Raw genomic sequence first — 72,089 nt, 5'->3', positions numbered from 1 at the left:
TGATCAGCTTTGACCTAGCTATATAATTTAGAATATATGGAGGCAGATAAAACTTGGCAATCTTCTCTTAATATTGTTCCTCTTAGCTTTTGATCAATACTATTTTGGTGACAAACTTGTTATTAAATGTGGCAAATGCATCAAAAATGGCTATTCCCTGTGCCATTGAGTCCATCCTCCAGTATCTGAACAGACCAAGAGCTGGGCTAGGGTTCTATCCTCTTGCAGAAGCTGGGGAGTTCATAAAGGCACATATCCAATGGACAGCTGGGCCACCCACCATGAGGTGAGCAGAGAGACTACTTAGGACTATTTTTAGAAAGTTATTTTGAACCCACTGCAGACCCAGATAAACAGTAGTTGAGGCCCCAAAGTTCTATTCCATTTAGTATCCCCAAATAATATGCCCATTTAGTATGCCCAAGTATTAGCATGAATAAGCCAAAGGTAATTAGACACTGCTTTGGCCAAAATAAAAATCAACATAGCACTGAAAATACCATTATCTTTGAGCAGAATATTTCCTATTGTGTGTCTCAAGATAAGCCATTATGAAATGCACATCAAGGAAATAGCCATAAGTTGTATGGGATTGTTAGTTATTTATAAGCCAGCTAAAAGATGAGAATATCTAGCAAAGACAATCACTTGTTTGGAAAAAGAAAAAAAGAAGAAAAGGCTAAAAGGCTTATCAGTGGCCTTTCTTTTGGACAATAGTTGGCCAACAGGGTCAGAGGCCTATTGAGGTCATTCCTTGTTTAAAATAATAGAACCATAATATTCATAGAAAAAAGAATGTGCTACTTTTCTCGATACCAGGAGAGGGAGGGGTTGAAGTTAGCTCAACCAGATCATTAAGAACCAAGTCTGAAAGAGGGAAACCTACACGCAATCCTTTGTAACCCCAAAGACAATGGTCTGCTGTGTCGAAAGACTATTTCTATTGGCTCTGCTCCCAGAAGAATCATAATAGGGTCAGTTTTATAAAAACAACTAAACCTGGGGCTCTGTCTAGATTACGCACATACTCTTCAAGCAGCCAAATCTTGTACACAAGGATCAAGACCAAGGAACTGTCAATAAATTCAGTAACAATGTGATATTTCCAGTGTGTTTCTCTAGAAGGGAATAAAGAGGATAGCAGCAGGCTATAAAAGAGTAAGCTTTGCTTTGTGCTTTCTGCTCCTCATAAAAAACATTGGCCTATGAAAACTAAACTTGTAATTTGACAATCAAATACCTGGCATACAATTTAGGGCCATTGTCCAATAATGAAAGGCTATAACTTGGAATAGGTATTGTCCTTTTAGAATATAGAATATATTCTTTTAGAATATAGAATATAGAATAAATTTAATCAGATGGGGCTGTGCCTGTAGCATGAATAATGGTAGGAAAGTTGGTGAAAGTGGTCCTTGATTTGGAGGAAAAAAATCTTCCCTAGCGTCTAACAACCTTGCCTAATGCAATGACTTAGCTCAGATTCTGACATAAATTATATTTTTAGGTAAGTATTTTGAGGGAGTGATAAACTTGAAAAACATTTTCAATTGTATAAGTTTCCAAGTGGTCATGTGAGATTTTTGTTTCATGTGATACCTCATTAATCTCACTGCAGAGGGTTTAAGTTGTTCCACTTTCTGCTGATATTGGAAATGAGGTACCCTCTTGAGAGTTTAAATAGTCCTCAGCTAATAAGAGGCCACTTCACACACTCAAAAACCACTCTCAACCTGTATTAGTTCCCTAGGGCTGCCATAACAAGGTAACTTGATTATTTCCATAAAGGCCCTGTTTAAAAATAAGGTCATATTCTGAGATACTGGGGTTAAGACTTCACCATATTTTTTTGAAAATGAAACCCACAACACAATGCCATCTGACCTATTCTGCAAGATCGAAAAAGATTCTTCAGAACGGACTGCTTTAAGCACTGATGAGACCTTGCCCATCCAACAACAAGTGATCCTGAAACTAAAGAACAAAGAACAATGACCCCTCTGCTCCCCACCACAAGAAAGGGATAGCTCTGTCACTCCTTTAGGAGCTGATATGAATGTGATATGTGCCCTTCTTTTCTTTTCCGCAGATGAGAGGTGGTATGGGGTTGTGACTGAGGAAGAAAAACTGGAGCCACAAGGCCTGAGTTCAAATCCCAGCACCACTACCTATTAGCAGTGGAACTTTCAATAAGTCTTTTATCATATCTGATCTGCACCTAATTAGTCTTCAAAATGGAAATAATAGAACTTACCTCCTGGGGATCTTGTGAGATGTAAATGACTAGATAGATAGATAGACAGATAGATATATAGATAGATAGATAGAGATATATCTACATATAGAGAGAGATATATATATAGATAGGTAGATAGAGATAGATAGATCTAGATATATAGGTAGGTATATATCTATATAATAGATATCTATATAGATATATATACACACACATATGTGTGTGTGTATATATATATAGATTTAAATGCCTCTCTCTATATATAGACATATGGAGCTATATACAGATAGATAGATATACCTATGTAGATATATATCTCTCTATATATAGAGAGAGAAGCATTTGAATATATACATATACAGTATTTAGAACAGAAATTGGCACACAGCCAATTAATGCTAATGTAGGTGTTTTAAAGTCAGACAGTTTAAATAAAGACATTATTTTTAATTATGAGGAGTAACGCTCACCATCTCAACAGGAGACTGATTATCAAGGAAGCTAGATTTCCCCAGGCACCCCCTTAATGACTCTCATTTCATATCCTCTCTACTCAACTCTGATTCCTTTTTTATGCCCTTCCTCAATTAAAAATTATAACAAAGAAGCCTCTCAGTCTGATTCCACCTCACTCTGATCATCTTGCTCAATTTGATCAACACATCAATATTAGAAGGCAATTGCTTCTTGGACTACTATCTTCATCTCTGGACAACTTGCTTCCTCCAGATTACCATAAGAAAATTCCCCAAAACTTGCTTGTTTTCCATTTCTTCTACACACTATAAAACTTACAGGAGTGTGATGCACATAAGCAAGTGCTGGGTAAATCTCAAATAATTGGAAGGTAAATACAAACCAAACTTAAGTAGTAGGAAGAGGATTCTTTATTACAAACAAATTTGCATATCCAATTATCATTTTTTTGAACCCTTATTGTTCACAAATGTTCAGAAAACTCCAGCAAGGGCATAGAATGAAAACCTGAGGAAAGATGATGGCTGGAAAAGATTGGCTTCATGCCTAATGTTGCTTTATCATGATTCTGGCAGGTAATCAATAGGAAACTCTGTTGCATAGACATAAATCATAGTTGAGTTTTCATCAGGCCTGTGCCAAATCTGTGCCTGTATGAAATCTAGGATCCTGGTGCCAAGGTGTCTTATCAGTCCATATGCAAATATGCCTTTTGATGAAATCAAAGAACAGTGGAATTCAGACAAGATTGAAGCCTTGTGCTGCCAAAGCCGGGTAGACACTTAACTCTTCCATTGGCCAATGACTAAACAACGACCACAAAGGGCAGCCTTTCTCAGACTACGTTGTTCCTTAGATGCTCAAGGGGATTCAAAAATGGGAAGAAAATCAACCTTAATGGCAATGCCCCCTAAGAGCCTATGAACAAGGACCTTTCTCCAAAATCCCAGAAAACTTTATTTGAAATGTATTGAAAGACCATCAACTAACACTGAAGAAAAACACATTGTTTTCTCAAGGCAAAAGACAAAACATGGTATTAAAGATTAATCTCCTCTAAATGTTAGCAAATAGGATGAAATTTCTAGACTTTCATCCTTTTCTCAAGGATAATACATCTGAAACTCAAGTCAATTTAAAAGGAATAAATTTAGTTCTATTCTTATTTGAGGGCAGATGATGACATTAAGATGCATAACTATGCTTATAGGTTTATAAGGATCAGTACTTTTGAAATTCTTTTGAATATTTCTTAAAATACACTTTTTTTTTTTTTTTTTTTTTTTTTTTGAGATGGAGTCTTGCTGTGTCCCCCAGGTTGGAGTGCAGTGGCACAATCTCAGCTCACTGCAAGCTCCACCTCCCAGGTTCACGCCATTCTCCTGCCTCAGCCTCCCGAGTAGCTGGGACTACAGGTGCCCGCCAACACGCCTGGCTAATTTTTTGTATTTTTAGTAGAAACGGGGTTTCACCGTGTTAGCCAAGACGGTCTCGATCTCCTGACCTCGTGATCCGCCCGTCTCGGCCTCCCAAAGTGCTAGGATAAAATACACTTTTTTAAAGATCAACCTTCAGAACTTTTTTTAAACCCACTGGCAAGTGACTAGCCTGGAAAAAAATTCTATCTAGGTATTTGTTCAACCATCCAGACTGCCCTCCATGCTTTCCCACAACACACACACAAAGAAAGATTCCCCAGATCCATACTGTCCAATACAGTAGCCACTATACATAGGTGGATATTTAAATTTAAATTAACTAAACATCATTAAAATGCAAAATTCAGTTCCTCACTCATGCTAGCTACATTTCAAGCGCTCAATACTCATGTGGCTAGTGGCTCTCATGCACTGCAGGCATAAAACATTTACATAATTGCAGAAAGTTGTGTTGAACAGCTCTGTAAGACTACACCATTCCCTTTGCTTGCAGAAAGACCTGGGCTTTGTCCCATCATAGAAGGTGGGGCTCCTTTTCTCTCCAGGTTCTCCAGAGAAGCCCAGTCTCACTAGCAAATAATGTGCCCCCACAGAAAGGGCCACAGTTTTCTTTCCCTGAGCCTGGAAGCATAACGAAAGAACTAATAGGATTTTGATTAGGCCAGCAATTCTCAACTGGATTGAGGAAGGAGAGGCAAATCAAATTTGCTATAAGTGTTTTTTCCATACACAGACACATTTGAGAATTTCTGCATATTACAAAACATTTACCAATAGAGCGTTATTGTACTTGGAAAAGATATGAGTGCTAAAAAAGCATTAGAAACTACTGACTTCAATGACTGATAATTATCATTAGAGCAGCTCTTTACAAACATTACTATTTTCTTGAAACTGTACAGGATGATTTTTACATATTTTGGTTTAATTTGCCAAAAAAAACCTTTGAGATAGGTATTACTGTTATCACTACTTTACAGGTCAGAAAGGCTGCCCAAATCACACAAGTGGTACGTGGTATAGGTAGGCTTAATACCATGGCTGGATGATTCTAAAGCCCATGCTATGCATTCCTCTAAACCTGCTCCATGATGTGGAAGCTATGGATCATAAGCCATAAACAGCTCACCTGGAGCTTGTATATGGTCTGCATAAAGTTGGGAGCCTTTTATTTTCCTGATAGAGAAGTTCAGGCCCTTGAATAATCTAATTCAAACATTTCCAGCCCTGCCCATAAGCAATTCCTGCCTGCTCCCTACACTCCCACACAAACCTAGTCAGAACCTTTTTCTGGTTGGAGTCTTTGATGCTCTAGCCAACAAGACTGACAGCCAGGGCTCTGGCTCTTGGGCCAATAGTTGTGTCATATCCCTGGTAAGTGTGTCAGTGACTTGCCATGGTGTGAGCCAAACAGGTAATTTCCTAAATATCACATATATTTATATGGATGCAACTAGGATGAGACAGAAAAGGCAGATGAAAACTATTTTTCATATAAAAGAACCTACTGTGTCCTTTCTGTGTACCAAACATATTGATCCTTTCCTTGTTTGCAATAGAATGTTTTTAAAGAATGAAAAGAGGTTATTGGAGAAAAAAAGCATATTTTGCAGTTAAGTAACTTAGAAGGTAGATCAAAGAAAAACATTGCCCTTTTCAAAAATATTCCATAACAAAAATTGTTTATATATGCAGTATTACAATCAAATCCTATGGAGTGTCTAGTTATATATTTTCTGAAATATTTACTCAAACAAAGGAAAGCTTTAAATGATAAGGAAATGAAATCATGCTTAACCATTGTTTCCAATATTGCATTCACTGACTTAAAAGATCATTTTAAATTATATATGTGTGCAAGTGTGTGTATTAGCCCTTCTAACATCATTTATTTTATTTTATTTATTTTATATAAGCTTTATGCTTTATATAAGCTTTATGCTTAGAGATGCTGAAAAGAATAGCAAAGCGAATAAGAAAAAAAGATAAAAATGGAGACGGTACGGAATGACTACTTACTATTATGTAATACAAAAGACAGCACTCACTAAACCTTGCTGGCCTATTTTTGGTCAAATGAAATCAAGCAAAAAGTGCTGAAGCAAAAATCAACAGAGGCAATGATGTTCATAAAAAGGTTAGCACCTGTTGTTTGGTAAGCAGAACAGACTGTGAGAAGTCATATTGTTCTAGTTAACTCCAAGATGTTTGATTAACAGGAATTGCAAACTAAAATGCCCATAGGAATGAGGAAGATAATATAATGAGTGAAGAAAGCTGATAATACAAAAAATAACAATGTATTTGCAATGATTATTGGCAAAAAGATTTGTGTGGGAAGATGTCTCGTAGAGATTGGCAAGCTTTTCCAAGTCCTACCTGACATCTCATCATTGGGATGAGGTTGATATTCTATTTTGTTGTTTTTAAAACTGGGAGGATGGGTGACTGCCAAAACTCTATTCCAGACTTTTGTTCCCCAAGACCACTCAAGTTTCCTAATTTTTCTTGAAGTTAAGAGCAACTTGGGGAGATAATCATCTGGAATGCTGACTCCATGACCCTTTCCCCAGTGAAACAACCATAACCAACTCAAATTATTTTTTAAAAAACATTTTAAATCTCTGCAAATAGTGCTAAGATTATACAATACACGGTGAACTATTTATTGAGAAAATAAGAATAGTGAGTTTGTAACATTTGAGCCTAACCTGCTCTTCCCCATACCAGATCAGCAGGACACAGGTAGATGCAGCCAAGAACATAGGATTCCCTCTTCCCTTAGCTCCCAGTCTAAGGTGACAGTATCTCCCCCACAGGGAGAAGCCACCAGCCTTTTTATATTCCCTAGCTCTGTGCTGCAGAAGCTCTAATCCAGACCAGAGTAGCTGAGAGATCTGGGATTCCCTTCCTAAACTCAACGCCTCATCACAAGGCGGAAGCCCTCCCCTAGGCATGCCATAATGGGAATACTGAGCCCTGATCAACTTCAACTGAGCTTATTCATAGGGCAGAGTCTCCATACCAATAAGACCAGATGCTATCACTCCAATCCAATATCCCTTTTGTAAAGCAGCATCATCACTCTGAGATCAGACCACTGTTCTCACCTCCATCTCTAAAGCAGTGGTGCAAATATTTTTCTCAGCCGGAGAGGAAGGTCTCAAGAATAAAGCACTCTGTAGAGATTCCTAAAAGGACTGACTTTACTTGGAACAGAGCATGGGAAAGTTCAAGTCTAAGGAAAATGTCCAAAACAATGGAAATTTTGGTTGTAAGCAATTAAGAGGGATTGGTAGCTCCATGGTAGCAACAAGCTAAACCTTATACCGCTGTAAGTTTAATAAAAAGAACCAGGGAAAGAGACATCTAAGAAGAGCCTTTTGGTGTCAAAACAAGCCTCAAAGCTGGCCTCAAAGATTGCCCCTGTTATAGGGGACAGAATTTAATTGAATCAGACAGTAGAGCAATTCGTGCCCACAATGTAGGTTTTGCTATGATACCAAAAGCACAAACAACAAAAGAAAATAAATGAATACATTGGACTTCATCACAATTAGCAAGTTTTGAGGTGGGAGGATTGCTCAGTTGAGACCAGGAGTTCAAGGCCACAAATGGGCAACAAAATGAGACCCAGTCGCTAAAAAAAAACAAACAAACAAAAAACCTTTTTGCACTTCACACAACATCATCAAGAAAATGAAAGGGAGAAGATACTAGTCAAATCATATATCTGACAAAGGACATGTATCCATCATATACAAAGAACTCACACTCAGCAGTAAAAAGATGCATAACCCAAATAAAAATAGACAAAGCATTTGAACACATAGCTCTCTAAAAAAAGATATATAAATAACCAATAACACATGAAGACATGTACAACATCATTAGCAATAAGGAAATCCGAATCAAAACCACAATGAGATACCAATTCATAGTCACTAGCATAGCTATAATAAAAAATGTAAAATGGTGTGGCCATTTGGGAAAAACAGTTTAGCAGTTCCTTGAAGTGTAAAACATGGATTTAGCATAAGACTCAGCAATTCCAATTTTAAGTATATGCCCAAAGGAAATGAAAACGTATGTCCACTCAAAAATTAGTACACAAATGTTCATGAAAATATTATTTATAATAGTCCCAAATTGGAAACAACCCAAAATGTTCATCAACTGATGAATGGATAAATAAAATTTGGTATAGCCATGCACTGGAATATTATTCAGCAATAAAAAAATGAAGTATCTATACATGCCAAAACATGGATGAACCTTGAAAACTTTATGCTAACTTAAAGAATCCAGCTAGAAAAGATCACCTATTGTATGATTCCATTAATACAAAATTTTCAGAAGACGCACTCTCTATAGAAAGACACAATAGGGTGGGTTGAGGGAAATAAGGAGTGACATAATAGGTACAGTTTCCTTTTGGAGTGATAAAAATGTTTTAAAATGTATTATGGCAATGGCTACACAACTCTATGAATATATTAAAAACCACTAAATTGTACACGTGGGGTAAGTTTTATGGTATGCAAATTATGATACAATAAAACTGGCTTCTGTTTTTGTCCAAAATACACAGCAATTCAGGATTCTAAAATAAGATCACTTTTTAAATGTTTAAAACAACCTGGAGATGTAAATATTCTCTCATACAACTCAACAATACTTGCTCAGATAAATGGACAAAATTTTCATTAATTTTGCAGAAGGCCAGAGAAAGGAATATATATTTAGTTTAATCTTTTACAAACTGACTACAACAATTAAATTTTGGCTTTTATTTCTTATATATTTAAACATGTTTAATGCAATGCTTGAAAGAAGTTATGTAATTCAAAGAGAATTGATTCTACAATGACACTAGGAAGTGGCAGATTAACAAATACACTTGGTTCATGTCAACTATTTTGTAGCTTCCTTAGACCTCTATCTTGAGAAATGAATGAGCTGGCATCAGGTTGTGCAGTAAAAAGCAGGGCCTTTCAGGGTAAAAGGTCAGAAAGGACACTTTATATTCTAAGAAGGCCTAAACATTAGAATTTTTACATTACCTCCAAGTGAGTTTATAACAGTCATGGAAGTGTGAAAGCACACTGTTAGGATCAAAAGAATGTTCATTGTGCATCTTGTGATGATTGGTTTTATATATCAATGTGACTTGGCCACAGGGTGCCAGACATTTGGTCAAATATTTTTCTGGCTGAGTCTGTGAAAGTGTTTCAAGATGTGATTGACATTTGAGTCAGTAGACTGAGTAAAGCGGATTGCCTTCCCTAATGTGTGTGGGCCCCATCCAATAAACTTAAGACCTGAATAGAACAAAAAGGCGAAGTAAGAGGGAAGTCATGCCTGGATGCTTGAACTGGCACTTTGGACTTCTCTGATGTCCAGACTCAGACTAAAACATCAGCTCTTTTTTGGTCTCAAGGCTGCCTGTTTTCAGATGAACCTAATCCCATTGGCTCTTCTGGTTCTCAGACCTTCAGACTCAGACTGGAACTACACATGGCCTCTTCTCAGTCTCCAGCTTAATGACTGCAGATCTTGAGACATCTCATCCTCCATAATTGTGTGAGCCAATTTTTTATACTAAATACCAGTATTTATAGGATTATTATTTTTATTTAAAAAAAATAATCAATGGGATATATATAGAGAGATTGTTTATTGGTTATTTTCTCTAGAGAACCTTGACTGATATACATTTTTAATTTTCTGCTGTTCTACCAGATCACAATTCTTACAACAGTCTATGAATAAATGTTGTTGTCAATCTTTAATTATATTGTTAGTAGTGTGATTACATCACATTATATAGTGTTAGTGGTCTATGAGTGTTGAAAATGTTTTTCACTAAAGTAATATTTATAATATCTTACGATTTTTGAAACCTTATTTTGGCTTCTGTAGAAGTTTTAATTTCTAGAAGTGTTATATAATAGCAACGGTTCAATTTTTTTTCTCAAGCCTAGAAAAACTCTGGTGGAAAAACCTGGACCACCAATCAGAGCACTTAGCTCCCCATTAACTTGTAGTACCATGATCGATCTTAAACTCTACTTATACCTTGGAGTAATCAAATGGATGTTGATGGTGATCATTCCCATCCTTCTTTGGCAATAGGGTTTATATAAGGATCAAATCAGATAAGAGATATAGAAAATGCGTTTAAAGAAGGGAAGTATACAATAGTGATATAAATTTACTGTGTCGAGCAAAGACGTAAGAATAATACAATGGACTTTGGGGACTCAGAAGAAAGGGTGAGTAAGGGACTACACACTGGGTACGGTGTATACTGCTCAGGTGATGGGTGCACAAAAATCTCAGAAATCACCACTAAAGAAGAATTTATTCATGTAACCAAACACCTCCTATTCCCCAAACATCTATTGAAATTTTAAATAATTAATTAAATTAAAAACATAGATGAATAAACATAGATATAATTTTTAAAATAAAAAAGGTTTACTGTGTCTAAGTAGTTACATGTTATTAATATTTTAGTATTGACTGAAACAATTTCAAAGACAATAGAGAAAACATGTGCACCTGAAATAGAATGAAATCTATAAATGAGAATAAAATTTGAGCTTACTGTATGCGTATAATGCAAAAAAAGCTACATCACTTTCTGCTTCTTTAATTTACAGTAAAATTTGGAATGAGAAGTAAACTTGCTATATCCATGCAGCAGATGAACTATTAAATTAATTTCATGAAGCCAAACCTCATAAGAAACAGTATTGTTTATTGACATGGAAAGGCACTCCACTTAGACTATGATACAGATGCTTATGAATATAGTGATTTTCATGTAATACCACCAAAGAAAAGCCTGTTTCACAGAGAGAATCATGTTATTTGAAACTGCCAAAAACTTTGAAGCCCAGTGCCAGGTATTGCATAAGTGCCTCATTAATATTTGTAGACTGATTAGAAGGAAAAAGTGCTTATGTATAAATAAGGACATGGAATATAGGAAAGTGGAGATAATTCTTTCACTCAGTATTTCAATACCATGTCATTTGGAGCCTGAAACATAAGTGAATAGAGAACTTGGAGAAGTTCCAGAAAAATGCAGTGAAAATGATTAAAGAGTTGGAAAACGGGATCTATAAATCATGACTACAGGAATTGGGAGTTATTTAACCTAAAAAGAAAAGCTACATGAATGTACCAGATTCATGTGTCTGAAACTTAGAGGGTGAGAATTGCCATGACCCATCCACACAGGTGTACAAGCAGAAACAAATTCAGAAGCAACAAAGATTCTTTTCAAAATATTCCTATTATTTCTGTAATTATCTATTTCTCTTGTGTTTTCAAAGAAACCAACAGCAGCCCTGGGACAAGGGCTACAAACATTTTACCAGGTGCCACTGAGGGCCAGGCACCTTGCTAGGCATTGTGGAGAAAAAGGAGTAGGTCATGGTCCCTAACCTCCAGGATTGTGGGCATCAGTGGAGGGGACAAACATGTAAAGAGACTTACAGGATGTCTGAAAACCTCCTGTAATAAAAGAATATGCAAAGTTGTTGAGTGGTTCTGAGATTGGTACAATCAAGTTTATGTGGGATGCTGGGGTGGAAGAGGAGCTGTTTCACCAGAGTCTTCAAGCTGGGAGTGAGCTTGCTGGGAAGAAGCTGGCGGGAGGATGGTAAGGCTGTTCTCTAAGGGTAGGAGAGCAAATGCAAAGCATCCACGTGAAAAATAGTGAGAGCCTGAACCAATAGGATTAGGAAGAGCATATACAAGAAATGTTACTACCGCTCCTTTGCGGATGAAGAAATTGAGGTTCAAGGATCTTGGTAACTTGTGAAACATTTGCAATAATTAATACTAGAGCTGGAATTTGAATCCACAATTTCTGATTTTCTACAAATCCCTGTTACTCATTTAGCCATCCTAATATTCCACGGTTTAACAGACAAGCACTTCTTTCCATTAGAACTGAAGTTGTTATCAATAGAAAATCCATCTTATAGAGTAATTTGGTGGTGGGGGGGAAAGAAATGTCATAGGCACACACACACACACACATACGCACACACATTAGTTATTTGTAAATATAAAGAAGTATAATTTAGTCAAACGGTCATTTAACAAAGAATAAAGCATCTTATCTTTATTTGTTCTGTTACACCCTGCATAGTGAAGAGATATAAACTGAAATTAGATCATTTTCAATGTGTTATGTGAGGTCAAAATAAAATGCAGTATCATACTTGCACTGTTAGGAAATACTTTTTGTTATTGCTCCTGCTACAGCTTCACGTCATTTCTTTTCTTTGTGTTTTAAATTGAACTGTTTTGTGGGCCTTGAGTCAGTATAACAACATTTTTTTAAAAATCTAGATTAACACCTGCAAAATACGGGAGAGGAGTTAGCTTGGTGGAGTACAGGCAAACCACAGGACAAAACAAGAGTAAATGTATTAAGGAGCTAGCAATTTATTTTATTATTTTATATGTTTCTCCATAGTCTGAGCCTGCCTAATAAAATTACTCCTGAATTTCTGCATTTTAAAAATCTAGTATTATTTAAATCTCAGTTTTCTGTCTCAATAACTGACTGAAATGAAGAAAAAATCTGGTCCCGTTCTTTTTGTATCTATTTTGAAAGTTTAAGTATGATAAATTTCACAGGAAAAAAAAAATTGGCAAAAATCAAACAATATTTTGAGGCATGCTGCTATTTCTTAGAAAGTTCTCAGGCAATCTCCCAGTTAAAGAAGTTGCTCTAGAAGACCTCATACTAATATTCCTACCTGACCACATCTTCAAAATGTCCTTCTTTTATCCCGTCACATGTGATAAAATCACCTCAAAATTTAATATTAGAGGATGAGCTCCCTTTGTTCAATTTCCAAGTGTCCTAACTGCAATTCTATCCCATTTGTGGGTAGCAGCATGAGGACCTGAACGCTGCCCCGTTCCCCACACATGCTCTTCTGCCTCTCCTTGCACAGAGCTCTATAATAAATAAGGAATGCACAATCAGGCCTGGGGTTCCCATCTGCTTGTGATTACCTCTATGCACTTGCCTGGAGGAAGACACTGGAAAGTCACTGAAAAGCAGGGCAATTTCTTCGTCATTAGTTTGTAAGAATCGTGGCTGCCCTGATATGATTTAGAACATGAACACCATGACCTAAATGTTCTCAGAGGGTATTAGTCTCACTGCCCTGCCCCATTTGGGGAACTCCCAGGTTATTTTCCGAGAAAGAGTGAATGCTTCTAAAAGCTAATAGTTCAAAGTACAAGCTTTAGCACACATCTGAACTCTTGAATGCACGTCAAGCTAACCTAAAAAATTGAGAAATTCTATCGTATCCTATTAGTGAACACTGATCATGTCTGACACTACTGAGGAGAGAGTAAAAGTTTAGAGACTTCCAGGAGGTGACGTCCATACACTGGCAGAGAGATCACACAAGCTGGTCTCTGCAAGGACAGGTCTCCCAGGGTGAGGGTGGGAGGCAGAAGCTGCAGGTACCTGAGCCAGAGGAGCAGTATGAGCTCATATCCTAAGAAAAATGGCTCAGGTTAAAATTGGAGACATGCATTTGAACACATCTTCTAGGTAAGGAGATCCTGGGGTATGAAACAGGACCTGGAAAAAAGAGAGAGCAAAGGAGGGTGTTTAGGAAAATTGCATCAACAGGATTATATCCATCCTCAGTGGTGTGCAGTGTGGATGGGCCAGATTTATTTAGAGGTTGATGGCTGGAGTTGAACTTGCCCCATGAGACCCTCTCCCCTATCGGGGCTGAGTTTACCTAATCCGGAGTACACTCCTAAATCAGAGATGCATTCTCACACTGTTATTGAGGCTGTGTTCTTTCTGGGTCCTGGATGAATGGGATCCAAGGAACTATTTCGAGCACATTCCAGCTGCCTCCAAGAAGTAAATGTGAATTACTGGGTTCTATTGGAATTGGTAGGGTTTCAGCAGTGAGGCCAGTGGCTGGTAAACCACAGTTGCGATGCACATGAGGAAAAGCGATGGAGTCAGCTGCCACAGGTACATCACACTCATTCTTGGCCCCCAGCAGGTAGTGTCTGTGTGTCAGAAGAAAGAGGTCACAGAGCCTTTAAGGTGAGCTGAAATTCTAGCAACTGCCAGAGTAATGGTGAAACCCAGAGGTACAGAAAGAAGTGGAAGGGATACCCAAGAGATTAAAAAGCAGTGGAGTTTCATATGTGAAATCCACAAGGGCTGCTGAGTGGACCAGTCATGTGACATTTAAAATATATAGTTTTGCATATATTCCTCTCAGATCAGGTTGATAGGCTTGCTCTGGTCCTTAGTCTGCAAATTTTGGAAAGGTGAATGGAAGCATAAATAAAGAGCATCCTCCAAACTGGGATGTAAGTGGTCCCCAGCTGTCTTAGGATCCAGGAGTTTTCCTAGATGTACAGAGCATGAAGATAGGTGCCCCTGGTGGGAAGGATTGGAGTAGGGAACAAGCCTTCATTTGATTTGTTTTGGAAGATGCCTGCATCAGGGAAGGCTAGGACATGAGGGGGCAAAAACGATGCCAAGATCTGAATAGCTTAAAAGAACAGAGTTTATTTCTCATGCAGGCTGTATGTCCTTTGGGGGTTAGCTGGGGCACAGGAAGAGGCACTGTACTTCATTCATTCTCATTCAAGGACCAAGACCAAGGGAGATTTCCTGTGTGCTGCTACACTTGCCGTGGCAAGAATAGGAGAATGTGGCAAATCAAGCACCAGCCCTTAAAACTTCAGCCCTCGGCCAGGTACAGTGGCTCACACCTGTAATCCCAGCACTTTGGGAGGCCGAGGTAGGAGGATCACCTGAGGTCAGGAGTTCAAGACCAACCAGGCCCACATGGTGAAACCCCATCTCTACTAAAAATACGAAAATTAGCCAGGCATGGTGGCAGAAGCCTATAATTCCAGCTACTCAGGAGGTTGAGGCAGGAGAATAACTTGAACCCAGGAGGCAGAGGTTGCAGTGAGCCAAGATCATGCCATTGCACTCCAGCCTAGGCAACAAGAGTGAAATTGCATCTCAAAAAAAAAAAACAAAAACAACAACTTCAGCCCACAGGGGATATTTGTCATTCCTGCTCATATTTCATTAGCCACAGCACGTCATGTGGCCCTATGGGGCAGTGAAGTGCAATATTTCCATGTGTCCAAAAGAAGGGCTAAAAATATTTCATAAACAGCACAAATGACTACCAAAATGCATACTTCATTAGGATGGCTCTTGGTGGAGGGGGGGGGGGGGGGGGGGCGGGGTCTGAAATTATAGTGTGGCTGAACAGTTCAGTAATTCAGTAGACAAGAGAGAGTAACTCAGGCGTTGCCACCCTCACCTGACCTCAGTCCTCTCCTCGACCTGGGAATAGATTTTAAGTATCAATTTCCATGATAAGCTGAATAATGCCACCCCCAGATATGTCCATATCCTAATCCACAGAATCTGTGACTATGTTACCTTATATGGCAAAATGGACTTTGCATGGGGTGATTAAGGATCTTGAGACAGAGAGGTTATCCTGAATTATCCAGGTAGGCCCCATGTAATCACAAAAGCCCTTAGAAGAGGAAGACAGGACCGTGAGTCAGAGAAGGAGATGTGATGACAGAGTCGGAATAAGAGAGAAATTGAGAGATGCTGCACTGCTGGCTTTGAAGAGGGAGGAAAAGGTTAGAATCCAAAGAAGGCAGATAGTCTTTAAAACCTGGAAAATGTAAGAAAATAGATTCTTGAATAGAGCCTCCTGAAAGAACATAGTCCTGCCTACACCTTGATTTTAGTAGTTAGAGCATTTCAGACTCCTGAACTCCAGAACTACAATTTGTTCCAGTAGCAATTGGAAATGAATACAACGTCCCAGAAAATGTAATGTAAGACGTAGAGTATCAGATGACAGTCAGAGCCTGGAATGGGCAAGGTTAGATGACCTGAAGCTTTATTGCAAAGATGCAGCATCCATATATGATAAGTATGAGTTTCATTCCCAGGACTCAAACCTATTGATCTGGGAGAGCAAGCAGCTCCAACTCCAAAGGTAGTTCCAATAGGAAAAGTTACTTTTGAAATGAATAAAACACAACCTCAAATGTGCAATAAAACATGCTTTTCTTCCTCCTAACCTTCCCCTCTTCACATTTTCACCTCTCAGCCTCAATTCCTTTCCATTTTAGCTGAACCCAGCAGCAGAAGCCAAAGCCGATCAGGGTGCTTCCATTATTCAAACACCTTCAACTGCAGACTATTGCATAGTTTCAGCATTGGAGAGGATATTTTAAAAGTAATAGGGCCAACCACACATCCAAAACTTAAATCTGCTCCAATATTAATAGCCAAACACCTCTGATGAGTGGGAACTCCCTGCTTCTCAAGATAGTCTTGAGTGGCTTGATAGAAATTTCATCTTCAGATTAGTTCGTTTTCATGCTGCAGTAATGAGCTTCTTTTATTATTATTATTATTATTATTATTATTATTATTATACTTTAAGTTTTAGGGTACATGTGCACAACATGCAGGTTTGTTACATATGTATACATGTGCCATGTTGGTGTGCTGCACCCATTAACTCGTCATTTAGCATTAGGTATATCTCCTAATGCTATCCCTCCCCACTCCCCCCACCCCACAACAGGCCCCAGTGTGTGATGTTCCCCTTCCTGTGTCCATGTATTCTCATTGTTCAATTCCCACCTATGAGTGAGAACATGTGGTGTTTGGTTTTTTGTCCTTGCGAATAGTTTGCTGAGAATGATGGTTTCCAGCTAATGAGCTTCTTTTGATGAAGTGGATGGAAGAAGACTGAGACCTAGACATCTCCCAGGTACTAGAGGTCCCTATAAAAATAACCTACAGCATAGGTACCAGGATAATGAAGGGAAGGGAGGAGAAAACAGACCCTAGGAAGTAAGAAGTGTAGCATATCCCAGGAAAAAAGCAAGTAAGAATTGCTCTTGACCTGCTCCAGTGTGTTTCTTCGTAACTGTGTAGGATCAAAGAGGCTACCTTTCAAAAATGTGTCCTAGAATAAATCAGCCCCATTGTTAAGTTATCTCATATGCAATAAGATAGCAACCAAAAGACTTTGAAGTAACTGCTGTTGTTTTTAGAATTAATTGGCCCAAATCTATATTTTCTTTTTTTTTTTTTTTTTTTTTTTTTTGAGATGGAGTTTCACTGTATTGCCCAGGCTGGAGTGCAGTGGTATGATCTTGGCTCACTGCAACCTCCACCACCCAGGTTCAAGCGATTCTCCTGCCTCAGCCTCCCAAGTAGCTGGGATTATAGGCGACCGCCACCACGCCCAGCCAATTTTTGTATTTTTAGTAGAGACAGGGTTTCACCATGTTGGCCAGGCTGGTCTCAAACACCTGACCTCAGGAGATCCCCCTGCCTTGGCCTCCCAAAATGCTGGGATTACAGGCGTGAGCCACTGAGCCTGGCCCCAAATCTATATTTTCTATTTACTTCCCATCTAAATCCATTCTAGGCCTTTCTCTGCTCTGATCTGGGTCTAACCCAGGAGGCTATCCTGGGAGGCTAACCCAGGAGGTCTTAGCCAGGAGGCTAACCCCAATGGCCAGCATCACATAAGATCACTTGTCCTCTGGTTTCTGGTTGGATTTGGCCAATGGTAGACACTTACAGAAGATAATAAAGTGAGAGGAGACAAGATTGGGTGATTTATTATCCTGCCTAGGCAAATCAATTCTGGTAAATCACCCAGTTCCTCCCCTGTGGCTTCAGTTAGCCTCTTGTTCCAGTAACAAAAATTCCTTTCCCTACTCCTTTAAGTCCCAGGATGGTAACAATTTCCTGTTGCTGCTTTTCCCTGGGTGCTTGAACATCCCTTAGTAGTTCTCTAAAACCTGCCCACACATTTGTAAGTTGCTCCTTTATTGAATTCTCTTTAAAATCCCAGTTGAATGTACCTTCTGTTTCTTATCAGGACTCTGGCTAATAGACTGGTCTTTCTGCTTGCACTGTTGCCCTTCTCCTAAAAAGTTATCATTTTAAAACATGAGCTGCATCATGTCATTCCTTTGCTCAACACACTCCAGTGGCTTCTCCTCTCACCAAGACTCCTAACAACGACATATGGTCCCTATCTCAACCTTATTTAACCAATCACAACTTTAGAGAACAAATGTTTTCATTGTCATCAAATGAAAGCACATATTGATATGGTTTGGTTATGTCCCTACCCAAATCTCATCTTGAATTGTAGCTCCCACAATTCCCATGCGTCGTAGGAGGAGCCCAGTGGGAGGTAATTGAATCATGGGGGCAGGTCTTTCCCGTACTGTTCTCCTGATACTGAATAACTCTCACGAGATCTGATGGCTTTAAAAATGGGAGTTTCCCTGCACAAGCTCTCTTTTTGCCTGCTGCCATCCACATAAGATGTGACTTGCTCCTCCTTGCCTTCCACCATGATTGTGAGGCCTCCGCAGCCATGTGGAACTATAAGTCCAATAAATCTCTTTCTTTCGTAAATTGCCCAGTCTCAGGTGTGTCTTTATTAGCAGCATGAAAACAGACTAATACACATATTATGCAACACACCTAAATATATAATTTCAAAACATATTAATATAATGGCCTGAGGAATAAAAGAAAAACATTTGTAATAAAATAAATTTCAGTTTCAAAATACTCAAGCACAACTACAACAGAAGACAAAATAAAGTGGTCAGAAGGTTGCATCCATATGTAGAACCACCAAAAACAAATACAGACATATTTAAATGGCAACTGACAAACTGGCAAAAGACAAATGGATTGCCATCAGTGACATGATTTTTCCTATATGGTTGTGCCAGTTAGTAGTTCATTGCCTTTCAGTTCCAAATCTATCCTTCATTGCCTGCTCCATGAAAATAGAGCTCAGTTCTTTAAATATTTTTTCTTTTTATAATGTTAACCTATGTCAGTAGAGGGTACAGGAGGTAAGGGATTTCCTTCCTGGTTCCCTCGCGCTACTCTTTGCAAGATCCTGTAGTGTTTTGGCTTTTACAGCACATAGTTCTTGCAGCATGGGCAGCTTCTTCAATGCCAGCTTCGTGTAGCATGACTGCTTCTCTGGGGTCCAGATCCTGCAGTGCATGCAATTTCTTCATCACCCAACTCCTGAAGTGCCTGTAGCTCCTCCAGTACCAGACTCCTGCAGCATGACCACTTTTCTAGCATCCAGCTCTGCAATGAATAGTGGTCAGCAGCACCTAGCAGCCAATAGTTCCTTCAGCACACCCCTCACTCAGTGTGTGTGTGTGTGTGTGTGCGCGTGCACGTGTGTGTGTGTGTGTAAAGTTGGGGTCTCACTCTGTCACCCACGCCGTACCCCAGTGATGTGATCATAGCTCACTGCAGCCTCCAACTGCTGGGCTCAATTCTCCAGCCTCAGCCTCCCAGGCTGGTAGGACTACAGCTGTGTGCCATCACACAGGACTTCTTTTAGTTTTTGTAGAGAGGAGGTTTCATTATGTTGCTCAGACTGGTCTCAAACTCTTGGCCTAAAAGGATCCTCCTGTCTCAGCTCCCCTCAAGTGCTGGTATCCTGGGGACAAGCTACTGTACCCCATCCTCTCACTCATTTTATAGTCGATCATTTCTAAGAAACATTTCCCAATGACTGGCTTTCCCTAACACCTGATTTTTTTTAATGTCCCAAGGGGTGGATTTTCAGTGCTGAATCCCAACAACTTCTTTACCATCTAATGGGCCATGGCCATGCCCTCTCCAACAAATACTGGCTCTCAGCATGCACCCAACCTGGGTGGGTGGGTCTTCCTTGCATATTCTCCCTCAGCCTTAGGGATAGTGGTAATCGTATCTCTCATTCCTGTATTCTTTAAGATTCTCTTCCTACTAATCTGTCCCTTATTATTCTAATTCCGTGTTATAGTTAATAATAAATTATGTTAAATTTTTCCTGTTTAAATTACCATGTGATTTATTTCTGATTAGATTCTGACATGTACAATTGTGAATAACTCTCAGTTAAGTTTCTGAGAAAATAAAACCATTTTCTTTTATATGCATAGTAGTTACATTCCTAAGAAATTTCATAATCATAAAATACTACCAAAAAAACCCCTTTGTGCTTATATGTAAAATACGGTTAGGTTCTAGACTCAGAAAACTTTAGTTTTTCACCAGCATTCAGGGATTCCACTTCTAGCTATACAGATTGTGCTCGACACAATCTCATGGAGCCACCATGCCCAGCTGATCCCTATCAATGATGCTTCCAAAGATTCTGCCATCCACATCTGCACAATTATATGTAACATCTCTATAGTACACAAATACTCATCCATATATTTGAAAGTTACATGAGATATAAGACAATTCTTCACTGCAGGACTGTCCCACCTATTGCAATACATCTAGCATCCCTATTCTCCACTCATTATGACAATAGCACATCCCAATCATTCTGACAACCAAAAATCCTCCACAAATTTACAAATTGCCCCTCTGGGAACAACAGCCAACCGGCCAACACGTGCTTCTTTTTTTAATTTTAATTTTTTTTTTACCGTGGTCATAACAATGTGAAGTCTACCCTCTTAACACATTTTTAAGTACACAGTACAATAACTGCAGGCACAAAGTTCTATAGCAGATCTCTATAACTTGTTTATCAGGTCTCATCTTTTAAACTCTCATTTTTGCTTGAATTATAGCAACCTTCTTGGGATTTTTTTAAACTGTCCATGACCTCTCCTTCCTCAAGAGTCTTTACAACTCACTGTTTCTCTGCATGGAACAATTTTAGCCTTAATCTCTAAACATTCCTTCACTCCTTCAAATCCCTGCTCAAACATTACCTTATCAAAGCTATATAAATTAGTAATTCTATATCCATACCAGCACTTCTTTTCCCTCTTATTTTGCTTTATTTTTTAACATCATGATCACTGTCTATAGCAGCATTTATATTTGATGTATTTATTTTCCGTAACCCCTCACTAGCACTTAAGTTTCATGAGGCCAGGGACTTGATTATTATGTTCACTATGGTATCCTCAGCACCTAGAATAGTGCTGTACTTGTGCTAGGAGCCCAATAATTATTTGTGCAATGAATAATGACACATGCTCATAACACTCATAATAACACATGCTCAGTAGCAACCCTTTTTCCATTTATTCATGTCAATAAATTCACTCACTTCACTTACTCTATCACTTCCCAAAAGAAGAAAAGATCAGAGAGTTGTCAAGTTCTGTTTTAGAATATTAGATTACATTGATTTCTTGTATGAGAATGTGAATGCAGAGTAGTTTTCACATGAGAAGATGTGTACTCTCACTAAGTTCATTTAAGATAAGCGTGCTTCCATAGAGGTTTGGAAGGAAAAGATAAGGATGTAAACTGATTCTGGCATGACACAGGCATTTGACATGCATTATCGTATTTAATCTGTACAGACATCCTGAAAAAAAAAAAGAAACTAAACCTACTTCATCTAAGAGAAAATTAAAGCTCATTGATATTAAGTAACTAGAGTGAAATTCAAAACCACGGTCGTCGGACTCCAAAATCTATGGCCATTTTACTACACGACTAGAATGAGACAACGAAATATGTTGAACATAAATGCAATTTCCCCAGAATTTGGGCATCATTTTAGAGGTCACAATTTGGCCAGGCACAGTGGTTCAAGCCTATAATCCCAACACTTTGGGAGGCCGAGGCAGGCGGATCACAAGGTCAGGAGATCGAGACCATCCTGGCTAACACGGTGAAACCCCGTCTCTACTAAAAATACAAAAAAAAAATTAGCTGGGCATGGTGGCCTGCACCTGTAGTCCCAGCTACTTGAGAGGCTGAGGCAGGAGAATCTCTGGAACCCAGGAGGCGGAGGTTACAGTAAGCCGAGATCATGCCACTGCACTCCAGCCTGCGTGACAGAGTGAGACTGTCTCAAAAATAAATAAATAAATGTCACAATTTCTAGATAAATATCCTGATTTATTTCCTAGAATATATATTCCACATCATTTATGAATATTATTTAGAAACACTTGAAAAATAAAGTCAACTCGTCCTTTTCTTTCAGTGAATTATGCAAGATTTTGGCTTACACATGGCAAACTTTTGTTTAAAGTCAATTTATTAATTAAAGCACCTATTCTGCAGAATGAATTGCTCTGTTGATATTATTGACAGTTTATATTCTGCCTACTTAATTACTGTGTTCCAAAATAATAAATTTCTTTTGGCATACCAAGGCCAAGGTAAAATTATGAGACAGATAGATTCTTCCATGCTCCTCTTCTTCCTTCCTTGTTAGAATTTGGCTCAAGGAGAACAGAAATACAAAAGGAACACAGACTGCAAGGACATCTGCCTACTCAACAACGGATCTGACCCCTAAATGGTAGTAACCAGACCCCAGGTAGACCAATATCCATTCCAGTAGCCAGTGCTCATGGCTTTGGGCCAGTGTTCTTATCCTTACAAGTCAAAGAGATATTAATCACTCCTATGTGGACCATATTGTGTGTTTTCTACATTATTATTTAATCTTCACAACATAAAGATTTATTGTTAGCTCTAATTACAGATAAGAGGTTGAGAACCTCGACTAAACTTAGATAGAAATGAGCTGGAAGGCAACCCAGGTCCATCTGACTCTAGGGCTCATGCCCTTGGCCACTGTGGTGCAGGATAAGAACAACACATGCCAGAGAGGGAGGAGCGTCACAATTCCCAGTGGCCAGTTTTTGGAAGCATGATCCTTAGCTAGTGGCTGGATAGGAAAGGGCTAGAATCTGCACCCCCATGGAAGAGCAAGACACAACCAAGTGTACCCAGGCCCCAGCTAACTGTGTTAGGGTGCCAGGGCAGGCTCCAAATCTCATCCAGGAGCTGGAAGGCTAAAGCAAGAAACAGACTCAGGGCAGGACACAAGAGTAAATCAGAGTAAATCAGCACAACAGGAGTAAAGAAATGCATGTCAGGTATATGAATGCCTAAGTCTCTTCCCAGGTACACCACTTCCCCGGTAATATATTTAATCTGTGATTCCACAAGCCAATGAATCTCCTTCATATAAGGCACTGAGCATGGCAGCTTGTGGATGGAGCTCTATACAAGGGCTATCCTGTGAATAAAAAGCTACAGAAGATGACCTTTTAACCCAGCAAAAATAATCAAGACCCTTAAACATGGACCTTATTGACTTGATTCACTCAACTAACATTTCTTGAGTACACACAATGTACTAGACACTTTTTCAAGTTCAGGCTTTTGAGATTCCACTCAAATTCTAATAGTCTAAATACACATTTTTGCTCATCCTCTTTAGATTTGCACCTATTTGTAACTACCTATATTCCTGAGATATATATCCTGAAATTTAACCTAGTAAGGGTTTTCCAGATAGAAAAAGAAAAGGAATGCCAGGCCAGGAAATATGTGGTATGAACAAATGTCCTGAAATGTGAAAGATCTCTATCTGCTTAGGGAAAGGTAGGATGTACAAAGTGGGTGGAACATAAAGTGGAGGAGGTGGTGGTGCTTGGGGATGACAAAGTCGCCATCTTTATTTTATTCTGTGGGGAATTTTCTGGTCATGGAGGAAAATGATGTAGAAATAGCTGAAGTCAGGTGGGACTTTTGTACTATACCTCAAATTACACTCATTCTTCCTGTCACTTTAGCTTTGCAGTTAATGTTACTCTGTGGAGGAATGTGCTTTGAAATCCAATCACTTCAATTTAGGATCTCTTCCAAGGAAGGTTTGATTTCTGTGAGAAAAACCTGGATGGATTCCCAGCTTCTCCTCAGTCTAGGCTTCATTCACAGCACGGTTTCCTCATTCTCTTTGATCATGAATTTTCAGAACATCAGATATAACCAATATTCAAACATGAGTTCAATAAACCCATCCAAAGCCAAATTAAAATGTTTTCACAATATTTCTCATTTTAGATTGGCCACGTCTTGAACTTATTCACTCACCAGACTGAAGAGTCATCTCCTTTTGACCATCAGACCTGCCATTCATTGCCCCTGAACAAGAGTGTGCAACAGGGAAGAAAAGTGGAGGCTAAAATCCAGCACCAGCTGTGCTCTTGAAGTTGTGTAGTCTGAAAAAAAAGGCAGTGTACACCTCACAAATAAAGCATCTGGTTTTTCCTATATGAAGAAACTATTTAGGAAACTAGAAGTTATGGGGCTCACCAGAGTAAAACAGGTTTATCCGACACATTTGCTACTACTATTTCAACCAAAAAGAACAATGACAAAAGAGAAATAGTTTGTCCAGAAGAAAATGAGTTGAACTCTAGGACAATAACAAAATTGTAATTTTATATAAAATAATACAAAATATACAAATAAGTGCCTGTTATATCATAAGAGCAATGATGGTTACTTATTATGATTGGTAATAATGTTTGTATCATTATTATCATTTTGAGGGTATTAGGAGTATTTATGTAACTGACTTTTTTAAAAGTTGCAAATGAATCCATGGCTAATGTGCTGTTATTTCACCGTAAATTGAATGTAACGTTTCTGATCTATTAAAGAATACTTAAACTCATGATTTTTTTAAATCTGACATAAATATGGCAATGTCTTATCTTTTGACAGAACTGGGTGGCAAGGTACCCTCGAGTATTATTATTGTTCATTTTTATAATTTTAAATGTTTTATAATTTTAAATAATAGACAAATACTTCAATTTCCCCTGATAGAAAAGACAGCCTTGATACTGGAAGTGGGGGCAAGGAGTCTCTGGCACTAAGTCAAGTACCTGAGATCTGCTCCTGTTTACTACCTGTGTGTCCTTGAGCTGGTCAATTTACTGCCTCTCTGACCAAGAGTTTTCTCACTTATAAAATACAAGAATTGGACTGGATGATATCTCGGGTTCTTTACTCTCAAATTTTATGACCAAGTCTATTTTTTGACAGCTAAAAAAGATAGGGCTAATTTTAATGCATATTGTCTGTCCTTACATCTTGCATATAACTGATTGCAAATGCCTAGAAGCTAAAATGAAGGGTCAAAGAAGTGCCATCTGCTTCTATTACTGATTATATTATGAAGCTGCCTCAAGTTTGTTTTTTGTTAACATTTAGTGAAAAACAGAAGTTGGTAGGAAATGTGTCGTAAACAATGTTGCCCCCATACATTTATTGAATAATTCATAACCATTATATGGTAGAAGCATAATTTTTAAAACGGCGTTTTCCCCAAATACCTGAGTGTTCTGACATCAGTAACAAATGATTTCTTTGGCATTACTTTGAAAATTACAGTGTTTAAAGATGATGTCTCAGATTCAATTTATTTTATCCTTATCAATTTCCATTGAATCAATTTTGCTGTATTATACTGGAATAAAATATTTGCCATAGTTGACTACCCCCCTTTATTAGTTTTTATGTATACTTTTTCATTTTTTTCCAGCTTTATTGAAATATAATTGTCAAACAAAAATTGTGTACATTTAAGGTGTGCAACATGATGCTCTGATATACGTATGCATTGTGAAATGATTACAATTAAACTAATTAACACATCCATTAACTCACCTAGTTACCATTTGTGTGGGAGGGAGAGAACAGGACACTTAAGACCTACCACCTTAGCAAATTTCAAATATACAATACAGTGTTATTAACTGTGCTCCTCATGTTGTACATTAGATCTCTAGAACTTATTCCTCCTGCATAACTGAAACTTTGCACCCATGAATTAATACCTCTCCATTTCCCCTAACCCCCAACCGTTGGTAACCACCATTCTACTCTCTGCTTTTATGAATTCTCCTTTTTACATTTCACATATAAGTGAGATCATACAGCATTTATCTTTCTTATCTAATATTGCACTATGTCCTCTGGGTATATCCATGTTGCTGCAAATAGCAGCATTTCCCTCTTTTTGAGCTGAATAATATTCCACTGTATATATACATCAGATTTTCTTCATCTATTCATGCATCCATAGATACTTAGGTTGTTTTCTTGTCTATTCTGAACAGTGCTGCAGTGAGCATGGGCACGCAGATACCCCTTCAAGATTCTAATCTCACTTCCCTTGGATAAATATTCAAAAGTGGAAGTGCTGAATCATATGATAGTTCTATTTAAAATTTTTTTGAGGAAACTTCCATACTGTTCTCCATAATATCTGTACCAACTGGTATACCCACCAACAGTGTACAAATCTTCCCTTCTTTCCACACCCTCACCAACATTTGTTATCTTTTGTCTTTTTGATAATAGCCATTCTAACATGTATGAGGTAATATCTTGTGATTTCTATTTGAATTTCTCAGATTAATGATGTCGAGAACATTTCATATTCCTGTTGGCTATTTGTATGTTTTACTAGGAGAAATTTCTATTCAGGTTCTTTGCTCATTTTTTAATCAGTTGATTGTGTGAGGCATGTTGTTATGTGTTATTTTGTTTTTTGAATTTTTATGTATTTCAGGTATTAACCCCTTATCAAATACATGGTTTGCAAACATTTTCTCCCATTCCATACATTGACTCTTCACTCTATTGACTGTTTTCTTTGCTTTACAGAAGCTCCTTAGTTTAATGCAATCCCACCTGTCCAATGTTGCTTTCGTTTCTTGTGCTTTTGGAGTCATGTCCAAAAAATCATTGCCTGTAGCTATGGCAAGAAGCTTTTTCCCTATGTTTTCTTCTAGAAGTTTTACACTTTCAGGTCTTACATTTAAATCTTATTCCAGTTTCAGTTGATATTTGTATATGCATGAAATAAGAGTCAGATTTTATTCTTTTGCATGTAGGTATCTAACTTTCCCAACGCCATTTAGTAAAGAGACTGTCCTTTCCCCTTTGTGGGCTCTTGACACTCTTGGCAAAGATTATAAATAGGTGTCTACTACTGTAAACTTCTGACTTAGAACTGCTTTTGCTGCATCTCATCTCATAAGTTGTGATGTTGTGTTTTTATTTTTGTTTATGTCAAGGTATCCTTTTTTTTTTTTTTGAGACGGAGTCTTGCTCTGTTGCCCAGGCTGGAGTGCAGTGGCACGATCTCAGCTCACTGCAAGCTCCGCCTCCCGGGTTCACGCCATTCTCCTGCCTCAGCTACAGGCACCCGCCACTGCACCCGGCTAATTTTTTTTTTTTTTTTTTTGTATTTTTAGTAGAGACGGGGTTTCACCGTGCTCTCCATCTCCTGACCTCGTGATCCGCCCACCTCGGCCTCCCAAAGTGCTGGGATTACAGGCGTGAGCCACCGCTCCCTGCCAAGGTATTCTTTCATTTCTCTTTTGATTTCCTCTTTGATGCATTGGTTCTTCAGGAGCATGTTGTTTAATTTCCACATATTTGTGAATTTTCCAAGATTCCTCCTGTTACTGATTTTTATTTTCATACCAATATGATCAGAAAATAAATTTGATATAATTTCAACCTTCTCAAATTGCTAAGACTTGTTTTGTGGCCGAACATGGTCTATCCTGAAGAATGTTCCACATGTGCTTGAGAAGAATGTGGATTTTGCTGCTGTTGGTTAGAGTGTTCTGTGTATATTTCCATTTGGTTTCTAGTGTTATTCAAATCCACTGTCTCCTTATTGATTTTCTGCCTGGATGATCCAACTATTGTTTAAAATGGTATGTTGAAATCCCCTACCATCATTGTATTGCTATATAGTTCTTCCTTCAGTTCTGTTAATATTTGCTTTATATATTTAGATGCTCTGATGTTTAGTGCATATATACTTACAATTGTTATATCCTACTGACAAATTGACTCCATTGTCATTATATAATTATCCTCTTTGTTTCTTGTTGACAAGTTTATTACTTAAAGTTTTTCTGTCTGATATAAGTATAGCCACCTCTGCTCCCTTTTGATACCATTTGTATAGAATATCTTTTTCTATTTATTCACTTTTGGTTTATGAATCTCTTACAGGTAGCATAGTCTTGGATATTGGGTTTTTTTAATCTATTCATCCATGCTATTTCTTTTGATTGGAGAATTTGACCCATCTATATTTAAAGTAATTATTGATAGGTAAGTACTTACTATTGCCATTTTATCAATTATTTTCTCTTTTATACTTCCCTTGTTTCTTCTTCCCATTCTTTCTACGTGATTCGATTTTTTTTAAAATAGTGGTATACATTGATTTCTTTTCTTATTTTGTGTATCTATTGCAAGATTGTTTTTATTGTTTTTCATTTGTTTTTGCATGTGTGGTTACCATGAGGCTTACATAAACATCTTATATTTGTCTATTTTAAGCCTATAACAACTTAACTTCAATTGCATAGATAAACTCTACACTTGTGTTTCTCCATACTCCCCAGATTTTATTGATGTCACAATTTATATCTTTTATATTGTGTAGCCATTAACAAGTTACTATAGCTGTAGTTATGTTTAAAACTTTTGTTTTTTCATTTTTACACTAAATTTAAGATATTTGTGTACCACCATTACAGTATTAGAGTATTCTGAATTTGACTATATACTTACCTTTACCAGTGAGCTGTAACCTTTTATATGTTTTCATCTTACTAATTAATATCCTTCTGTTTTAACCTAAATAACTTACTTTAGCATTTCTTGTAAGGCAGGTCTAGCAGTAATCAACTCTCTCAGCTTTTGTTTGTCTGGGAAAGTATCTCTCCTTCATTTCTAAAGGACACTTTTGTATAGTATTGTTGGGTTCTTTTTCTTTCAGCATTTTAATGTATCATCCCACTCTCTCCTGGCCTGCAAGGTTTCTGCTGAGAAATTTTCTGATAGCCTTGTGATGGTTCCATCGCATGTTATGAGTTTTTCTCTTGCTTTTCTATTGCTGCTTTCAAATCTGCCTGAGTCTTGAGAATTTGATTATAACGTGTCTCAGTGTAATCATCTTGGGGCTTATCCTATTTGAGATCAAGGTTATAAAAAGTTATAAAATCTGGTAAAACGCTAAGGCATAAAGTTATTATATAAAAGATGGTAAAGTACTAAGGCCAGTTCACAAAAAACTATTTAACTGGCAACAAAATTCCACATTGTTAAATGGCTCCAAAGCTCTTCTGGGTCCTACGTGTCTTAGTACTTTCAGAGACTTAGTTCCCTTAGTTCCCAGTTCTGCTCTGAGCTGGGGCCCCCCTGAGCTATGACCCCGATCTCTGCAACTCCAGGCTGGAGAGCTGAGCAGCTGTTGGGAGTAGGGCCTGTGGAGGCTCTGTTGCTAGGCAGCTTACACCTCAGGAAAGCAAGATTTAAAACATGTGGACACATCAGTAATATTTACTGCCTTAATTTTCCCTCTTGTTTATACTCTAAGAGTCTAATTTTATAACACCTGATATTTTGCACTTAATGTCTTTCTAATATTTTTTTTCTGAGTCTTTAAGCGGCCAGTTTTTTAGAGCCAACCTGAGGAATTTTAATACGCAATTATAAACCCACAATGGTCCATATATTTGGTTCCTCCTTTTCTGCCACCAACAAATTGAACCCTGGAATCACCAATAATCCACTAGAAACATAAGTGTTGGTGATTCAATGTGAATGAAAGAAAGGAAAAGGGTAAAGAAAACTCAGACATATTGAAATCACAATATCTTGAAAATGTATGCATTCCAGATCTTCATTCATTCTTTTCTGGTTCATTCTCAGCTCCAGTGTAATCTATTCGCAGAGCTTTTCCTGATCCCACCTCCATCTCCAGGCTTGTTATGGGAGTCTCCTCTGTGCTTCTGTATTTCCTATGTCTCTCTCTATAATCGTCTTTACCGTATGGCATTTAAAACTATCTATTTATATGCCTGTCTCTTCCATTAGACTATAACCTTCTTAAAAGTAAGAACTTTGACTTATCTGTCCTTTAATCCCCAACACCTAGCACAGTACCTATATTTAGTAAGTGCTCAATACATTTTTATGAAAAAATGAGTGCCTATGAGGCACCAAACATTATGTTGGATATCTTATAAATATTTGGATGTATATAATATTACAAAGTAAAATCACATCTAATTCCAGCAAAAACCTTATGAGATAGGTATTCCTATAGCCAGTTTAAAGGGGTTACCATTGAAGGGATCCGAACTGGAATGAAATCCAGGTGACAGAAACTCCAAAGCCCAGTGCCTATCACCACTTCCTGTTGCTTGTGTGAGCTATTGCCACTGCAAGATGCTGCATTATTCACTTTTTCTTTCCCAGAATAAGCCATCTATTTGTTCTCTTCCATTAATAAATAACCAAGAATCAGTAAGATTTGCTTGCAATTATCTTGTCTTAAACATTACACTTAAGAATCTAGTCAAGTACCCATTTGTCTACTGATGTCCAAGTGACAGCATTAGCCATGTAGCTTCGATATAATAACTGAGACATAACTCTTTTAGAAATCTCATGAGCCCTTCAGTATAAGTTGTATAGGCTATATATGTAAAGCCCTGTCTTTTTTTGTTACTTATAAAATCTTGTTTTCATCTGCTGTATAAATGGCCTGGAGATGATGTAAAGATTCATCTGGCCCTTGTGGGCACCATCATCATGAATTAATAGATGAAATATAGTCTGCACACATACTTGGAAAACACCACTATTTGTATTCTCTATAGTCTTATATTTTCCATTCACAGGCTACAGGATCAGAAAGGAAATCTGGAATCATTACAAATGACAGCAGAAAAGCAGAGCTCATTCATTTCCAAATGGCAACAAATTGATCAGGAGACCAAGTTCAGTACTCTGGTGCCCTACTCCTGAGAGTGACAAGATTAAAAAGGATAAAACATTGCTGCTAAGGAGAGGAACCATCTCAGAAAACTTGGAAAGTGACTCCAGGACATATGGTCAAAGCATGGACTTCTAGTCAATTTCCCTGGTCTAGATGCAAGATGAGGTCATCCCCGAGGATCAAGATGAAAGCTCTGAGTTGGCATAAGTGTATGAGACACCTGGAAGGATACCCTGGATTGCTGTCTCAGGCAGAAGTTGCTTTCATGGTATCTAAGGTCAAACCAAGCATTTTTATTCTTGGAGGCCCAAGTTTAGTCCGTGTATGTGGGTCATTAAAACATTATTGTTAGAAGGGAGTCATTCATATCAACCAGTTTTCACCCTTTGAACTTTTGCCTTCAGTATCCTCCACGGGATATTAGGGCCCATTTGGAGACTACAAGTAGGAATCCATGTTTCCAGATGATCTAGGAACCTCATCCAAATAAAAGATCTTCATCCTCCTCCTTGGCAATTCTAACTCCGGTGACAAGCCCAAATTCAGGGCTCAATCAAGGAAATTGTTTCTGTCTAGTTCCCTTGCCTTGCTGTAAACTTAAAATCTGGCTCTATCGAAGAGTAACCAGTAATTGGACTCTTTAGATAAGTAAAACTTCTTCTTAGTTTTAGTGATTATTTTAGAGAGTAGGAAAATTTCTTCTTTAGTCCAACAGGAAGTAAGCACCCTATCTCTCCCTCACCTTCCATCTTCTTCTCCTCCTCTCTCTCTAATTCTTATTACTTTTTCTACATAATACTGTGTAAGTGACAACAGGTTGAAGAAGACAGTGCTTAGCAATACCATATATCTGCAGCTTAAGGTGTCACAAATTCAAACAATAAAAGAGGTTTTGTTACCAATGAGAAGAAACAGAAAAAAGACTCACCTAGAAGATTCCAAAAGATGCATATTTTACTAAAATTTTCTGAATGCCCTACTATGTTATGCAAAATGCTGTAAGTGTTGTGATGATGAAAACGTTCTGAGTTGCACGTAATGGCAACAGAATTTAAACTAACATATGCAAAGTCAAGGGAGTTTATTGGAAAACCTCTGAAGGGTTGCACCGAAGCCAGAATAAAGGATTCAGACTAGCTCAGGAATACAGCTGGGACTGGGGTATCTTCCGACCCAGAAGGACCAAATAGTGCATTAATCCTTTCCCAGGGAACCACAAAAAAATTTCTCTTCTCACAGTAATTTATTTCTTTTTTTTTCTCTATCTGCTTCATTCTTCTTTCTAACTGCAGACATTCTTCTGCTCATAAGTTTATAGGATAGACCCTGACCACTGATAATCACTTAGTTTTACACTCTATAGTATAAATACTCAGAAAGACATAACTCCCTATTTCTCTCTGCTCCCATCCAAATTTCTATTCAGACTCTTAAATGAGTCACTGAATTAAGTAACCCCTAAGTAGGCTTGAAGATAGTGAACTGCCAATAAGAAATATAATTTAACAGATTTCATGAAAAATATATGACAAAATTTCCATGACATCCTTAAGGATGTGATGATAAAATAAGAAATAAGATATTATATTAAAACCACAGGGTTTACATTATTGAAAAGTGCAATAGTTTGCACATTCCTAACTGGAATAGCAAAGACTTATGAAAAATGAAAACAGTAGAAAAACAAGAAAAATATTATTAAATATATGTAGGGGGTATAGCAGGAGGGTATTGGACACTCTGGGATGCAGACACAGAGATAAAGTTAGGAGGTGCAAGAAGTTTTTGAGAGGATAACACCTGAGAAAGACAAAAGGAGGAGGAAGTAGGATTGGGGAGGACAAAGCTCAGATCACAATGTAGATTTGACCAAATCTCAGCCAAACTAAAGGGAAGCTCTGCAGCAAAGATTGCCTGTTAGAGGAAGCCAGCATTGGATACAAATGACCAGGGCCTAGCATCCCTGCCATGCTTAGTTATTGACTGGGGGCTGCCAGAGATGAGTGTAGCCTTGGCTTGAAAGCTGAGGTGAGACCTGAAAGCATTTGCAGCAACAAATGGTCCGCTGACTGCACTCCCTGCAGCTGACTAGCAAATTCTTTCTCGAGGAGAGATTTAAGTGATACAACTCCACTTTAACAGTATATAAAAGTAGAATGACAGGAAAGTGGATAAAAGCTGGCATTCCTACCAACAAAAAAAGCATTTTCATTTTCTTGCACCTTTACCAACATTGAATATTATGATATGTGGGTGTGGTATTATTCTTTAGATGTTCAAGTTTACTAGTATAAAAATATGCATAGTATTTTCTTGTGTTTAAATATATACATATATATATGTATCTATATAAACTTCCATAACTATTGTTACAAAAAACTGTAGAATGATATTTGTCTTTTTTTTTAACTGCACAGAATCCATTTCTTTCTGTAAGAGCACTCTGTTTTTTGTTTTGTTTTGTTTTGTTTTGTTTTCTGGGAGAATCATCTCTCTTCCACACTGTACTGTCAATGAAAGAGAAATGCCAGTATTTAGGCTAAATTTTGTCTTCCCCCTCCTCCATAAAAATTATTATGTTAAGCCAGGCATGGTGGCTCACACCTGTAATCCCAGAACTTTGGAAGGTCGAGGTGGGTGGATCACCTGAGGTCAGGAGTTCAAGACCAGCCTGGCCAATATGGTGAAACCCTGTCTCTACTAAAAATACAAAAACTAGCTGGGTGTGGTGGTGCATACCTGTAAACCCAGCTACTCTGGAGGCTGAGGCACAAGAATCGCTTGAATCCAGGAGGCAGAGGTTGCAGTGAGCTGAGATCGCGCCACTGCACTCCAGCCTGGGTGACAGAGTGAAATTGCGCCTCAAAATAATAATAATAATAAAAGTTCTAACCCCCCGTACCTCAAAACATATACATATTTGAAGATAGGATCTTTAAAGAGGTAACTGAGTGGAAATGAGGTTATTAGGGCAGGCCCTAATCCAATGTGACTGGTGTCCTTATGAGAAGAGGAAATTGGGACACAGACACGTGCAGAGGGAGGACCATGTGAAGGCACAGGAGCAGAAGGTGGCCATCTGCAAGCTCAAGGTAAAGGCGTGGATCAGATCCTCCCCTCACAGCCCTGAGAAGGAACCAGCCCTGGTGACATCTTGATCGGGATCTTCCATCCTCTAGAAGCATGAGAAAATAGTGTATTTAAGCCACTCGGTCTGTGGTACTTTGCTGGGGTAGCCCTAGAGTACAGCCAGTTTTCTCATTCCCACTAGGAAAGAAAAGAGGAACAGATCCTTCCCTCACACTCCCAGGTGTAACTGGGGAGCCGGCACGTGATCTAAGCCCCACCAATCAGAAGACAGTTCTGAAGACACAGAATCCCAGAGTCATCCAGACAGAGGCACTGCAGAGGTTATTCATGGTTGTAGCAGTGGTGGTAGCAACATTGGCATTCTGCTAGGCTCACTCTGGCTCTGAACAGCTTGCTATGTTCCCTAACTTCTTAGACATCACCCCCACCTATCATCTGCTTCTTGTTTTTGTTCCCCTCTCCGACAATATCCCCCCAGTAAGTTCCCTAGTTAAGATTTGATTCTGTTGGTTTCAACCAGGAACCACAGCTGATACAGAAAGTCCATCATTACAAAATAAACCAATTAGGCAACAAAACTTAGGGTGGAGAATTCCTTCTGAAAATATTCCAATCAACAGAAAAAGAGGGAATCCTCCCTAACTCATTTTATGAGGCCAGCATCATCCTGATACCAAAGCCTGGCAGAGACACAATAAAAAAAGAGAATTTTAGAACAATATCCCTGATGAACATCGATGCAAAAATCCTCAATAAAATACTGGCAAACTGAATCCAGCAGCACATCAAAAAGCTTATCCACCATGATCAAGTGGGCTTCATCCCTAGGATGCAAGGCTGGTTCAACATACAAAAATCAATAAATGTAATCCAGCATATAAACAGAACCAAAGACAAAAACCACATGATTATCTCAATAGATGCAGAAAACGCCTTTGACAAAATTCAACAACCCTTCATGCTAAAAACTCTCAATAAGTTAGGTATTGATGGGACGTATCTCAAAATAATAAGAGCTATCTATGACAAACCCACAGCCAATATCATACTGAATGGGCAAAAACTGGAAGCATTCCCTTTGAAAACTGGCACAAGACAGGGATGCCCTCTCTCACCACTCCTATTCAACATAGTGTTGGAAGTTCTGGCCAGGGCAATCAGGCAGGAGAAAGAAATAAAGGGTATTCAACTAGGAAAAGAGGAAGTCAAATTGTCCCTGTTTACAGATGACATGACTGTATATCTAGGAAACCCCACCGTCTCAGCCCAAAATCTCCTTAAGCTGATTGATAGGCAACTTCAGCAAAGTTTCAGGATACAAAATCAATGTGCAAAAATCACAAGCATTCTTATACACCAATAACAGACAAACAGAGAGCCAAATCATGAGTGAACTCCCATTCACAATTGCTTCAAAGAGAATAAAATACCTAGGAATCCAACTTACAAGGGATGTGAAGGACCTCTTCAAGGAGAACTACAAACCACTGCTCAATGAAATAAAAGAGGATACAAACAAATGGAAGAACATTCCATGCTCTTGGGTAGGAAGAATCAATATCATGAAAATGGCCATATTGCCCAAGGTAATTTATAGATTCAATTTCATCCCCATCAAGCTACCAATGACTTTCTTCACAGAATTGAAAAAAAACTACTTTAAAGTTCATATGGAATGAAAAAAGAGCCCGCATTGCCAAGTCAATCCTAAACCAAAAGAACAAAGCTGGAGGCATCACACTGTCTGACTTCAAACTATACTACAAGGCTACAGTAACCAAAACAGCATGGTACTGGTACCAAAACAGAGATATAGACCAATGGAACAGAACAGAGCCCTCAGAAATAATGCCACACGTCTACAACTATCTGATCTCTGACAAAAAAAAGAAATGGGGAAAGGATTCCCTATTTAATAAATGGTGCTGGGAAAACTGGCTAGCCATATGTAGAAAGCTGAAACTGGATCTCTTCCTTACACCTTATACAAAAATTAATTTAAGATGGATTAAAGACTTAAATGTTAGACCTGAAACCATAAAAACCCTAGAAGAAAACCTGGGCAATACCATTCAGGACATAGGCATGGGCAAGGACTTCATGTCTAAAACACCAAAAGCAATGGCAACAAAAGCCAAAATTGACAAATGGGATCTAATTAAACTAAAGAGCTTCTGCACAGCAAAAGAAACTACCATCAGAGTGAACAGGCAACCTACAGAATGGGAGAAAATTTTTGCAATCTACTCATCTGACAAAGGGCTAATATCCAGAATCTACAAAGTACTCAAACAAATTTACAAGAAAAAAAAAACAAACAACCCCATCAAAAAGTGGACTAAGGATATGAACAGACACTTCTCAAAAGAAGACATTTATGCAGCCAAAAGACACATGAAAAATTGCTCATCATCACTGGCCATCAGAGAAATGCAAATCAAAACCACAATGAGATACATCTCACACCAGTTAGAATGGTGATCATTAAAATGTCAGGAAACAATAGGTGCTGGAGAGGATGTGGAGAAATACGAACACTTTTACACTGTTGGTGGGACTGTAAACTAGTTCAACCATTGTGGAAGTCAGTGTGGCGATTCCTCAGGGATCTAGAACTAGAAATGCCATTGGACCCAGCCATCCCATTACTGGATATATACCCAACGGATTATAAATCATGCTGCTATAAAGACACATGCACAGGTATGTTTATTGCGGCACTATTCACAATAGCAAAGACTTGGAACCAACCCAAGTGTCCAACAATGATAGAGTGGATTAAGAAAATGTGGCACATATACACCATGGAATACTATGCAGCCATAAAAAAGGATGAGTTCATGTCCTTTTTGTAGGGACATGGGTGAAGCTAGAAACCATCATTCTCAGCAAACTATTGCAAGGACAAAAAACCAAACACCGCTTGTTCTCACTCATAGGTGGGAATTGAACAATGAGAACACATGGACACAGGAAGGGGAACATCACACAACGGGGCCTGTTGTGGGGTGGGGGAGGGGGGAGGGATAGCATTAGGAGATATACCTAAAGTTAAATGACGAGTTAATGGATGCAGCACACCAACATGGCACATGTATACATATGTAACAAACCTGCACATTGTGCACATGTACCCTAAAACTTAAAGTATAATGAAAAAAAAGAAAAAAGAAAAAAAAAACTTAGGGTGGAGAAAGTGATCATTGATGGGGTAACAAATAAAAATATTATTTTCCTTCCTCAAAACAAAACAAAATGAAAAAGCATTTCAGGAGGAGGTAGATATAAATTGTTGCTTTTTTTTTTTTTAGATGGAGTCTTGCTCTGTCACCAGGCTGGAGTGCAGTGGCGCGATCTCGGCTCACTACAACCTCCACCTCCCGGGTTCAAGCCATTCTCCTGCCTCAGCCTGCCAAGTAGCTGTGACTACAGACGTGCGCCACCAAGCTGGGCTAATTTTTGTATTTTTAGTAGAGACGGGGTTTCACCAAGTTAGGCACGCTGGTGTCAAACTCCTGACCTCAGGTGATCCACCTGCCTCGACCTCTCAAAGTGCTGGAATTACAGGTGTGAGCCACCGCGCCCAGCCAAATTGCTGTATTTAATGGCTCAAAAAGCAACATTCGAGGCATTACTGCTGAGACTTTCCCATAAATATTATGCTACACAGATCATGTCTGCTTTTTCAAATTTTAAACCATTCTTTATAAACTAAAAATTTAATACATATATACACATATATATATATATATGTATTAAATGCAGTGGTGTGATCTTGGCTTACTGCAACCTCCACCTCCTGGGTTCAAACGATTCTCCTGCCTCAGCCTTCAGAGTAGCTGGGACTACAGGTGCCTGCCACACACCTGGCTAATTTTTGTATTTTTAGTAGAGCCGGGGTTTCACCATATTGCCCAGGCTAGTCTCCAGCTCCTGACCTCAGGTGATCCTCCCACCTCTGCCTCCCAAAGTGCTGGGATTACAGGCATGTGCCACTGCACCCAGATATACATTCTTGCTTGCCTTCTTCCTCATTTCACTCTAGCAAGCCACAGGTAAAGATTTGTAAAACTTACCAGACTTTTCACAATTTGTTGTGGCATTTAAATTTTGGGGGGAGAAATTTTCCATTCATATTTTGAAAAGGAAGAATACAAATCAACGTCCTCCTGCACTGCCCCACAGACCAGAGCTCACAAATATAAAATCTCACTATCTCAGAAGCCTCAGGTTACACAGAAAAGTGCATATTACCTGGATTCAATACTACTTAAATAATTATATGCTAATAATGTTGATTAATGTTGCCTTTCTACTTAGAAATAAATTTTAGAGTAACTTTCCTTACTCATATTTGGTGAATAATTTTTTCAGGGCCTCGACAAAGGCATAGGAAGTATCCTTTTCAAATTAAAAAGGCACAAAACTGAAAGAGATAACCAATGTGTTAGACACAAGCTACAATTTAAAATGGCACTGACTAACACAGAATTAAAAACAAAAGATGACATTTTAAAATTTTGTGAATTATTTTAAAATCTTAAATTTAGTACCAAAATTCCAATGACAATACATGTGTTTTCAAGATGTTCAAGGCAAACAATCTAACTGAGCAAGGTATAAGGAAACTAATTGAGATATAGAGAACATAGAAAACAATTTCCTATTTTTATAAGAGCATAGATGTTCATGTCCTTTGTAGTGACATGGATGAAATTAGAAATCATCATTCTCAGTAAACTGTCACAAGAACAAAAAACCAAACACCGCATATTCTCACTCATAGGTGGGAATTGAACAATGAGAACACATGGACACAGGAAGGGGAACATCACACTCTGGGGACTGTTGTGGGGTGGGGGGAGGGGGAGGGATAGCATTGGGAGATATACCTAATGCTAGATGACGAGTTAGTGGGTGCAGCACACCAGCATGGCACATGTATACATATGTAACAAACCTGCACATTGCGCACAGGTACCCTAAAACCTAAAGTATAATAATAATAAATAAATATATATATATATATATAAATAAATAAATAAGTAAAAAGAAAATGTGGCATATATACACCATGGAATACTACTCAGGCATAAAAAAAATAAAATAATGGCACTTGCAGCAAAAAAAAAAAAAAAAGCATAGATGTGTGTGTGTATACATACTTGTGTGTGCTCATGTGTGTAAATACATGAAATCAGGATCAGAAAGATAAGCACTAAATTGTTGAATGCTTAGCTAAAAACAGGAGTGTTTTGGAAGATGGAGTGAAATAAAAGAGGCTCTTATTTTATTCTAGATATTTGTTAGTTATGAAACTTTTACAGAAAGAATTTTTATGTATTAATTGTATAAGAAAAGATTAATTAATCAAGTATATAAAGTGCATGTTAAGAACTTTGAATTTCACCTTATGCTTCAAGGTAAAATTTGTATGCCCAAATTACAGGAAGAATTAGCCCTGTCCCTTCACTGAGCTCACCAAACCTCATCAGGAAAAATGTATTTGATCCTCAGAAGAATGTTTGCCAAAGTAAGGTGTATACAAGGAAGGAAAATCATAATTGTTAGGGGTTTCGAATCTATTTCATAAGTTGAAAGAAACTGAACTGATTAACGCAGTGAAGAATAAATCAAAGAGTGATTAAGACTTTGCAAATATTTTAAATGACATTAAGCAAAGGAGTCAAAAGGTTTAACTAAAGGATATAACCAGCATCAGTGGAAGTATAAGGAGGCGGATTTTTCTGTCACTATCAGAAATTCTAACAATTACAGCTGCCCCAAAATGCAGTGTCATTATGAGGTAATTAACTCCCCGTCTCTGAGTGGGGCTAGGTGACCCACAAAGATGCTGTAGAAAGAACGCTTGTACTTTAGTGTTGTACTAACTATATAATGTCTAGGCTTGTTCTCTAATAAATTTTATCTGGAATACCCTTTCTTCATAGATTCAAATTATCATGCTCATGTTCTGTATTAGTTTCCAAGGACTGCCATAAGAAACTACCCTAACTGGGTGGCTTAAAAGAGAAACATATTGATTCACAGTTTTAGGAACTAGAAGTTTGAATCACAACGCCGTCAGGGCCATCCTCCCTCCAAAGGCTCCAGGGAAGAACGCTTACTATGTTTTCTAACTTGTGATGATTGCTGTCAAACCTTAGTATTCCATGGCTTTTAGATGCACCACTCTGACCTCTGCCTCTGTATGTCTGTGTCTCTGTTTATTCTTACGAAAACACCAGTCATCGAATTTGAATTCGATGGCCTTCTCCCCTGTATGTCTGTGTCTCTATTTACTCTTACGAAAACACCAGTCATCAAATTTGAATTCATCCTAATCCAGGATAACTGCATCTTAATTTAAGCAATTTCATCTGCAAAGACCCTATTTCCAAATAAGGTCACATTCTGAGGTTCCAGGTGGACATTTTTTTTGAGGTGGGGAACACTATTCAGTCCAGTGTTTGTTGAAATTATGAATTTTGGAACATTTTATTCTGAGTGTGTTGATGCTGTACTTGAAGCCCAATCTTACACCCATAATTCTGAAGGTAAATGGAAAAACCATGGAGATTGGAAATGGAAGAGAAAGCGTAGGTACTGTATACGGAAGATGCAGAAAAACTTGAGATGAGGAGCAGAAATAAGTATGGATGACTATGCTTTAGATTCTTCTGAAGCAAAGTACAAGACTGAAGCAAAGTACGAGATCTTCTGTAAAATTGGTATGATTTTTTATAACTGTAATTTGAATATTCTTGGATGCCATTTACATGGCATCATGTATAATAGATATGTTAATATTAGTTTGCTTTCTTTGTAATCAAAGATAATGCTACCAAGAAAGTAACCTATTAGTGTTTATAAATGTGGACTCTTGGCCATCTCTCTATGAACAGTCATTTCCTGGCATCCCACTACAGCAAATTATTGAGAGCTGGAATGATTCCCAAGAAACTATATTGAAATTTACTCTATTTTCTCATTAAAGTCAGACAATTGCAGTGTAGAGTATAAATTATGCCTCCATTTAAATTACATGTTTTCCTTTAAACAAGGAAGAATTCCTTCCTATTGCAATCTTCGTAAGTCTATCTATAAATCCATAAGCGAAAGGGAGAGTTTTAAAAAAATATTCCCAAATAAATTTTAGCATGAAATCTTGCAATACGCTAGCATTACATTCAATCTTGCCTAATTGAGAAATGACTATTCCATATAAGTGATTTTTCTAGTTAATTGTCAAAAACTCCTAATAGAGTTGCTCTCTTTGAAATCTTAACTATTTTTATGAGACCGCCCCTTAAATGTATTCAACTGGCTTATATTCATGAGTAAATCTTAGTACATTATATTTAATACTATTTTCATGGTTTCAATTGAAAGTTACATATTTGCAGTGGGCCGAGTGGTGGCTCTGAAAAATTCATATTGTGAAGCCTTGACCCCCGGTATCTCAGAATGTGAATGTAGTTGGAGATAAGGTCTTTAAAGAGATGATTGAACTGGGAGGAGTGGCTCACGCCTGTAATCCCAGCACTCTGGAAGGCTGAGGCGGACGGATCGCTGGAGCTCAGGAGTTTGAGACCAGCCTGGCCAACATGGTGAAATCCCATCTCTACTAAAAATACAAAAATTAGCCAGGCACAGTGGTGTGCACCTGTAGTCCCAGCTACTTAGAAGGCTAAAGCAGGAGAGTTGCTTGAGCCCAGGAGGTAGAAGTTGCAGTGAGCTAAGTTTACACTATTGTACTCCAGCCTGAGTGACAGAGCCAGACCCTGTCTCAAAATAAATAAAAATAAAGAGATGATTGAGTTAAAATGAGGCTGTTAGGGTGGGCCCTAATCCAAATTTATAAGAAGAAGAAATTTGGACACAAAAGAAATATCAGGCATGCATGCACACACAGAGGAAAGACCATGTCCTCACATGCAAAGCACATGTTCTCACACAGCAAAGAATGTGGTCATCCGCAAGCCAAAAAGACAGGTTTCAGAAGAAATCAAACCTGCCTACACGTTGTTCTTTAACTTCTAGCCTCTAGGAATATGAGAAAATAAATTTCTGATGATTAAACCCTCAGTCTTTGGTCTTTTGTTATGGCAGCCTGAGCAAACTAATACAATCTCTTAACTTCTGAAACCCGCAAATAATACCTTACATAACAAAGGAGTGAATAGTACTTTATATGGCAAAGAAGTGATAAAGTTAAAGATCTTAACGGGGAGAAAAGCAGATCCAGGATTATGTGAGTAAGCTCCAAATGCCGTTACAAGTATCTTTATAAGTGAGCAACAGGTGGAGTTTAAAGACACACAGAAGAAAAGAGTGTGAAGAGATCTGTCAAAGAAAGCCCACAGCCATTAGAAGCTGGAAGAGGCAAGGAAGAGACTCTCCTCTAGAGGATCTGGGGGGAGCATGGTCCTGCCAACTTCTGGCTTCCAGACCTGTGAGAGAATAAATTTCTGTTTTTTTAAACCACTAAGTTTGTGGTTATTTGTTAATAACAGCCCTGGGAAACTAACACAACAGTATATTTGATTTTGATATAGTCATGTCCTCATGACTCTTAGCATATGGAGAATTTCTAATTGACTCTAGACTACACTGCAGTTATAATTGCACTGGAAGTATTTGCTCTTTTCTGACACTATCACTGATAAATATGTTATTTTTATAATTCATTAATTCAAGACAAATTAATGCATCACAAATTATTTAAGAGTCAAAGTGCCTTATGGCCTTTCCTTTCCTCAACTTTTCTAATCTATTTTTTCCATACATGTATTAAATACAAAGCTCCACATATTTAAAGTTTAAAACTAGATTTCCTTTAAATCAGTATTAGACAGCAAGGGGCACTCTATCTTCTATGTGAGGTAAAGTTTATGGCTTCACAAGTATCGTTTTCCTTTTTTAACAGCATTTTGCTTAATTTTCAATGAGTTTGTTGTTATTTACCATATTTTTGAGGTTTTCAGAAGTCTGATCACAGGCTACTAGCAGATTAGTGTCAATTTATCAAAAACATTTTCTAAACAAATATTGTTTTATGTCTTCACACAAAGAAACTTTACCCCGCAAGTGTACTATTTAATACCTTTATTGATTCTTTCAGACTCTGTTTAAAATCTTAAAAATCTAGAACAAACGTTTTAATTCATTTAAGGCCAAGATCAGAGTTTGGATTGCCAATATAAAAGTAAATTTATCTTCATAAAATTAGGTTTGCTTCAGTATAATTTTAGCTAAACATAGAATTACAGGGCTCAATAAAGAAAAAGTTCATTTGGAAAACAATACAGTTTAAAATTTTTCTGTGATAAGTTAGTAACCAAGGACAATCAACCTCAATCTTATAAATATTTCATATGTAGCTACTTGATGCCATGCACACTGCTAAGAGCTGATAGGGATTTATAGATGAGTAAGACATCTTGCCTTCAAGGAGTTAATAGTCAAGAGAATGGTTTGCAGAGAGACTGATGTCAAATGAATGTGGTCTTGTAATTTCACACTTTGAGTCTTCAACAAATAGACCCCACAATTCTAAAAATATATCAGAGAAAGAAAAAAATGATAAAAAGAAAAGAAAAAGATCAAAATAGTGTTCAAATATAAATGTATATCCCTACTCATATCTGTATCTATCTATTGGTGTCGTGTGTGTGTGTGTGTGTGTGTGTGTGTGAGAGAGAGAGAGAGACAGAGAGAAAGAGAATCTCCAGATCTGCAGAGTTCCTGGACTAGAAGTTAGCAAAGGCAGCCATTTGCTTTGGATCTTAGTGAATGAAAGGAATAGAAGTGCTTCATGAATACAAGATCAATGTAAGCCTTACTGTTCAAAGCTGAGACTGGAATAAGACTCCAACACCTGTGAAAGGAGCCTGAAAACCCCTGTACTTAAAACTACCTGGGGCCATAATTTATGTAAACCTGTGTATCTAAAGGAGACAGATCTGACCTCAAGGTCAAGAACAGGAACATATTGTCATCTGGTTTGTTGACTGGATCTGCAATATTATCACTATCAGAACAGGACATGAAGTCAGTGAATTTGAAAACAGAAAATTAATACCAAAAATCAACAAAACAAAATATGATTCTTTGAAATGATCAATAAAATTGATACACCTGTAACTATGTTAATTAAGATTAAAAAGAGAAACGACACAAATTGTCAATATCAGAAATGAAAGAGGAACATCACTACACATCCCATGGACATTAAATGGATAATAAAGAAATATTATGAACAACTCTATGCCCACAAATCTTATAACCTAGATGAAATGGACCAATTTATTGAAAGACACAATCTGCCAAAACTCACAAAAGAAAAAATAAACAATTTAAATAGCCCAATATCTAGTAAAGAAATTGAATCAGTAAATAAAACCTTCCAAAACAGAAAGAACTAGACCTAGATAGGTTAACTGGTGAATTCTATCAAACATTTAAGGAAGAAATTAAACCAATTTTCTACAATCTCTTCCAGGAGATAGGAGCAGAGGGAATACTTTCTAACCCATTCTATGAGACCAGCATTAGCCTTATACCAAAGCTAGACAAAGATATTACAAGGAAAAAAACTACAGACTAAAATGTCTCGTGAATATAGATGCAAATATCCTGAAAAAAAATTAGCAAATTGAAACCTACCATGTATAAAAAAGAATTATACAACATGACCAAATGGGATTTATCCCAGATATGCAATAGGGGTTCAATGTCCAAAATCAATTAATGTAATCCATAAAATGAACATGCTAAGAAGAAAAGTCACTTAACCATATCAATAGATACAGGAAAAAGCATTGGACAAATTCAACACCCATTCATGATAAAATCTCTCAACAAACTAGGAAGAGAGAGGAACTTTCTCAACTGAACAAAAATATCTTAAAAAATTTTTATAAAACCCTACATCTAACTTCATACTAAATAGTGAGAAACCTAACTCTTCCCACTATGGTCAGGAACAAGGCAAGGATGTCCCGTCTCACCACCGATTTTCAACATTGTACTGGAAGTCCTAGCCAATGTAATAAGACAAGAAGAGAAAACAAAAGATATATTGAATGGGAAGAAAAAAATAAAACCCTCTTTGTTTGCAGTTGGCAAAATTGTCTATGTAGAAAAATACAAAAGAATTCACACAAAAAAATCCGGACTAATACACAATTATAGCCAGGTTGCAGGATACAAGGTTGATGTACAGATGCTGATCATTTTCCTATATACCAGCAATGAGCAAGTGGAATTTGAAATTAAAAACACAATGCCATTTACATAAACTTAATAAAATATGTATAAAATCTATATTCGGAAAACTACAAAAGTCTAATGAAAAATTTTAAAACTAAACAAATGGAGAGACATTTTGTATTTATGGATAAGAAGACTCAGCAGTGTCAAGATATCAGTTTTTCCCAAGTTTATCTACAGAGTCAGTGCAACCCCAGTCAAAAATCCCAACAGTTATTTCATAAATATTAACAAACTGATTTAAAATTCTGTATAGATAGACAAAAGACTCACAATAGCTAACACTACATTGAAGAAGACCAAAGTCAGAAGACTGACATTACCAAACATCAAAATTTACTACAAAGCTACAGTAATCCAGACAACATAATATTAGTGAAAAAATAAATAGATCACTGAAACCAAATGGAGAACCCAAAGACAGGCCCACATATAATCAACTGATCTTTGACAAAGAAGCAAAAGCAATACAATGGAGAAAAGATAATCTTTGTAGGCCAAGGCAAGAGGATCACCTGAGGTTAGGAGTTTGAGACCACCTACCCTGGTCAACATGGTGAAACCCCGTCTCTACTAAAAAATACAAAAATTAGCCAGGTGTAGTGGCCTGTGCCTGTAATCCCAGCTACTCAGGAGGCTGAGGGAGGAGAATTGTTTGAACCTGGTAGGCAGAGGGTGCAGTGAGCCGAGATCATGCCACTGCTCTCCAGCCTGGGTGACAGAGCAAGACTCCATCTCAAAAAAAAAAAAAAAAAAAGATAATCTTTTTAACAAATGATACTGCAATAACTAAACATTCAATGAATGTAGACACAGACCTTAAATCCTTCACAAAAAGCTCAAAATTGATTATAAACCTAAATGTGAAACACAAAACTTTAAAACTCAACTACTAGAAGATAACATAGGAGAAAAGCTAGATGTTATAGAATATGGCAATGACTTTTTTGATATAACACCAAAGGCACAATCAATGAACAAAACAACTGATAAGCTAGACTTCATTAAAACTGAAAACATCTGCTCTACAAAAGACATTATTAACAGAATGAGATGACAAGCCACAGACTAGAAGAAAATATTTGCCAAAATATTTATCCTTTACCGGATATAGAACTATTACCCAAAATATACAAAGAACATTTAAACCTCACCGATAAGAAAACAAAGCAACATGATTTTAAAATGGGCAATTGTGCGTGGATGGCTTGAGCAATCATCTGTCTGCCTGGGTGAGAGTGAGACCCTGTCTCAAAAAAAAAAAGGTGGGGAGACAAAACATCTGAACAGACACCTCACCAAAAAAAGACATACAGATGGCTAATAAGCATATGAAAACCTGCTCAACTTCATTGATATTAGGCAACTGCAAATTAAAACAACAATGAGACACTACTATATACCTATTAAAGTGGCTAAAATCTGAAATACCAATACCACCAAACGCTGGTGAGGATATGCAGTAACAGGAACTCTCATCCTTTGCTGGTGAAAACACAAATTGTACAGCTACTTTGAAGCCAGTTTAGCAGCTTCTTACAAAACTAGAGATACTCCACATACGATCCAGCAATCATACTCCTTAGTATTTACACAAGGGAGTGGACAACTTGTGTTCACACAAAAGTACATACACCAGTGTTTATAACAGCTTTATTCATAATTGCCCAAACTTGGAAGCAACCAAGATATCTCTCAGCAGAAGAATGGATACAACACTGTGATATACAGAGACAATGGAATTTTATTTACACTAGAAAGAGATGAACTATCAAGCCATGAAAAGACATGGAGAAACCTTAAATGCATATTACCAAGTGAACAAAGCCAATCTGAGAAGGATACATACTTCATGATTCCAACTATTTGACATTCTGGAAAAGGCAAAGCTATGGAGACACAAAAAGATCAGTGGTTGCCAGGGGTTAAGGGAGAGGGAGAGATGAATTGCAGAGCACAGAGGATTTCCAGGGCAGAGATACTACTCTGTATGATACTATAATGGTAGATACGTATCATAATACATTTGTTAAAACCCATAGAAGGTATGACACCAAATGTAACTCCATTGTAAATGATGTGGTGATAATGATAAATCAAGACGAGTCCATTGATTATAACAAATGTACTATCGTGTAGGATATTAATGAGGAAGGTTATACATGTGGGGGCAGGATGTATAAGTGGATCAAATGTCCGTCAACAGATGAATGAATAAACAAAATGTGGTATATGTACAATGGACTATAATTCAGCCTTAAGAAGGAAGTTCTGACCACATGCAATAACATAGATGAACCTTGAGAAAATTCTATTAAGTTAAATAAACTAGTTACAATAAGACAAAAACTATATGATTGCGTTAATATGAAGTATCTAGAATAGTCAAATTCATAGAGACAGAAAGTTGAATTGCTGGTTGCCAGGGGCTACATAAAGCAATATATTAGTTTACTATGGCCGCCATAACAAAATACCAAAAACTGACTTGCTTAAACATCAGAATTTATTTTCTCACAGTTCTGGAGGCTAGAAGTCAAAGAATAAGGTGGCAGGTTTGCTTTCTGCTGAAGCCTCTTTTCTTGGCATCTTGCAGATGACTACCTTCTTGCTGTGTCCTCACATGGTCTTTTCTGTGTGTATGCATGCAACTCTGGTGTCTCTTTTTGCGTCCAATTTACTTCCTCTTATAAAGAGACCAGTCAAATTGGATTAAGGCCCACCATAACAGCCTCATGTAAACATAATCATCTCTTTAAAGACCCTATTTCCAACTACAGTCACATTCTAAAATACAGGGGTTAGAACTTCAACATGTAAATTTTGGAGTGACTCAATTCATCCCATAATGGAGAAATAGAAAGTGGCTGTTTAATAGGTATAGAATTTCAACTTTGCAAGATGAAAAAGTTCTGGAGATTGGTTGCAAAACAATTTAAATATATTTAACACTACTCACTATACACTTAAAAATGGTTAACACGGTAAATTTTATGTGTATTTAACCACAATTAAAAATATTAAGTTTTCGAAAAGGTTAAAATATACCTGATTTAAAACAACAGAGGAAAGAACCAGGGAAACTGAAGTGAAATCAATAGAAATTGCTCATTCGCACAACAGAGAAAAAATGAACCTCAAATAAACAAACAAAACCCCAGAGCGCTGGGGACCTATGGGATGAGATCCTAAAATCTAATGTTTTTATTTTTGTAGTCCAATAAGGAGAAAAGAAGGAGTCGAGATTAAAAAAAAAAGTGAAGCTAAAAATAATATTTAAAGGAAAAAATTCTAGTGTTTGACAGCATGGTAGGGTGACTACAGTTAACAACAATATATTATATATTCAAAAATAACTAGAAGAGAACATTTAAAATGTTCCCAACACAATTAAATGATAAATATTCAAGGTGACAGATATACTAAATACCCTGACTTGATCATTACACATTATTTGCATATGATTTGTTTGCATTTACATATGATATTCTGTGTCAGATGCAAACATATCATATTCTGTGTCAGAATATCATATGTAAAAGATAAATATGTATAAATATTGTATAGCAATAAAAAGCAAAAATGAAATGTTCACAAAATCCACAAATGTGTAAAAAGAATTATGCTCCATGACCAAATTAGAGTTATTCCAGGTATGCAAAGCGGTTTCATCATTTGAATATCATTTTAATATATCATATCAGCAGGATAAAAAGAAAAAAAATATGGTCATATCAGTGGATGCAGAAAGAGAATTTGACAAAATCCAATACCTATTGATGACAAAAACTCTCAGCAAACCAGAAGTAGAGAAGAATTTCCACACCTTGATAAAAAACATTTTTAAAAAAAAAACTTACAGCTAATATCATACTTAATGGTGAAAGATTGAATGTTTTCTAAGATTAGAAACAGATCAAGGATGTCTACTCTCACTGCTCCTACTCAATATATTACTGAGATTTTTAGCCAGCACATAAGGAAAAAAAATGAAAAGAAAGAAAATAAAAAATAAAAGGCATATAGATCAAAAAAGAAGAAATAAAAATCCCTTTCTATTTGTAGATGATATGATTGCCTACATAGAAAATCTTAAGCAATCCATAAATAAATAAATAAATCCTCTTAGTACTAAGTGAGTTTAGCAAAGTCTCTGAATACAAAGTGAACACACAAAAATCGGTTGGGTTTTTGACAATCATGTTAACAATGATAATGCGGAAACCAAAATCAAAAACACAACACCATTGTTAACTATTACAAATAAAATGAAATACTTGGATATAAATCTTTTTTAAAAAGTACAGAATCTGCATGCTGAAAATCACAAAATGCTGATTAAAGTAATTAAAGAGGACCTAAATAAATGAAGAGACATTGTGTGGTTCATTGATTAGAAGACTCCACAAAGATATCAATTATTTCCAAATCAATCGATAATTTTAATGTAATTTCTATTAAAATCCTAGCAGAGCTTTTGTACAATAGACAAGTTCATTTTAAATTTTATGTGGAAAGGCAAAAGACCCAGAATAGCTAAAAACAATTTTTCAAAATATAATTAAGTAGAAAGAATCACTGTACATGCTGTTAAGTTTGCTATATAGCTACGGTGCTTAAGACTGTATGGTATTGGCATATTGATAGACATAGCAATGAGATGAGAATAAGAAACCCAGAAATAGACCCACACAAATGTTCCTAACTGATTTTTTAACAAAGGTTTAAAATTAATGCAACAAATGGTACTGGAGCTTTTTAACATTCATTGCAAAAAAAAAAAAAAAATGAACTACCGCCACCTAGACTTACATCTTATACAAAATCTAACTCAAAATGGATTATGAACAGTCAACAATAATTCAATTAGAAAATGGGCAAAAGACTTGAACAGACATTTCACTGAAGAGAATATAAAGCTGACAAATAAGCACATAAGATTTTCAACATCATTAGCCATTATTAGGAAAATGCTAATTAAAATTACAATGAGATATCACAACACACCTATAAGAGTGACTAAAATAGAAAGTATGATAGCACCAAATGATGGTGTGGCAGTAGAGACACTAGATCACTCATACTCATGGTGGAAACATAAAATGGTATGACATCAGAACATCTTAGAGTTCTGGTTTTCATAAACCCCTAACTGTTTCTGGTGACCAAGGATTTAATTTTCTTTCTTATGGGTTCAGATCAAAATTTAATCCTGCATTATCTTAGTCTTCCATTTTACAGGAACCACAAAAACTTGTTTGAACTTCCTAATTCACACATACACACATATATACATATCAAGCAAAACTCTGTATATTTAAAAAATAAAGTTTTTTAAAATTAAATACATCTATCTGTGTGTGTATACTCAAATGCACATACAAACAACTTTATTTTTTTTAAATGTGTAGAGTTTTTCTGAAAATAAAGATTTTGTTTATTTTCATTTTGTTCTTTTTACCTTTCTAAATTTAAAATATAAAAATAAACGTCATTTTTAAAAATACATAAATGTGTTTGATATCAACATAACCTTCAGGAACTAAGATAATTCCTACATTTATCATCTTCATTTATCATCTTTTATTTAACTTTTAAAAATAACAAAAATTTCTTTCCTACCTCTTTATTCCATTCCTCAACATTATCCATATGTTAATTTTTCATTAATCAGAATAGGACTTGGATCACTTAAAGTCTATCTTTGAGTGTGTTACCAGTTCTATTAAACCAGTCATTTTCTAATCTCTTAAAATCTTTTCCAATTTTATGCCTCAAAAAGAGGTCATTATCTAAATTCTGGAAGGCACCTAGAGATGGAAATATTGGCCAAAATTAATTAAATGAGCCCACTGCAAGAAACCTCTTTTGTTCCCTTATGGAAATTTTGAGTTATATGTAATATTATTTTAAAAGCACAAATCAAATGGTAAAATTAGTCTAAGGGGATACCATCATATCAATTTTTACGTTGTCCTTAGTTCTGCTATTTTGACTTCGGTCCTCTTACTGGTAGACTTTAAGAATTAAAAGCTCATTATAAAAGATTTCAACCCCAGTTTCCCTGACTTTAACACTCCCCAGAAGTGTGAAATTTTTTCCTTTTTATTCCTACTGTGAGGGTACAACAGTTATATTATTCCTAGCGAATTTTCCCAATGTTAGCATTCAATCTGAATCAATTGAGATAATAAATCTTTGTGCTACATCTGTACTTAAAACTAGACACTTAATTTTCAAGATACCATATTTTAATCAGTCATCAGGGGACTCTTATCTGTCTCCAGTCTGGCTATTTCAGAGGTAATTGGCATTAACGGAGCACTGAGGTGATTCCCAATCTAATCTCAATGTTAGTGAATTAGTGCATCTAAAATTGTAGATATAAAATGACCCTGAGCATCTAACCTCAGAAGTGGTGGCCTGAGACCAAGTTCGAATATTCTTATGGAGGGAACACTTTATAGGCTTACCAAGGATGGAAACAAAACACAGTCCTTCTACTTTTCATAGGAAGAATAACAAAAGGGTGATCCATATGCCCTAGATAATTACTAATCTCAAACATCCATCCTCCATCATTGTCAGAATAGCCAATCAAAGAATAGCACCAGGTCAGTATTTATCAGCTTTATTAATGTAAATATATTCCTATCAGGAGCTGAATCCCTAGTAGAGAATTAGAAGGTCTTCCCTGAGATATCCATTGTGCATATCACTAACACTGCAAATCCAGGGAGAAAACTCACAAGCTTGAGTTGGCTTTGCATTCTCATTCCACAGCAAAGTAGAAGCAAACCAATACTCTAAAGTGTGACACAGGTTAAATAAGGAAACTTCAAACCACCTAAATAATCAAGTTATTGCAAATGGGAAAATGTCTTTTGAAAACAAGATGATAAGCGCTAAGAATAGTTTTACGTTTATGAAGTGCTCAATTAATATTTGTTAAGTTTAACTGATAGATTAAATTGATCCAGTGTCAGTATGTTAATAAAAATTTAAGAACTGGGGTGGAGAGGTGAAGGGCAGAAAAAGCCCTTGATTTGTAGTGTTGCAGATTTCTGTGATGAAAATACTTGCACCATGGTTAATGCTTCCAACATAACGTCTGAACAGGGAATTGGGAAGAGATGCTGACTAACAGCTCTCACTGGCTGGTTGTACGGCTGGTTCCAGTACTCCACTGTGAACAAGACAAAAAAAAGACAGTCAAAAAATACGTCTTAAGTGCCTATTAGGTGCTGGGCTATACCTTGATCATCATGAGTAATTTAGGGACAAGAGATATGTTTCATTCACCTCTGCATATTCCTTCAGATTGTCAAATATGGTGCACATTCCATAGTAGATGCTCAAAACACATCTGTGGACAGAACTGGTATATTCACTTTTCACTCACAGTGTTCATGCTTGGAGTTCTGTATGGCTCATTCAGGATTCACCCCAGAGTTCACCCAAACTTCAACCTACATTTTTCAACCCCTCTAATTACTAACATTGATATCCAGCCAATGTTTATATTTTCTCCTGGTCCTGCCAGTTTGTCAGTTAACCCAGCTCTTCTCAGTTTGCAGTCTAAGATTCCTCTGCTGGCTACATGTTCACCGCTCTCCCCGCATCTGGCCCTCGGTGGCTTCCAATCCTTCCCTTCCCTCCCATATACACCCCCGGACAGGTCCCACCCAGTCAGCTGAACAAGCAGGACTCACATACCTGGAACACTCTTAACATATCTTTCTTTTATTCTTCTTGATTTCTCAACTTGTCTTTGGGAATTTTGTGGGGGGACTAGTGAAATCCATCTCTCTCTCTCTTTTTTTTTTTTTTTTTTTAGAGAGGCAGTCTCGCTCTGTCGCCTAGGCTAGAGTACAGTGGCACCATCTTGGCTCACTGCAACCTCCACCTCCCAGGTTCAAGCAATTCTCCTGCCTCAGCTCCCTGAGTAGCTGAAATTACAGGCACCCGCTATCATGTCTGGCTAATTTTTGTATTTTTAGTAGAGATGGGGTTTTATCATGTCGGCCAGGCTGGTCTCAAACTTCTGGCCTCAAGTGATCTGCCCACCTCGGCCTCCCAAAGTGCTGGGATTACAGGCATGAGCCCCCTTGCCCAGCACCATCTACCTATTCTTGATTCTGATGTCTGGCTTTCTGTCTCATTCCCCAAGGGAACCACAGCTTCTTCCTGAAGAACCTCTAAGCTTCTGTTACTGCTTATAGCTCCTCAGGTGCTTTTGCTCTTTACTGTGGCATTATGCTGGGTTACTCTTAAAATTCCTTTTAATTAGCTATGTTTGAATCTGATTTTATATGAATATTCCCTGAGGTGTGATGCTGATTGACTCTTTTTTTATGAACAAAATTAATAAAATGTCCACCGATAGGATTTGCCTCTAGTCATCCTCTTTCAAACTGGGCTTCAATCAAAGCTACATATCTTCAAATAGCTGGGTTACTTCACAATGATTCTTCTTTGTTTTTTTTCTTTTAATTCAACCACTGTATCCCATTCCTTTCCAAAAATATGAAGAACAAGAATGTCTTATTTTATTCTGCAAATTAAATCCCAGAAAAGAATTAGAAAACTCCATTAAGTAAACTCAATAGGAGATATGAAAACTAAAGACTAAGAAAATGTGTGGGTATTATCAACTGTACTCAAGTTTTCACTCTAGCATTCCTTTGGAAGCTTCCTCTGCTTTCCCCAGCTAATTTCTGAAAGTGCTAGACTGCATTGAAAAGGAGCCAGGCCCTGCTCTGATGGAGCTTAGTGAAACTGGGACAGAGATCACATCCAAACTCCAAGCTCAGTTGATTCAAGCGGTGATGATAAAGCATTCAGGTCAAGACACCTGCTGATTTGGGAATCCTGGTCTTTGGGATCTGACAGGGTAGCGTCTCTAGCAGCTCAAAGACTTACAGTAGCCCTGAAAGTCTGGGTACAAGCTCGAGTTAGAAGTACAGGGGTGAAGTTAAGGAGTGGAGAGAAAACCTCAGGTTCAGCCTTAGAAAGTAGAAGGTAAAATTGGAGAATCAAGCCAATCATAGAGGGAAGTGCCTGAGGGTCTCAGAGATATTTTGTGCCTGAGTCTGATGTGATTAACACATAAAAGCTATACATATTTAATATATACAACTTGTTGAGTTTAGATATAAGTATACACCAGTGAAACTATCAACAAAGTTTCCTCCTGCCCTTTTTATTTTTTTAGTATTTGTATGTGTTTATGTATGTTAAGAACACCTAGCATAAGATCTACCCTCTTAGAAAATTTTTAGTATACTGGCAGAGGCCTTTTCAACCACATGCTTGCAACTGGGTTCACACCTATTACCCATAAAGTCCTTGCAGAAACATGAATTCTTCAGGCCAAATGTATTAATATTATTCAACTTTAGAAATAATAATTTATCTTTATATTTTCATGTATGAATTTACTGTTTACCATTTATGAATCGGGTTATTATTTCTCTATGGGGGAGGCATACATGGAATGGCTGAGATATAATGAAATCTGACACTCAAAATAAACGTTAAAAATAAGAGCTATTAAGAAATAACCTCAGTAAAATAAATGGTATGATAAAAGATCTTAGATCATCTAAGTAGAATTTTTTTAGGTTGTTGTTTTATGTTAAATAGTTGCATCTTTAGAAAAACCTAAAAAATGTGAGGAGGAAAAGGTTTTAAATTGAATAATGTTAAAACTATTATATTTTAGTGAATTATATTTTGAGTCAAAATTTGGTATTTATAATGAGCTTCAAGAGTACACAATTTTTTTAAATGTATGCTGAGACAATATTTAAGCTAAAGAGGCAAATTTTGCCAAATACATGTACAGAGATGAACAAGCAAATAAAGAGATCCCAACAAAAGGGCTCTATTTTATAGCATTCCTAAACCTTCATTGATATTCCCCATTCCTGAAGTTGCAAAGTCCTTGATTACTTCAGTATATTGTTTCATCATAAGAGTGTTATAAATATAGGGGTTTTAAAATTCTAGTTAGAAAATTATGAATTCTGGTTGTTAGCTATCTGTAGGCATCAAAGTAGACTTCCCAGAGGGTCAGCATTTTACAAACAGGTGTAGAGCCACAATAAATTAAAACTTAGAGTAAAAATCACCAGTCTTTTGAATTGTGGAAATTATAAAATAAAACATTCCCACTCTGGAGATGGCATTGCCAACATGTGTTTTTAGTCATAAACATGTCACATTTTACTGTTTCACACCAATCTCCATAACCACACTCTTTCCTCATACAAGAGCAGAATCTGTCTGCCTGGCAGTTAGGTGCTGGTAAACACTGTCAGAAAAGCAAGCCTTCCATTATTTAGTCATGAGAAAAGCATCAGGAGAGGTAGAACCAAGAACCAAATGTCAATGATATTGCCAATTCCTACTAAACCCACTGAAACAGGCAACTAATCCATATGTCCATTGTTCACTCCATGACAACTGCTTCAAGAAAATCCTACCAGGTGATCAGGCTTATCCCAGACAACCTCAGAGAAACTCAAGAAGCACCAAATGAACAAATCACCTGACCTCAAGAGAAACCACAATTTCCATGACCATCCTCGGCTCCAAGAGGAGAATTTGGCCCAATAAGTAGGGACATGGTATATTTAGTAATGAGCTATTGTGTTTATTTTCAAATTCTTGGTCCATTTCTTCTCCTACAGCACCTTGCTTATCAGCACCCTTTAGTCACTAAGGGCTAGCATCAGCAGTGGTAAGGCTGTGGCAAAAATTCTCAAATCTCAGTTGCACAGTGTGTTTCTTGAGCATATCATGGGTGACTGCCAGTTCCATTTATCCCCAACCCTGACTTTCGTTAGGAGGGTCTCCATTCTTAAAATAGTTCCCAAATGGCTCTGTACTACCATGCAACAGACATCATCTCTGTCTTAGGAATTTTTCTTGTTTTCAGTTTAACTTCTATGAGACATTATTTTCAAGCAATTCACATATTTTGGAACAGGTTTCACATTACCACTTTGTGAAAAAGTTAATGAGCTTTCATTGCTAAAAGTAATTTGGAGTCATTAGGTATCAAAAAAGGGCATGGTCCATTTATTCCAACCTGAATTTGTTTGTATCTTATTGACCCTCCTTCTAGTAAGCATTTGCTTTACTATCCACAGAGCAGGCATAATGAGCAAGTCCCCGTGCACTGACTTCATGCAATCTAATGTTAGGTAGACATGAGAGGCAGGAAGTACCTTTCAATTCCATTCAGCAAGAATCTACAGTATACTTACAATTTCCCTGAACTATGCTAAGCATTTTGAGACCTATAAAGCTGTAAAAAAGATTCTTTGACCTCAAGTTGCTTATAATCTTGTTGCAGTAACTCATAAATCAACTGGCAAATAACACAGGATGTCATAAATTATTAACGTAACCAAGAAATCCCTCCCACATGTGTGCACGTGCACACACACACACACACACACACTACACTGTGGAATGTTGAAAGGATTCCAAGACCCATCTTCCTTCTCTTCTTCCAAAAATGGCCCTATGCTTTCACAGTATGCTGGATTGTCAAGCCCTGAAGGAATAATGCTTAACATTCCAAAGAATTATCCCCACTTTTCCCTCACATCGTTGGGCAGTTGGCATTTATCTTTATATATGGTGGTAAGGAGATGGAAACCAAAAATGGGATCCATATCACGGAATTCAAGAGAAAGGACTTTGAAAAATGCGAAGAGCTATGTGAGTACAAGAAACTGTTAGATGATTGTCTAAAGGCAGGAACAAAAAGACAACATCAAGAGGATCATTTTCTTCTCAGAAAAAAATTGCGGGAGTGTCTACCCAAGCCTGTAATAGAAAATTGGCCTGTGTAGTTACAAGATTGGCTACAAGATTTGATATAAAATAATCTCATCTCACCTATCAATCATTCCATGTGAACTATATCCAGTATAAGCTATGATTATACTAACTGGTTAAACAAAAGGATCAAACGTAATTGTCATTTACTCTGTAACAGTGTTTTTCAATTAGATCATAATGGATGATCCTAGTATATATGAATAAAAAATTATCAACAAATTACATACATAACTGCACCATAGAACATTATATTTAAAGGCACAGTATTTGTTAAAAGAAAAATGGTATCCATGTAGACCACTCTCCGTGAGTGCTCAATGCAATAACTGCATCCATTAGTACCCCAAGTTGAAGGGAATGAACGAAAAGACCACTATGCTGTAAATCGCTTAGAAGCAGAATTTAGTTAATTGAGAAATTATGTTCAGGCTAACCTATCCAGATAACGTCATATCTATGTGGGGTAAGTTAATAGGAATTCCATGCTAGCTCCATGAATTGGTTCAATAACAGGAAAAAATACAGATGAGGAGGAAGAGAGAACTGGCAATGTGAAGTGACAGGTTTCAAAAACAATTCCTTTGTACTTATTCAGAGCTCCGAATCCATCCATACACATCATGGGAAATGTGACGATGTCCACGCACATATCATTAGATTCATTCTCCAAAATGTCAACAACTACCAGAAATTAAACTCTTACTGTAGGCCAGCTTGGTTTTTAAACACTATGTCTAATCTGGCAGCAACACCAGGACATAGGCTTCATTGTTGTACAGCTTTACAGATAAGGAAGTTGGGACTCAAAAGAGTTAAATGGGTTGCCCAAAGTCACAAAGCTATTAAATGACCAAGACAGGACTGGGATGAAGCTCTTGAGTATAAAGTTTGTATAATATGTCCACTGTGGCTAGCTGTATTAGTCCATCTTCACATTGCTAATAAAGACATACCTGACACTGGGTAATTTATAAAGAAGAAGAGGTTTCATGGACTCATAGTTCCACGTGGCTGGGGAGGCCTCACAATCATAGTGGAAGGCAAAAGGCACATCTTACATGGCGGCAGACAAGACAGAATGAGAGCAAAGAGAAAAGGGAAACCCCTTATAAAACCATCAGATCTCGTGAGACTTATTCACTACCAAGAGAACAGTATGGGGGAAACTGCCCCCATGATTCAATCAACTCCCACCAGGTCCCTCCCATAACACAAGGGAATTATGGGAGCTACAATTCAAGACAAGATTTGGGTGGGGACACAGAGCCAAACCATATCACTAGCTGTTTGCCAAGTAACAGAGAGAAAAAAGATTCAGAAATAACATTTGTCTCTGTCTTGGCATTTGCCTTAAATTGCAAGCTCCTGGAGGGCAGGGCAGCATGTGTTCCTACCTGGTTCTCCTTATACAGCACTAAGCACTATGAGCAGGTGCTGTGGAATGTCATTTGGTACTGAGAACAATAAAGAAGCAAGAACACAGATGATGGTAGGAGCCTAGCTTGCTGTCCTGCCTCTGAATTTATAAAAGGTCTCAGAATGACACGCAGGATAGGGAAATATACAGCCTCTGAGCCTTGGTAACTACATACAACTCACGATGCACACTGTCAATCTTGCTATGTTAACCAGCAAATGTCCAAAGGAGGCATTAAATCATTGCCAGAGACCACTCAGCTCACATTATGTTGTACTGAAGGGGGAGGAGGGGCAGATTTCAGAGTCCCACCTTCTTCCAAGCCCCCACAGTCTCCTCTACGTCTGTCCCACAGCTCAGGCCTGGAATTTTATGTGCAGCAAAAAATCAAAGGTAAAATAAATGCTGAACAGTGATTGCTGTCATTGCCTTCCCCGCAGTCATTTCGCTATTAGCTGTTGGAGGAGCAGACTGTGTAGGTTGACGAGATCTGAGTAAGGATGAGGGATGAGATGTCAAGGCAGGGAACACGGCTGCCTTTGCGAGGCGGCTTTGACACGTGCTGCAGACATCACACGTCAGCTCAGTGGAGACAGCAAGCAAACCCAACTGCAGCCGCAGAGAGGAAGCAAAAGAGGAGTGTCTGAAAAGATCAGCATATTCAGCCTGCCAATTATTTTCCTCCTTCCCCAACCCCACCCCCAAACACAAGTTCCTTAATATTAATAGTGCTGGAAATCACAACAATGAGCATGTTGTTGGGGTGAAACCGAACATTACTCTCTAAATGAGATCCTGGGTGTGAAAGCAGAAGGTCCTCTCTGTCTCCCACGTCAGAACATTATCTGAGGCCAGCAGCTCTGCAGCAGCTCTTAACCTCAAGAAAAGGGCTCGGCATTTCTGGTTCCCCAATAAAGCCACAGCACACCCTGGGACTGTTCAAATTATGGATACACACACACACACACACACACACTCAAAGGAGATTATTACTAAGTTTGGGCTACAGCTTAAGAGGCATAAGTGGCATTCTCTTATTCCTCTGGCTTGAATCCCTACACCTGTTACCCAAACCTCACTCACTGTTCTCCTCCATAAAAACACATTGTATCTTCGACATTAATATCAGTTTTGATATCAGAAGAATATGTGCCCAGGCAGCAGCATGACATATGTTGAAAAAGCTAGAACACTTGGAACTCTAACCTACTTTTATGAGACTTTTTTTTTCTGCATAAGAGTCCCTTAGCCCATCCTTAAAGAAATATGACCAGCACCCATTCCCATCATTTAACTTTCCCAGATTAGAATTGAAATCTCTTCCCAACTGTACTGCAGGAGGTAGAAACTAATAGTTCTTTCTAAAGATTAAACCCTCTTAACCTTGAGGTGAAGAAATAAATATTATGCTGTTAAAGGATGAACCCCAGTCTAATGTCTATTAAATTCTTCCTGGCAGATCTCCCAGAGGTACAATGGGCAAAAGGAAAGAATAATATTTTCAATTTGTTAGATAAATGTAAGCAGGATTGGAGGAAAACAAATGAAGAGTACTTGCTTAGACTCTCGTATCGCTAATAACACTGGAACATAATCTGAAGGGTTATTTAACCCCAGAGAGTTCAGGCTAGTGATGGAGGTCTCTGTGGGAGCAAGGTTTAGTCTCTGGATAATAGGCCTGCAAGGCCTGGGAAGTTAGCAGTGCCCCAGCAAGCAAGATGCATTTCAGAGAAAATCCTAATGGAAATTGGGAAGTCATCTATCAGTAAAGAACTGAGTGATCTTATCATGGGTTAGGGAGAAACAAGCAATTTCAGGAGCATTTGGGTAACTAGGATTTTACACCAATATATGAAATACCAGGGCTAGGATTGTAAGACTGGTGCAGAGGCTCCTGATAACTATTTATTCATGCATTAAACCATTATTGTGTACCTATTACATTCTACACTCTGTGATCATTGCTGCTAACACAAAGACAAATAGGATGTAGTCTTTAAGCAGCTTACCACGTCTACCAGGAGAGATAGTGAAGAATCAATACATGACAATTTCAGAAGGGAATGCTTCTGAAATGGAGTGAGGATCTCTCCAAATTTAGGAGGGCATGGGTATCTACAGTAAGCAGAAACTGATAACTCCTTCTTTACAAATTTTTCTAAAATCTGCCTTACTCCAAATATAATTCTCCATCTGAAAAAAAAAATCATGAGAGAAACTTTAAAGGAAATGTGAACTAGCAATTATATTATACAAGCTAATCCCACAAATAATCATATGAAATATAAAAAATTTCATTAACACCTAAGCCCGACTGTATTTATTTTGTCTCATTCAATAGCACATCATGACTCTGTTTCCATGGCTCCAAAACAACATGTAAATTTGCTCAGGTCAGTCAAATAAAAAGTCAAATGAGTTTTTAAAAGACAAAAAGACACAAACTGAAATGGTTGCTATCTTCATCCTTTACAGGCACAGTCTAAAGCCTATTTATTTCTCTTTGGTGGCTGTTTGCTTTAATACTGATTCTCAAATCCCTTTCTCTACTATTTTATATAATACACAACTTTGCCTGAGTTAAATTGCGTATAATATCTTAATACATCGTCTTCCAATCATCAATTTTCATCAAAGAATGTCAGCAAGGAATTATGTCAGATTACTTGGACCAGATTTTTTCTCATAAATCCATTCTAACCTCTATATAGCCTTCCTTTCTATCAGAAATTTTCCATCTCTCTTGGAAGCTTCTTAAATTTTTTTGAAATTAAGGTTAAACTTACTCAAACTGCCCTTGTCTTTCTTCTTTAACAAACGTTTATTGAGTTTCTATTATTTGAAAAGCATTGAATAAAATATTGAGGATTAAGGACAAATATAGTCTCTGATTTATAGGTAGAGTGAGATTTTCCATGCTGTTTCGAAGAAAAGGTGAAAGTTATCCCATAATGACAAGAAGTTGTTCTCAGCTGGAACTGGAACCAACACCTCCTTGAAAGACTTGTTGAGAGGCCGGCCCAGTGCAGAATTTCCACCGACTGTTCAACCCTCCACCAATCCCCACATCAAAAAAAAAAAGTCAACCATGGGGCCAGATGAGGTGGGTACTACAGTGTTTATGAAAAGAAGATAAAGGAATAAGAGATGCTCCCCTGTGAGAAGCCAAGATAATTATCTGTGAAGCCTGGAGGTTCCAGAAAGATGGAGTTACTGACAACTGGCTCCCTGGCTAGGGGCTTGCTGAGCTGCAGTACCCCTAGGTCCATGCTGGCAACGCCCCAGGGAGGAGCATGCTAAGGGATCCTTAGGAGAGAGTTCTAGAACTCTGAAGGTATGTTGGTGTTATTTTTTGGTCTGTTTCCCCAGCTGTGGAGAGGAGGAAGTAAGTGCTTCAGAGGTTTATCTTAAAGTTTATAGGTCATTCTTGAATATAAAGAAGGCTGCCTATTTCTGGCTCCTTAGAGACTTATAAGGGATAGAGACCTACTGGAGCAGCCCACGCCAATGGAAATTAAAGGGTTTGGCATTCCTAGGCAGCATTTCCCAGCTCTTCACAGCCCTCAGAGCATGTGGAAAAGCATTCCACTTTCATAGAATAGAGTACAGAAATGAGCTGAGAATACCCTGGCAGTTTCTGAGCCAATAGATAGGATGTCTAATCCAAAGAAGTGTACTGCTGGAGAAGTGAAGGGATAGATGGCTATTCCTTGAGGGAATGTTTCAATGACAAAGAAGGCTGGGGCAATGATAAATGCCACCCAGTGAAGACCAAGCACACCATCTGGTTGGAAACCTTAATGCCAGCAGACACTCTCAACATCCTCAGCAGGAACCAGATTGGCCTAAGGGAAGATGTGAAACCACCACACATGGGCAGTCAAGTAAAAACACTTCTGCCTCCCCATATGCTTGCCTCCATCTTGCCTACCACACCATAGAAGTCAATGCCTAGGAAAGGACTCAGGGGAGAGGGGACTCAGCACCAGACCTCAGCCCCCACCTCCTTCACTTCCAGCTTCCACGGCAACAGCTGAGGAGAAGATGAGATTTGATTGAGATTAATAGTAAAGCTTTTAAAATAAACACATTTAAGTCTCCAACTAGTGATCATTATTTCATAAAATAAAATAATTTCTTGTATAGGTCAATTAGTTGCTACCTACACATGTATAAGCTTATTTTAATTTTCCTGTAATTTTTATATATTTAGGAGGTACAAGTACAGATTTCTAACATGCATACATTGCATAGTGGTGACATCTGGGCCTTTTGTGTACTCATCACCCGAATAGTGAACATTGTACCCAATAGGTAACTTATCAGCCCTATCCCCACTCCCACTATCCCACATTTTAGAGTCGCTAATGACTATTATTCCATTCTGTATGTCCATGTGTCCCCATTGTTTAGCTCCCACTTACAAGTGAGAACATGGGGTATTTGACTTCCTGTTTCTGAGTTATTTCACTTAGCATAATGGTCTGCAGTTCCATCCATATTGCTGCTAAAGACATTTCATTCTTTTTTATGGCTGAGTACTATTCCAAGGTATACATATGCCAAATTTTCTTTATCTAATCCTCCATTTTGGGACACAGGTTGATTCCATACCTTTACTATTGTGAATAGTGATGTGATAAACATATGAGTACAGGTAACTTCTTTTTTTCTTCTTCTTCTTCTTTTTGAGATGGAGTCTTGTTCTTTTGCCCAAGCTGGAGTGCAGTGGTGCAATCTTGGCTCACTGCAACCTCTCCCTCCTGGGTTTAAGCAATTCTCCTGCCTCAGCCTCCGGAGTAGCTGGGACTACAGGTGCCTGTCACCACGCCCGGCTAATTTTTGTATTTTTAGTAGAGACGGGGTTTCACCATGTTGCCCAGGATGGTCTCAATCTCCTGATCTCAAGGGATCCGCCTGCCTTGGCCTCCCAAGTGCTGGGATTACAGGCATGAGCCACCGTGCCCAGCTGAGGTATCTTCTTGATATCATGATTGCTTTCCCTTTAGGTAGATACCCAGTAGCAGGATTGCTTATACACATAGAAACCTAAAAGTTGCATCAAATGTTTGGTTACTTCAGCAATTATCAAGATAACTGGCATTTTTTCCCTTTCATCAAATTGTTTGTCATCATCCCTCTGTTAATCACTGAATATGACTTATTATAACTAGAAAAGAGCACATAGCATATACTGAAGGTCCTAAAATAAAAATTGATTTTAATGGATTGGTTTGGATAAAAAATATTCAAATGTACTTTATTTTCAGTTTTCCAAAAATGTCACTAACATACCCTTTAAAATATTCACATTAATAATAAATACTATATTTCAAAAAAATACATTCATTGAAGAAGTAAAATGAAAGAATGAAATACAAAATGTAAAAAATATTGCTTCTTTATCACTTCCTTGCAAAAATTATTTGTGTCTAGGTATAACTGATTAGTGTGGCTACTTTGACTAAAGGAGAATAAATAACATTGCAAGAAAAGTGAAGGGTATTTTAAGAATACAAAAGACATCTTGGATCTCAGAACTGGTGGAGAATTTTCCAGAGATTTCAAGAACCTAGAAGCAAGGAAGCCCTATAATCCCTCTCTTGGGGCCTCTCAATTTCTCTCTGGATTCTTGTTCCATTGTCAACTTTTCACTAAAGAGACTCTTAAGCTGTCATGGTTTATACTGGCTCATAAGTTTGCTACAACACTCAGTATCCTGACTCTTTGACCTTAGGTTCCACGACCAACTGGCAACTTCCCTTCATGTTTCTTAGTTCAAAGAAACAAGTGAGAAAACCGTACTGGTTCATATTTTTGTTCTAAACCAACAGATAACAGCCAAAGCAGATATGGGCTACCCTTGGATCTTCGTCACTCAGACTTTTTCAGCAAGGTGGGACACAGTACTTGAAGAAATTGAGCCCCTAGTGAACTCTAGTCCTAGGTCCCACCATAGAGAATCATGTAACAGCTGAGAAAAGGATTTTGACTAAACTTTATTTATATTATGCATAGTTTTCTTTCTATTGAATTTCATTACAAATAAAATAGCCTTTTTAAAATCTATCTTATAATCTCACTTTGCGGCAGAAATTGAATCCCTTTAAGAGAAGATTTTCCGTCTTATTTTCGGACCATGACATCACAGGGGTCATCAAAGATTTCAAAGACCCTACAGGTCATCTATCCCATATTTTCTCACTTATTAGTCCCCAAAATTTTACTGGAATTTTAAATTTTTTAATTGCAAGTAAATTATTTACACTTAGTAGAATGGAAAATACAAACATCTTCATAGTATAGGGAAAAATGCATTTAAATCACCTGAAGAAAAATTGCAGTTGCCTCTACACTCTAAAAACCACTTCCTGCATGGAAAAGAGAGCTCATAACCACAAAAGAAATTCTACCCAGAAGGAAACTCTTTCTGTCATCAAACCTAACCACAACCCCTCTTGTTCTTTACTCAGTGGAAATTAAAAATAATCTTTCTCAAATGAGCTAAGAAAAGCAACACCTCCTTTCTTACACAGCCACCTCTTATTAAGTGCATCCTAAGTTAAAGACTTTTCTTATATATTGCTGAATTTGACTCAAAATTTGGAGGTCCTCGTGAGCTCAATTTTCTCTTATCTTAAAAGGTTCTCAAGGTCAACTACAGGACTTCCTTGAAGCAAATGCAAATGACTTTGCCTTTTGGGTACAACACCTTTTTTTCATACAGCACCCTCAGTTTAACCCCATGAAACAATGAAGAATAAGAGGGCAAGAACTAGTGGCTTCTACAAACTAAATGTTAGTATTTTGTTTCCATATAATAGGCCTAATTGTAATACACTAACTAAAATATAAGAATGCATTTTTATTCTTCCCTGCTTTTGAACAGAAAATAACCAAACTATCAGTTCTATCTAATTAACAATGCCATGCTAATTTCACAATAATATTTCCAAAATGATACACAAGGTGAATATGCTTCCGGAAAACATTAAAGATAATTCATTTGCAATACATTTGCAAAGATGAGACTCCAGGAATGAGTAATAACAAATGCAGACCCAAGTGCATTTGGAGGATCAGGAATGGATTGAACAGCACCTCCATTCTCCCCAGGTAGGACAGAGTTGATGGGTAAAATTAAGTAAGTTAAAATGTTCTGATGCATTCCTGAAGTATGAGCAGCCTTCTCCAGCCACCTCTAGCTCATTCTCCTCTAGTACATTCTTTCTCTTCCCAGTCAGCGACCCTGAAGCTGGTGTTCTTACAGGAAGTGCAGTCTTATCAATAATTCCCACACACGGCTGGGCACCAAAACCACCAGGATTAGTTGCTAAAAACACAGGATCTTGGGACTGCCCTGGTCGTTTTGAATCAGAAACCTGAAGAAAGATATAGTTAATCTGTATTACCTAGCTAATTCCTAAGCAACCAGCCTGGTTCCAAACCCAAATCAAGCACTTGGGAGCTTCTGCCTGCATAAAATGTTTAGGTTCCCTTCCTCAGGTTGTGTGGCTATTGGCAGGAGAGTAAGGAAATCAAAAGGATTTCAGTAAGCCAATAGCAAAATTGGCAAAAAACAACACAATTCATACACACACACACACACAAACATACACACACACACTGTGCAAATGGCTGTTTAACACATGAAAAAATGATCCTCCTCATAACAAGACTAATACCTATGAAAATCACATTGAGATACCATTTCTTACCTGTCAGACTGGCAAAAATTAAAAAGTATGACAATACATTCTGTTGGTGAGGCAGCAGGGTATACAAGAACTCTCACACATTTTTAGTCAGGATGCAAACTGATGTGATCTTAATGGAGGGGAATTTGGCAATGCCTAACAAAATTACACAGAGTATTCGTTTGCATCTGAACCCAGCAATCTCTCTTCTAGGAATTTACACTGAAGAAATACTTCCAACAATATCAAAATACGTACACACATCTGTTTCCAATAATTGCAAAATCCTCACTCATCCTCTACCATTTTACCTGTGCCCCGTTCATGGCTAGAAAAACACATTTCAGTCAACAAGAGCACATCCATGTAGATAAGATCCTAGAGATACCTAAATTTGTGGTATGAGGAAAGCTAAAGTTATACTTAAGAAATATGGCCCCCAAAAAAAACCGTACCTGACAGAGGCTGCACCAGTACTTTCCAGAAACATTTTTCTCATGCACAGAATTTTCTTTGGATGAGATATACCCTAGAAAATTAAATATAAAGAGAAGGAAGATTCCAGATCTTCTTCAGAGTCTCTCTGCACTCACTCTGAGAAGACATCTTGGACTTCTAGATGTTGGCCTTCCCGCGTGATTCTGCCTCTGGCTCTGCCTTCCCTGCGGTGCTCTTTGTTTTTTTGTTTGATTGTTTTTTATTATAGTTTAAGTTCTAGGGTACATGTGCACAACGTGCAGGTTTGTTACATATGTATACATGCACCATGTTGGTGTGCTGCACCCATTAACTCGTCATTTACATTAGGTACATCTCCTGCGGTGCTCTTTGATCTAGTGTCTCGTTTACACATAATTTCATCAAGGGCATTAAAATTCCCTCGCCAGGCCCTGAGGAAGCTTCTCTTCACATACCCAACCAAGAGCCAAGCAACTGGCTTTGAATGTACTTTTTTGTTAATTAAAAAAAAATACATTACAAAATTAAGGCAGAGGTTACTGTGTAATGACAACTATGGGAAGTAGAAATGGTGGCACGTAACAGCCTGCATCCCCACTACTCAGAATTAAGCTTTTTTTCCTATTTACTTTTATTTTATAATTTTTTTGTAATTGATTTTAAAAAGTTTATGTACGATATACAATGTGATGCTTTGATATATGTATGCATTGTGGAGTGAGTAAATCAAGCTAATTAGCATGTCCATCTCCTCACATACTTATTTTTAGTGGTGAAAACATTTCAAATCTACTCTCTCAGCAATTCATATATACATACATTGTTATTAACTAGAGTCAACATGCTGTTTAATAGAGCTCCAGAACTTATTGATCCTGTGTAACTGCAACTTTTTATCCTTTAACCAAAATCTCCCCATTCCCACCCATCCTAGCCCTTTGTAAACCCCCATTATATTCTCTGCTTCTATTAGTTTGATTTTTTGGAATTTCATACAAGATCATGCCATAGTTGCCTTTGTTGTCACAAATGACAGGATTTCCTTTTTTAAGACTGAATAGTATTCCATTGTGTACATATACCACCTTATCTTTATTCATTCATTCATTGATGGACACAGGTTGATTCCATATCTCAGCTAATATGAATAATGCTGCAATGAATATGGAAATGTAGATTTCCCTTTAAGACACTGATTTTGTTTCCTTTGAATATATGCCCAGAAGTGGAATTGATGGATCATACAGTAGTTTGATATTTAACTTTTTGAGGAAAATCCATACTCTTTTCCATAATGGCTTGTACTAGGCTTTTATATTTTATTGCATTTTTTTCAGGCATACTGTCTCAGCAGCTCTCACTCAGTAATTCATCATTAAATAGTTTTTGAATTCAAATTTATAGAACTTTATTGCAATTTAAAGGTATATATGTGTGTATATATATATGTGTATGTGTGTGTGTGTGTGTGTGTATATATATATATATAGCTAAATTAACAAAAGCAGTAAGTGGTCAAAAATTTAGTGCATCCTAATTAGTTTCTTCCATTCCTCCAAAATTTAGGGCCTAAAATAATGCAGTAACTTCTGGAGTAGTAGCAATATTTATACTGGGTTATGCTTTCTTACAAAAGTGATTTTTTAACAGGCACCAAGTAGAAAGAATCTGCATCATTTAAGAGTCCCCTGTGTGGAAGAATCTGTTCTATTTTATGTTTGTTGATTTGAAAGGGTATTTCAGAAAGAATGGGAAAATGAGCCCAGGAGATCAATATTCTGAACAATTAACCTATAAACAAATAAATAACACAGTATATGGGCTACTTAATGTCACATCTCTATAGACAGACAACAATACATTTGTAAGCAAGCTTGACATGATGGATATAACTAGATGAGTGGCATACTTTGCCGAAACAAAAGCACATGTGCTTTCTTTCATTGTTCCGTGTTGTGAGAGATGCTCTCTGCCTTTCCCTCTCTTTAATCCTCTCACCCTGATCTTCATCAATAATTTGGACATTTATATAATAGCTTTGCAAAAGAAAAAGCAGAGGCAAACTTATCCATTGTGAGGCTCAAGTTTAAACCATTTTTTTAGGACTCCAAGGGAAATACCACACAAAAGACATAAGAAGCTATGGCTTGCCTAGTTTCCTGAAGATGATGTTGGACCTGTATATGCACCCACAGCTTACCATTTTGGTGACAAATCAATGGTTCCCAACTATGACTGTACATTAGAATCTACTCAGAGGTTTGCAAAAATACTCACTTCTCCCCCCCACCTACCCACCCAGCCAATTGACATGGAATCTCAAAAAGTTGGGCTCAACACCTTTAGTTCTTAAAAACTCCAGATTTTTAAAAAAATCTATCCCTGAGGCACAGGGATAGTTGAGATCAACTTCATTAAATAAATAAATCTCCTTTTTGTTCCAGTCCACAAACTATATCAATAAGCCCAAAACTTTATAAGCCACCAATATTACCCTTTCTTGCCTGCTGGAAAAGTCTAAGTGGAATTATTATTTAAGATACTTTGACTGGATCCCAGGAAGCATAGGTTCTGAAAGATATTTATTTATGCCAGAAATAAAAATTATCTTTAAAACCAGAATAGAAAATTTTAATGACCAAGAATTTGCAGAAAACACATTGATAACATATCTCCTAGAGATAAACCAATTTCTGTATATTTGAAATATATATCTATTCTTAAATATCTAATTTTATATTTTAGAAAATATGTTCTAGTATTATTACCTACTTGTTTAAGTGTTTTGAGTTGCATGAAATATAGAACCATATTAACATAGAATTGAGATATTTATATAAAATGTAAAACCTTACACAGTTGTCCTAAATGAAAGAGAAGAAATACAATAGACAAAGTAGTGTTATTTTCCTCAACTTTGGTCCTTCTCAACTCTTTATAATAGTTTCCCTTTCCATGAGTGGTAAGAATTCATGAGATTGTAACATAGAACAAATCTTCCAAAGAGGATGACACTGCTTTTTAAATAACAAAGACTAGATTAATTATTAAAAGAAAATATAAAGAAATTTACAAGGGAGACATTTCACGAAAAATAGCTACCTGTTCTTTGAAAGAAAGAAAAGGTGTAGCATATTCTTTATCGACTACTTCCTCCTCTGGGGGAAAAGAGAGGTGAGTGCTTTGACAATATTTATGTGAGCAGGATGAAATAATGGAGACAATGCCAGTTGCCAAGGAGATCATATCCATGGAAAAGAAAAATACAAGCAGTAGGTGTAGGGGGAAGAAAGAAAAGCATTAAAAATTAAAGCCAGACAATAATTGCAAGAAAGAATTTAACGTCTGAAAAGACTTTTGAACTATAGATAGTGCTAACAATGGAAGATGCGTCTAGAGAAAACAAGGTAAGGGAAAGAGTAACCGAAAAGAGTTTTAAAAAATAAGCAGAATAAAAATTATATCATTTGGTTTTATCATTTTAACGAACATAAGCCAAAGGGTAAGGTTACAGGCAAAGGTTTATTTCACCTCTGTACTTTCATCAGCTCCCAAGTCAACAAATATGTGGACAGAATAAGACAGTCTTGAAAGCAAAAAAATGGAAATGGGCACTAAAACTCAATGCGTATGTTATTGTTGACATGTTTAAACCTTTGCTTTCAGATACTTCAAAATATTTGCTTCTGGAATCTTGTATCCCAATCTGTATTTTGACTTAATAGTCCATTGGCCAAATTTTTGTCCAGGCTTATCTTCAGCTTTTTTAGTTTCACATGGCAAGGGAAACAGTGGAGTAATCTGCCTGCTTTATAAAGGAAAGTCCAACTCAGCCCAGCCTGCTGTTGCTTTGCAGGTTGCCTTGGGCAGAGTGGGAGAAGTGTTGCTGAAGAGAGAGAAGAGACTTCAGTGGGAACCTCATTTTTCTGCACACCAATACTAAAGCCATGTGCTGCTTTGAGATGAAATAAAATTGTAAATAGTTCTCACCTTCATCCCTCTCCGTCCCCAATTTGTAAAATAAAAATATGATGGTTTTTGTTCTGTTTTAATTCATGTTACTTTCTTTGTGGAAGGTGTGACTGTTGGTAGCAATTTAAAAAACTGGCACTTTTTGTATACTTTAATTAAATACATGTTTGTCTTTTATTATTTCAGCTCAGGAAACTCTATTCCTAGATCACTGCCCCATAGGACTACGCAATAGGTTATAATAATTGACATCAAAGAATACTATTGTACATGCATTCTGTGCAAGGAATACTATTATACATGCATTCAATCTACGGCAGTGGTAAAAGTGATCATTGTTATCTGAAAATCTTTTCTGAGATTTTTTTCGAGAGTACATATAAATAAGCTCAAAACACTCATAAGTATTTATTTCAGTTTTTCTACAAGTAAAACATTCATTTAAGCCTGTATTTTATATAAGCTAGTGATTAATAAATAATTCAGAATTCCCCATATAGGTGCTTTGGATTTTAGTTAAAGTTATCAATAATCTTCGAATGTTTAGTTTCCCAGAAGACAATAGGTGACTACTGGGGGAAAAAGTAACTTACAAGTACAAAAGCTGTGAACGTTTATGCAACTAACCTAGTACTATTGAGTAAAGCTCTCTATGCATTTAGTCAACAGCTATTTATTAAGCATCTACCCTGTGCGCCTGGTACTTTACTACAGTCATTTCTTAGGCTTGTCAATGAAACTGAATTTTATTTGCCTCCAATAAACTCCTAGACAAGAGGAGAAACAAAAAAATAAACCATTATTATATTAGTGGCCCTTATAGAGTGATCCCAGATCAGCATCACCAAGGAACTTGCCAAAAATGTAAATTCTGAGACCCTACCTCAGACATTCTCAATTAGTAATCACAGGGCAGAACCCACCAATCTGTAGTTTAGCAAATTCCCTAGGTGATTCTAATGAATACCAAATTTGAGCACCACCATATTAACACATGTACTTCAAGGCAGTCACCATACCATGAATAACTAATGATGTATTCTTTACTCCTCCTTGGGAACTAGTTCACACATTTCCAGAGGTGATTATCGAGATTTGAAAAGTGAGGCAGGTGACATGGGAAGGAAGTTGTAGGCAAAAATCAATGGGATAAATAAAAATCTGTAAGAAATTATTTTGCATATAAGTCTTAAATGTTTGTTGTATCCTGTTTAAATGAGATTTTTTTTTAAATAATGTCCTTGAGTAAGTTGGGCTTGTAACTGCAAGCCCTAAAATAATTTATTCTAGTTGTGTGGTGATTGCTACGGACATGAGATGACCCCATATGGCAGAAGGCAAAGTACAAGTAAGTTGCCTCCATGTATGTTCTGCTCACTGGACAATTTATCTGGGGCTGAAAAAACTTTTAACTGTTGAAAATGTTGTCATGAGCTT

General features: G+C 37.3%; 2 long non-coding RNA genes across 2 annotated transcripts; one reads left to right on the top strand and one right to left on the bottom strand.

Annotated features, from left to right (window-relative positions):
- Positions 1–52,001: 52,001 nt before the first annotated feature.
- LOC129057719 (uncharacterized) lies at positions 52,002–69,868 on the bottom strand. The gene is made up of 3 exons (XR_008522454.1): positions 69,783–69,868; positions 66,677–66,750; positions 52,002–52,437 (listed from the first exon to the last, which is right to left on the bottom strand). It is a non-coding gene; the product is annotated as an uncharacterized LOC129057719 (long non-coding RNA).
- On the top strand, positions 69,864–70,721 carry LOC129057718 (uncharacterized). Its single transcript, XR_008522453.2, has 2 exons — positions 69,864–70,087; positions 70,537–70,721. It is a non-coding gene; the product is annotated as an uncharacterized LOC129057718 (long non-coding RNA).
- Positions 70,722–72,089: the final 1,368 nt, after the last annotated feature.

The sequence above is a fragment of the Pongo abelii genome, chromosome 12 (genome assembly GCF_028885655.2).
Source record: "Pongo abelii isolate AG06213 chromosome 12, NHGRI_mPonAbe1-v2.0_pri, whole genome shotgun sequence".
NCBI lineage: Eukaryota > Metazoa > Chordata > Mammalia > Primates > Hominidae > Pongo > Pongo abelii.
This window is presented reverse-complemented; position numbering and strand designations above follow the sequence as displayed.